The sequence below is a fragment of the Xiphophorus maculatus genome, chromosome 1 (assembly GCF_002775205.1).
Source record: "Xiphophorus maculatus strain JP 163 A chromosome 1, X_maculatus-5.0-male, whole genome shotgun sequence".
Classification (NCBI taxonomy): domain Eukaryota; kingdom Metazoa; phylum Chordata; class Actinopteri; order Cyprinodontiformes; family Poeciliidae; genus Xiphophorus; species Xiphophorus maculatus.
In genome coordinates, this window is record NC_036443.1 from 4,719,168 (window position 1) to 4,791,256 (window position 72,089).

General features: G+C 39.9%; 2 protein-coding genes and 1 long non-coding RNA gene across 5 annotated transcripts; 1 reads left to right on the forward strand and 2 right to left on the reverse strand.

Annotated features, from left to right (window-relative positions):
* Positions 1 to 2,772: 2,772 nt before the first annotated feature.
* On the reverse strand, positions 2,773 to 3,493 carry LOC111609745. Its single transcript, XR_002753299.1, has 3 exons — positions 3,304 to 3,493; positions 2,927 to 3,223; positions 2,773 to 2,855 (listed from the first exon to the last, which is right to left on the reverse strand). It is a non-coding gene; the product is annotated as an uncharacterized LOC111609745 (long non-coding RNA).
* A 19,852-nt stretch (positions 3,494 to 23,345) lies between these two features.
* slco4a1 (solute carrier organic anion transporter family member 4A1) lies at positions 23,346 to 60,353 on the reverse strand. 3 transcript variants are annotated; one of them, XM_023337193.1, is made up of 13 exons: positions 60,252 to 60,353; positions 59,192 to 59,444; positions 43,806 to 44,964; positions 42,618 to 42,708; positions 41,257 to 41,378; positions 40,997 to 41,108; positions 39,097 to 39,251; positions 32,079 to 32,349; positions 30,618 to 30,780; positions 29,625 to 29,800; positions 28,877 to 28,941; positions 28,628 to 28,776; positions 23,346 to 28,002 (listed from the first exon to the last, which is right to left on the reverse strand). In XM_023337193.1, the coding sequence occupies exons 3-13, from the start codon at positions 44,650 to 44,652 to the stop codon at positions 27,832 to 27,834; spliced, it is 2,322 nt and encodes a 773-aa protein (XP_023192961.1). In that variant the 5' UTR covers positions 44,653 to 44,964; positions 59,192 to 59,444; positions 60,252 to 60,353; the 3' UTR covers positions 23,346 to 27,831. The 3 variants fall into 3 exon arrangements, with proteins under 3 accessions (XP_023192961.1, XP_014326410.1, XP_023192974.1); XM_014470924.2 differs by lacking the exon at positions 59,192 to 59,444; XM_023337206.1 differs by lacking the exons at positions 59,192 to 59,444; positions 60,252 to 60,353 and adding an exon at positions 46,930 to 47,052.
* A 3,612-nt stretch (positions 60,354 to 63,965) lies between these two features.
* LOC102228670 (E3 ubiquitin-protein ligase TRIM39-like) lies at positions 63,966 to 67,849 on the forward strand. Its single transcript, XM_023338364.1, has 2 exons — positions 63,966 to 64,276; positions 65,701 to 67,849. The coding sequence occupies exons 1-2, from the start codon at positions 64,025 to 64,027 to the stop codon at positions 66,967 to 66,969; spliced, it is 1,521 nt and encodes a 506-aa protein (XP_023194132.1). The 5' UTR covers positions 63,966 to 64,024; the 3' UTR covers positions 66,970 to 67,849.
* Positions 67,850 to 72,089: the final 4,240 nt, after the last annotated feature.

A 72,089-nucleotide genomic window follows, 5' to 3' on the forward strand; every position in this document is an offset into this window, starting at 1 on the left:
AGGTATGACAGGTTCTTGTGATCAGTCCAGACCAGTACAGGATGTTCTGCACCCTCCAACCAGTGCCGCCACTCCTCCAAGGCAAGCTTGATGGCCAACAGTTCTCGGTCACCAACATCGTAGTTCCGTTCTGCAGGTGAGAGTCTACGGGAAAAGAAGGCACAGGGGTGAGTTCTGTTATCAGAGTCTGACTGTTGGGAAAGCACAGCGCCGACCCCAGTCTCAGAAGCATCCACCTCCACAATGAATTGTTTGCTGGGGTCGGGCTGGATAAGAACTGGGGCATTGGCGAACAGGTTCTTGAGACTGAGGAAAGCTGCTTCAGCTTCTGGGGTCCAGTTAAAAGATATTTTGGAGGAGGTGAGTGCTGTCAGGGGTAGAGCTGTTTGACTGTAGTTGCGGATGAATCGTCTATAAAAATTGGCAAAACCTAGAAATCTTTGAAGCTGTTTGCGTGTCTGAGGAGTGGGCCAATCTAGAACTGCTTTAATCTTTTCGGGTGTTGGTGCTACCTGTCCACCCTCCAGAATGAAACCCAAGAATGAAACAGATGGTTTGTGGAATTCGCACTTCTCAGCCTTAACATATAATCTGTTCTCAAGGAGGCGTTGGAGCACCATGCGGACATGTTCCTTATGTTCTGATATGGTTTTGGAATAAATGAGAATGTCGTCCAGATATACAAACACGAATAAGTTCAGGAAATCTCGGAGCATATCATTTACTAAGGCTTGAAAAAATGCTGGCGCGTTGGAAAGGCCAAAAGGCATGACTAAATACTCGAAGTGTCCTATGGGTGTTTTAAAAGCGGTCTTCCATTCATCCCCCTGGCGGATACGGAGCAAATGATAAGCATTGCGGAGGTCGAGCTTAGAAAAAATTGTGGCGCCGTGAACTGGTTCTAGGGCTGAAGAAATGAGGGGTAATGGATACTTGTTCTTAACAGTTATTTGATTTAACCCCCTATAATCGATGCACGGGCGTAATGAACCATCTTTCTTTCCGACAAAAAAGAACCCTGCGCCTAGAGGAGATGAAGAGGGGCGAATGATACCTGCGGCTAATGAATCGTTGATGTATGTTTCCATGGCTGCTCGTTCGGGACGAGAGATGTTGTACAGTCGGCTAGATGGCAATGGGGCTCCAGGAAGAAGGTCTATGGCACAGTCATATGGGCGGTGAGGAGGTAGTGAGAGGGCTTTACTTTTGCTGAACACTTGAGCTAAATCATGATAATCAGATGGAACGAGTGACAGGTCGGGAGGGTCCGCCTCCTGTGAAGATGCTGGAGATGAACTTTGGGGAACTGCGGACCGGAGACAAGATGAGTGACATTCATATGACCAAGATTCAATATGTAACTCTGACCAGTTGATATGAGGGTTGTGCTTCTGTAACCAGTCAAATCCTAGAACTATGGGTGAATTGAAGGTGGGAAATATGTAGAATGAGGTCTGTTCAAAATGGTTACCGGAGATGAGTAACTGCAGTGGTCTGGTCATGTGAGTTATCCGAGGTAGGGCCCTTCCATCCAGAGCGGTAACATGGAGAGGAGATGGCAATGGAACTGTTTCAATGGAGGACTGTTGAACGAAAACAGCATCAATGAGATTACGTTCACACCCTGAATCAATCAAGACAGACAAGTTCAGAGAATCATTGTTGAAAAATAATGTAGCTGGAAGTAGGAGTTGAGGAGAAGTCTTTTGTCTTTCTTTTAGATGACCCGCCAGCCTTCCTGAGTCTGCTGACGGGCCCAGATTCATTGGCCGAACTGGACAGGCGGCTATGTAATGACCCAGGGACCCGCAGTAGAGACAGAGGTTAGAGTCCATTCTTTTTTGTCGTTCCTCAGGTGTTAAACGGGTCCGACCGATGTGTATGGGTCCTGGTTGGCTCTGTGAAGAAGAGGTGAGATGAGAACTGGGGACAGGAGGTGATGGTAATGACTTCACGGTGGACCCTCTGTTCAGTTCTTCTTTATTGCTGTCTCTTAGTCGGTTATCTAGGCGGATGGCAAGGGAAATTAGTTCATTAAGAGTTCTAGGTTCATCTAGGGTAGCAAGTTTGTCTTTAAGAGAATCATTAAGGGCATGAAAAAATGCGCTTTTAACTGCTGGGTCATTCCAGCCTGAAGCAGCAGCTCTGATTCTGAAATCAACTGCAAAATCAGCTACAGATCTTTGTCCTTGTCTGATTGTCCATAACTTTCTTGAATTGGCATTGAGATCAGATTCTTGACAAAATATTAGTTTAAACTCAGCCAAAAATTCGTCAAAAGAACAGCGAAAGTCAGAGGGGTTTTTAAATCGTGCTTCAGCCCACTCAAGAGCTCTTCCAGATAAAAGTGATATTACATAGGAAATCTTAACACTGTCATGAGAGAAGCTCTGAGGGGAGTGATTAAAAACCAAAGAACATTGTAACAAAAAGCCACCACCACGTTTTACATCACCTGGGAATTTATCCGGAGTAGGAGGACTGATGCCCGGTGGGTTGGAGTTGGCTGGCGAGGACACGGGAAATGGAGCGGAAGTCTGTTGAAGACCTTCTTGTAATAGATTAGTCAAATGATCCAATCGTTGATTAGTTAACCCTTGTTGATCACAGAGAGTTCTTAGCGTACAATCATGGGATTGAATGAGGTTATCTTGTTGTGCCAGGGTCATCCTAAGTGCATCTGTGGGGTCTGATTCATGGCCTGAGTGTTCTGTCATAATTTGAGGCTAATCTTTTGACCCACATGCAGAATACACTTCAGGATACAGAGAGTGTCAGTTAAATAAAGTTTATTGTAAAAAGAGTTTGAATGTATCTTCTTTGCCCGGGGTATGGGACAGCTGGAGATCTGGATTCTGAGGATGGAGTAGATGAGAGGTGAGTAAGTTGTACTGAAGGTGAAAAAGAGAATAATAGGAGACCTTACTAGTGAAATGGAACTGATCCACCAGGGGGAGGTATTCTGCTGGTGCTGGAACTTGGTTTCTAGGGTGAGTGCCGGGTCCAGGTGGGGTTGGAACTGAAGCCAGGAGATCCAGAGAGAATGGGCGGCGATGAGGGTTTGTTAGTTGCACTTCATTGGAGGGCGGACAGGTTGTAGCACAGACTTGATCAGCCAGAAGAACCAGTCGTAGGGATTTATGAACCAGGGGTTTCTTTATGAAGAATCTTGGAGGTGAAACGATAAAACTCATAAGGCACAAAGGTAACAGCCGCTGAGAACCTACAAGGAAAACACAAGGGAGGCTTGAGTAAAACACTTAGAAAACTCAGCAAGAGCACACACTGAGGGGCACAGAGTACCATGAACGGCAACACTCAGGCATCGAAGGACTGGTGACAGGCTTCTCTTAAACACTGGCTGATGACAGATAGGCTGCAGGTGTGATGGCTGAACACCTGAGACCGCCCTCTGGACAACACAGCTTCCTGGCTCCATCTAGTGGATAACTAGAGACAAGAAAAGCAGCCCCACAGAAACCAAAACTCCAGCTTCCCAACACTTATTATTTTTACATTTCTGCGTGTTCCAAGCCCCCATCCTTGTCGCTCTCATTTTTTAAATTTTTTTTCTCATTTCAATTATTTTTTTAGACCCACTCGATTACTTTTGCAAAAATCAGGAGCCTAAGTCTCCCTCACCCTTGGCCTCCCCACTGGTCTCGGCTCTGATGAAGTATGACCAGAAGACCAGAATAAACCTCTCAGACACAGCTGCCTTCGCTCTACTGAGGAGTAAAAGTACTTGGAACTCCAGATTAGCAGCAAGTGGTTAATGGGTAGAAGTAAAAAAAAGAGAAAGAAAACATTAAAAATGCCAAAATTAGGCTGTAAAGAAGTTAGAAAATGAGTGTAGTATTGCAGAATTAAGCAAATTCAGAGAAAACGCTGCAAAGCTAAAATAACCAAAGCAAAGTTTGTGAGGTTTAATAAACCTGTTGGTAGATGCCAAGGTCAGTGTGTTTCATTTTGGTCTCTCTTAGCTTTTATTATCTACCAGTTTAATTTACTCATATGGACTCACCAGCCTCTTCAATAGGTACACCTGCTCTTCTTTTTACTATGTACAAAGTGGAACAGCCAATCACATGGAAGCAAAGGGGCAGTATGACATCAACCAAGTACCTATGTGACCTTCAGCTGTCATAAAAATGCCAAATATATAAAATATTACTTAAAAGAAATTTGCCTTGAAATTGGGCCTCTGTCTCTTTCTCTGCTCTTTCTGACACTCCGCCTTCAGAAAGTCATCACAACAACTCTTCTCTATTAACCCCTTAACGTTTTTACTGAGAAATAGCTCCTTTAATGAGCTCAGCAGATGCACAGTTGCACCAGGTGTTTGCTAATTGCTGCTGGCTAGTCTGAAGGAGCTGAGTGGGGCGTTGCAGGGGAGGGATGCTCTTTGAGCTTGGAAACCCAGAAACCTGGAAACTCCTGAGCTTATCTTGTCAATGTAAAAGACAAACGTTTCTCTTTTTTTCTGGCAGTGTGCTAAAATTACAGTTTTCCCTCTGCTCTGTGTGCGCATGACTGTTTGTCCTGTCTGCCTCCGTGTTGCCCTGTCCCAGGTTGTATCTCGCCTGTTGATCGTTGGAGATATGCTGGCAACCCCACTAAGGATAACAGCCAATCACTCTTACTCTGTAAGAATGGTAGATTTTTTAAATACTTTTTCTGCCTTTTAACATTGCTTGAAAGCACAATTATGTAAGAGCTTCTTGCTTTGTATCAGGAAACAAACTTTAAAAATATGTTGTAACTTGTTTGATGAAGTTTTTATACATACAAATCTTCCGACACACATGTACCCTCATTTATGAAGACACACACATAAAAATGTCAGCCATTTTATTTTACAAGATTACAAAGCTTTATTTACAATGAGGTCTGATTTACAAGCTCCAACATCCATACGACTCAATTTTGTGCCCATATATAGACAGAATATGCTTGAAACATGTATGAAATATGTAATCACAAAACTGCAAAAACATCAACATTGAGTTTGTAAAATACATTTTACTGATGAACTTCTGTCAGACTTTGCTAACTTAGGTTCAGAGCTGTTCCTCCATCTCCACACATCCTCCACCCAACCCACTGTGGTAATGACCTCCTCCTCTCATATTCAATTATTTTGACAGAAACCAATATTGTGTTCCTTTGATGTTATGCTCCTTGAGTGTCTCAGATGCTATTTTGTTTCATTTTACCACACTCAAGTGTTAACACTGCCCCTCCTCCCCTTAAAGCCCCCCACCGTGACCTTCAAAGGTGCTTTGAAAGTCTCCAGAGATACTACTTAAAGTCACTTTACCTGATGTAGCCAAGAAATAAAGAATAATAATAATAATAACAGTCATTTCTTTTTAATTCACCAAAAAGTCACTTGAAAGGTTGCGTCAGCAAATTGTGAACGCGCAGGTGTGTGTGTGTGTGCGTGGGTCTGTGTCTGTGTGTGCCAGTGCTTGGATTGTGCAAATTTTTCCTATTCCTGCACTAATTCCATCCATATGAGAGCAATATCCTTCTTTCTGTCCTTCACTGCAGGTAACATGCAGTGCAGTTAAACTCTGTCTCCAAACGTACTGGCGCCCCTTTTTTTTTTTTTTTTTTTTTTTAATCAATGTACGTTGCTGAATGAAGAAGCGAGGACAGTTGTTTCACCAATACCTTTTTATATGCACATAAACTTCAATCTTACCTGCTAATAATTAAACCAGATCTTGGCCTTGCAAACTGGAACCACTGAAATCCCAGATGTCCTCCCTGACTGTCAGTGCTCAGTTTTTTGTTAGTTTCTTTAGAGGATTGTTACTATCCTATAAAGAACAGGACTTCAGACAGCCCAATATATAGATTCAAGAAAGAAAGAAACAAAGAACGAAAAAAAAAGGCCTGTGCTCCATAATTTGTCTTCTTTAAGTTGACCTTCTGGAAATGCACAGCACTTCAGTCCCACGAATGTTCTTTCACTCACAGTACTCTCAGTATATGAAGAATAGCTAATGTAATGGTGTGTCCATAGCAACAGTAATGGTAATGGTACTTGAATGACAAATGATTAATGTCCCTCTAATGGAATGTTGTAGTAAGAGCATAAGAAGTTACTGATGGGAGATAAACAGCGGGGGTTATTTTTCCATTTAGAACCATTAAGCAAAAGAACAGAACAAAACATGAGGAGGGAAAAATTGTAAAAATATGTAGTTTATGTTCATTTTCTATGTTGTTTCCCAAATGGTTAGACCTTCCTTACTTTAGTGCGATGAATTAAAGACGGTGTGAGTGCTGACCTCTGCATTTGTTTTCGCTTTATTTTCTGCTCAGCTCTCACTCTCAGTGGATCCGCCTTGCTCAAGGCAGAACTTTGTTTTGATTGGTAGCATGTCAACCTTGTGGCCAATCAGATGTGAGGAGATGGGCTCATACAGCGATGTGAGAATCTGTCTACCCAGTCTGTCAGTGGACAGTGGTGAGGTTGACATTTCTTATGCAAAAACCCACAAACGTAAATAATACCAGGTGTAAACGAAAAAGGACTGCAGTTTATACTGAGAATAGCAGATGTTGTGATGTAGCACGGTTACTGAATTTGGTTCTGCTTCTGATATGGTTATGTTAGGTAGATTTATTTATATTTTTTCCCTCATTTGTTCTTGCATTGAATAAAAAACTAAAGGCTTAGTTCAAATTAAATGGCTCCTTTTAAAACAGAACAAATACATGAAATTAAGGAAGCATGACGCTTCCCATAAAAACACAAAACGGCTTTATTATCATGAGCTTAAATATGAGGCAACAAAAGATAATAAAATGTGGGAGCTATGCCAAACTTCCCATCACTGCCTTATTCATATCAGTTCAGACTTTTTCATATTAATTTATTTAGTAAAATAGACGTTTGGATTTTTATTTGAAAATCTTTTTGTGTCTGCACAGGATCGAGCCATTTTTTCATCCGTCAGTCAGATCTGTCAGATGAAAAGTTTCCATTGTTAAGACACAAAAGCCAATCAGCAGATAAAACTTGACTCTGCTGAGGTATTCAGCTAAAGCGTCTGACTTTCTCCTCATAAAAGCTTGTTTTTGGGAAGAAGCTTGTTGAGCTGCAGCGGTGACTAAGGATGGATGATCCAGTGGGAACTGAATGATGTAGACAGGATATTGTAAAGGTCACAAGCTGTGGTGTCCAGTAGGCATTCAGAATGTACTGATTTTTTTCTTCTGCACTCCTGATAATTTGCTTGATGGACTGTAAACCTGGGCCTACTGAGAGCCACTGCTACAATACACGCAAATATACCTTCCACAGTGTTTGTTGGGGCCACTGTTACATCAGGCTTGTTTAAATTTACTTATCAGTAAGTCTTTTGTAACACAAGATAGCGTTTAAGCACCCAGATGGTCTGGTTTGAAATGAGAGTTTTATGTTGAAAAAAATGGTAGTTGGACGGGATGATTCCAATCCAGATCTAGTGAATTACATTGTTGGCAGAAGAGAAAAATCAAGGGTGAATTTTCCGCAAAATGCAGACATCTGCTCTGAGTTGCACTTCATGTATTGTTCTTGCTTGTTTATCCTTTGTTTCTTTTGTAATTTGTTGGGGGGAGGGGAGGGAAGGGTTTGGGAAATGTTAGCTTGAGTTGTCTAAGGAAGAAATAGTTCAACATTATAATATAAATATAATAGAAAGATAGCTATCATAAAACTTCAAAAATACAAAACCAATAGAAGCAAGGTCAGCTCTGTTTATTCTGCTTTAATCAAAATCTGGTTTGTTTGTCTAAAAAAATCTGGTTTGCTCAGGGAGGGGTGAATGAGCAATCCAACTCTAATACAAACCAAAGAAGCAAAATCAGGTCCGCCTGCGAACCTCAGTCTTGGTGCTGTTAAAGCGAACTCTATTTTCATTTACATTTAGCAAAGAAGGAAGTTGCACTCGTGTCTTTTTCAGAAGTTTTTCGGATTGTTTCAAAGGTTTGTCAAAGGGTTTGGTTTGTTTTATGTGTAACAAATGTTGCAGTTTTGGCAGCCAATCGAACCGAGTCTACCGGAATACAAGCTGTGACGTCAACCTGCGTCTCCAAAGCGCAACTGCAACAATTTTTCTGATTTTAACACAATTTTAATGTGACTGAAACATTGAGACACTTTGAAATTAATTTTCATGCACATAAAAACTGCATAAAAATTGCTGTGGCTTCTGCTTCTCAGGCAAAACTGCAGAAAAAAACAAACGTGCCCTGCAGATCATTTTACTGCCGCAGAAATACAGTTTTAGTGGTTAGTGTCCCACTGTATCCACTAATAAAGCACAGTGGAAAAAAATTTCCAATACCTTACTATTAATGACTTTGAGTAAATTTTGTGCCCTGAAGAAAACATCCTAACAGGCTTTTTTTTGTTTACAAAAAAAAGGCACTCTCTTCTAACCATCTAATAATCTTGAGTCTCTGTTGTTTGAATATCATCTTGATTTTGTTGCCATCTGTTTTAAACAGATCACTCATCGCTCCTAAAGATATTCATTCAGGTGCATCTTGCACTGCCTAAGTGAATTCTCAGTCTTTCTATAGTCGTTAGCTGAGTTTCCACTATAAATCTTTGATAATATTCCCCGAAAGCCGAAAAAAACTATTTTGCAATTGCAGTGTTTCCATTAAATAAGAAATAAAATGGGGTAAGTCATTTAAAGACAGTTATCTTCCTCTTGCCTTCTCTATGGTTCTCACCAGTAGTAATATCGCAGAAAAAAAAAAAAAAAGATCCCATTGCAGTTTTGCAAAATACATGATGCTGATACAGCTGAAAATCCACCTCATCCAATTGCAACCCATGAGTTTTTTCTAAATTGGCGTTAAGCAAATTTCTTTTCACAATTCATAACAGACAATTTTACAGTCAATGGAAACATTACTACTGTTAAAGTCAGTGGGGAAGGGATGAAAGGGGAGCACACAAAATCTGAAATGTCAAGAATCTGACTTTTCTCTGAAGTTTTAATGGGCCAAAATTATTGTTCATGTGACTTGTGCTTTATTCCACCATAAACTAATTAATTCCACAGACAAAAAGTATTTTAGGGCCACTTAACCCCCTAAAAATACAGAAGAATGAAATGAGAGCTGGTTATGTTGTGACAATTGAAATAGAGAAGACAGAATTTCCCAGGATCCTCCCTGCCACTCGCAGGACACAGGAAACGCTTCCCTCAATACCTTGGGAGGATAATTACATTGATGAATGAATGTTCTGTATCAAAACAAATTGATATCTTCCACCCTTATTAGTGCCTTTGGTAAAGAAGAGTGAAACGTCTTATCAGCACTCATAGGAAAGTGTCACTGCAACATCACATCGCACAGCAAACCTTTCAATCAAGCCTGGATGCTACAGGTTGACATGAATAATTTAGAGAGTATAACTGTCACTGTTGTCATCTGATATAGCTTTGGTTTCAGTTAAGGTTAAATCTATTCCTCTCTGTATCATTTGGTTTTAATTTTTGCTCTATTCTGAAAGATCTGACAATGAAGCCATTTACTAGCAGCGTTAGCAGCTTTGTGCCTCTCATTTGTGGACTGAGGGAATTCTGGGTCGGGTTTTCTGCATACGCAGTCACTTCTAGACTACTAGTTCTACTCCTGTCACCTGCAGAAATACTCAGAGGATTCTGCAGTCGTACGATTCAGAGATGGACTAGAAGCTGAGTACAGAGAGCTGGTGAACCGCTTTGGGAACAAACATCTTATCTTGAATGTAAACAATAGATGTCTTAATATAATATAAAAAGTAAAAAGAACTAAAATGCCTCTGCTGCATTAACCTGAAGACTTTTAGGGCTAAAGCGTGTCAAAGAATAGACTCACCAGCAATGACCTCTTGGACTTTTGATTCTGTTATTTCCTTGTGTTTATGTCTTAGTCGTCACTACTGGCATAGAACACGGAGAAGACAAACAGTAAGTGGTTGGAGGATGATGGCTTGGCATGTCTTTTTTTAATGATTTATTGTGTGTGAACAAACTTATTCACGTGGAATTTTAACTGTGTTTCTTATTTAATGGAAAAAATTATAATTATTTTTTTCATTGGTGGAATATCACTTTCCACACTTTCCACTAAACTCTGTGGATATTCCATCCATCCCTCTTCCTCTCCTTCCCCAGCTGTAGTCAGCTCCCTGTAATTTGGTACATGTTCCTCCCTGAACCCTGAACTCACCACTGGTTCCTCCTGTAGCGCTTTGTCTCCCATCGCGCCTCTTAAGTAACTTTTGTATTTTTCATCAACTAATGTCTCACGCACGTGACAATTCCAGTTGCTTCTCTGCATTTTGAAATTGCTCCAAACACATCTGTCATGACGTGTTATTTTTTTAAATATATATTTATCATCATATTGCATCATAGAATGGAGTTGCTCTCAAAATCCCTGAAATGTGCAGGCCAGACAAAACAGTGAGATGTAAAACCGTCGTGTTTAATGAGCCGTGAGAAAATAGACAAATATGTAGTTCATATGTAATTATCTTTTCACTCCGCGTTAGCTTGGGATTGAAACCCTTTTCATTGCAATCATTTTTGATTTGCCACCATTAAAAATAAATAAATAAATAAATAAATAAATAAATAAATAAATAAATAAATAAATAAATAAATAAATAAATAAATAAATAAATAAATAAATGGCGCAGATGGATTCACAATGGGCTGGTTCCATTAGGCTCTCCGGAATGTCAGAGCTGGACACCGACGCGGTGCAGCCGCCACTGGAAGCTGCTGCTCGGAAAGAGCTCTGTGATTATGGCGGTGGAGCTGCTGATGAGGGAACGCATCGCAGGCGACAACGAATGACACGCACATCGGTTAATCACTGCAGACAGCTGTGTGTGTGTGTTTGTGTGTGTGTGTGTGTGTGTGTGTGTGTGTGTGTGTGTGTGTGTGTGTGTGTGTGTGTGTGTGTGTGTGTGTGTGTGTGTGTGTGTGTGCGTGCGTGTGTGCATGTGTGTGTGTGTGTGGTCCGTTTTCAAAAAGGCAGCTGAGGTTTGTGCGGCTGCGGCGCCGTGCTGGGTGATCCATGGATGCATCTCACAGCTTGGAAAGACAAACCCGCTTAATGCTGCGTGAATTGATCATCACGTAGCAGGATTTTGTGGAACGGGTTCCACAGGAACGGCACCATTTTAATATAACTAATGCCAAATGCACGTATTAAAAAGAAACGGTGTTATAAACACGTGTCAGTTCTTTCGTACGAATTTACTCACAAACCAAAAGATTTTTTTTTTAAAAAGAGTTCAATAAAGACTGATGGAGAAAAGAAGGAAATGCTACATTTCTAAGTATGAAAGGTCAGCTTCAGTAAAGCCAACCGAGGGCTGTGAAGTAGATAAATCTCAATTTATTTTAAAGACAAATGGTCAGAGAGAAGTAACCAATGGGAAGAGAGAGTGAAGTAGCAAAATGTGTTGAGGCTTTTCCTTTACTTAACTATTCCAGAAGATGATTCTGCATTACAAACAGCAATGAAAAAAATTATCAACATTTTATTCCCAAAGAGGCTAATTAACTTAATTATGTTAGCTGATGATTAAAAAGATAACAGCGGTTGCCAGTGAGCTCATGCTGCTTTCTTAACTCTCCTGCTGTCATGTTTAAAAACAGCCTCATAAACGGTGAAATAAGGGAGGGATTTTAAATATGAGACCTCACCAACTTGAAGCGTAAACAAATTAACAGTACAAAGAATAAATGTTCTCAAAGCAGCTGTGAGAAATGACATAAGCCTGAATGGACTGTGGGCATTCAGGTGTTTGAAGAAGAAAGCAGAATCATGTTCTGGTTTTCTGTCTGACTCTGTGTGTGCTACTCTGTCTTGTGCTTCTGTTTTACTCTCCTATGACGAGAGATCAATAACATACTGTTTATTGTATCTGTAAAATGCATAAAGCAGATAACTCCACTGAAATCTATCAACCTACAAACCTGGATCTTATTGTACGCAGCTATGAAAATGTATTTGTCCATATCCAAATGTCCTCTGTTTTGTCACTTCAATGTTTTCGAAGATGTCAGATATCTAAGGCTTGAGTTTAATGTTTCACTTATTTACCTTCACCTGACACACTAACACCCAATGATTGCAGAGGCAGGCAACCTGATTAATTACTTTAACATCACTGTTACTTTGAAATTTGAAATGTCAAGGTACTAGCCTGAAATTTTGACTGCTGGTTAACCCTTTAGAAAGTAACTTTACTGATTGCTTGATTAAGTTAAATTGCAAGATACTTTGTTCACCACATTCAGCAGCTGCAGACAAAAGCCCCTGTCCTGTCCTGTCCTGTCCTGTCCTGTCCTGTCCTGTCCTGTCCTGTCCTGTCCTGTCCTGTCCTGTCCTGTCCTGTCCTGTCCTGTCCTGTCCTGTCCTCCCACCAATCTAAAAATGACAGCCAATCTTTTCAATACTTACTGTATTGGAACAGTATTTTTAACAATAATCTGTGACGTAAGACTCTTTGAAGGGAACTGAATCGTCAGGAGCAATTCACTTCAGAGAGCCATTCAAATGGGCCATTTCAGAAAATGAACATTTTTAAAAGAACATGCTTCCATCCATCCATCCATCCATCCATCCATCCATCCATCCATCCATCCATCCATCCATCCATCCATCCATCCATCCATCCATCCATCATCATCCTACAAGCTTATCTCTGGTGGTGTCTCCTTGAATATATTTTTACATAAATTCAGAGAAATCCACAAAAAATAGAATCATTTGTATAAAGTAAAATTAATATGTATTAAAAAAGTGCAGAATCGAACCACACTGTGTTTTTGGAGATTTATTTATTTTCATAAAATATACAATTCAAAATAGAAATGTCAAATACACCTCCAGTTTTTTTATATATTTTTTTTACTTTAAGTAAACTAACAATATTTTATTTAGAATATTTTAGTTTTTGTGTCATTAAACACAGTAGTTCACACTCTTTTTCCCAGCCTTTGACTCCGGCGTGCTTTAGGCGTAAGGTATCACCAGTTGCAGATTTTAGGCGGATCGCCAATTACTGATCTTCAAAAAGCCTGACTTGCCGATTCCGGTTTTGGCCAAATACCAATTTCTTTTGTCTGAAATGTTGCTAAATATACCGAGATTGTCGCAAAGTTGGTAACAGTTGAGTGACTATTATGAACTGCAATATACACAGATGACCTGGAGAGCAGGGCTAACAATCAAACTTCTCTCATAGCAGAGCAAACGTGGACAGTGGCTTTAGACCTTTGCCGAGGAAGAAAAGATCAGCTTTTACATGTAAATATTGTCAATCACTGATCGCCCAGAATTAAGGAAATTGGGGCTGATTTTTCAGCTGGCAGATTTATCAGTGCACCGATAAATTTGCCCATACTTTTAAGTATGGGCAAATTCATTGCTTGGTTGCTCAAACTTGGGGGTCAACCATCTTCTCCCTCTGAACATGTCAGAAGTGCTTCTTTACTTCTAATCTGAGCCCTTCCCCCCTCTCCCACATTTTACTTTTCACAGACTGAATTCATGACTACCTCTCTTTTATTTGGTTCACTGCAAGGTTGTCTTCATACTTGCTGCCAAAGGAACTCAGCCTCTGAACCACCAAGCTGACATTTGGTCAGCTGTTTGTTGTTTTTCTGGCTGTTTATCTCTCCAGCATCATCTGGCATCAATAGCCTTCTGGCGGATGTTTCTTTGTGGTAACGGCAAAGTTATTGTTTGAACGGTTCTCTGGGATTTTACCATCAAATAATGAACTGATTTTTATTTATTAAAACCTTCAGTTTGAGATTTATTATCAGTAAATGTCAGTGGAATGAAAGAAAAAGAAAAATTATCTACCAACCAAATTGCAAGAAAGAGAGAATAGGGGTTATTATGACATATTCTATGGGGTGCCATTTGTAAATCAATCAATCAAATTTTATTTGTATAGCACATTTCAGCAGCAAGGCATTTCAAAGTGCTTTACATCATTACAAACACAGAAACACAAAGCAATATAGAATCAATAATCAAAACACAGCATTAAGTCAAGTTAAATTTGTAATTGATTTCATTTCAAATACAATCCTAAACAGGTGGGTTTTTAGTTGAGCATTAAGTCAAGTTCCATCAATAAACAGTGTCATTTGGTTGCTGAGGCATGATTGGCTAATAATTTTTTTTTTAAACAAAAAGCATCTGGACAGATGAATCTGGCAACATGGCTGATGAGCGGAGGTTCCGTTTATTGAGGTTTGAGTTCTTAGGGTTTCCATGCCTGAACTGTCTTAATGGAGGAATGTTTCACTTATTTTCATTTTGGAGGATCTGGATGCTTTAACCAGAGATAGGACTCAATTTTCCATGTAAAGAAAATGCGCCTGTATCAGTGTTTGGATTTCACTCTAACTGAATCAGCATCAGCAGCTTGTTTTTTTTTCTCATTGAAGTCCTTTGTTCTAAGAATTCAAACATCATGCATTGATTTGGAGTGACTGCAGTCATTGTTTTACATTCATGCCATGTTGTTGAATAAACTCCTTTGCTTACTAATCCATCTCTGCAAATGTTTCTCATTAAATGTCTTTTGCAGCTGCAACTTTTCCTTTTCATTTCATTTTAACAGTTACATACCATGTTAGATCGTCAGCCTTCTGAATAATACTATTATGCCATGATAAGTTGAAATTCTAATTTATCCTGAAACAATTACAGTTTCTAGTTCACTTACTGTAGTTCATAACCATGGTTATCTGATGAAAGTGAAAAACATGCATATCTAATATGTTGGAAGAAATGATGACACAAAGATGAAACAGTTGTTCATTTGTTCTCCATGAAGCATATTCAGGTGTTCAGATTAAGAAAGGGTACAAATGTAAACGATGAGCTGTGGAAAATCAATTTAGCACAGCATTTGTTGTGGTAACTATTTTGATCATTTTTACCTCAAGAACAATCACATCTGTCAAATCTAGCAGTTTTATGTAAAGTTAATAATGGCAGTTTTGAAAAACGGAAACCCGACAAAGTGCTGCCGCTGTTGGATTTAAAGGATTTGCATAAGACTTAGTTTCTATGAAACTCCTGCTTTTTCCTCATCAACTATGAGTCCAGCTTTGTGTTCCTTCAGTGTGAAGCTGGAATTCAACTGGGTCAGTTCTTTAAATAGTGGAGCAGATAGCTTAGGAAAAAAAAATCTTTCAAATGCAGATTCAGAAACCTAACTTGTCACTAATGTTCATGACAAATTCTTTCTTGAATAAACAAAGAAAAATAAAACATTTAGCCACTGAAAAGTTAAATATGGCGACCATGGGCCTTGATCATCGAGGAAAAATCATTTTTGCACTAAAACTTAAAATTTATGTTTTAGTGCACTAAATGAGTTTTTTTGCACTAAAACACATTGAGTTTGCAGCATTGAGATCAATAAGAAGATTACTCCATGCTAGTGGCTGGACAGGTGCTTTGGTAGATCCTTTAGGACAGGTGACTCATTTCTAACAGCTTCGAATGTCACCAGGATTCGCAAGGACCCGCCAAGTGCACCGGGTTACAGCATGTACTCTGCACAACCTTCTGAGGACGGCCTGTGTGAGCTATACTACTGATACAGCCCAGTTGCAGGTGCTCAGCTTTGAAAACTGGTGCGAGATCCTCAAATAGATAAAGCCCTCCGTTTCAATTGGCATCTGATATTTGCCTATGGAACTAACTGTCTTCCTGTTCATCATATTCAGAGAGTACGACTTTGAGTTTTACTGTCAGTCACTGACTGAGCTCAGGCGGTACGTTTTTCGCAAACAACAGGAGCCACGCACCATGGCTGCTACTTTCACCCGACAGACATGGTTACACTGAGAGAAAATACATGTCAGACTTTCCAAGACAGACATTCCTCAGGAAGACAAAATCTAGAAGTCCAACACGGCTGCCCCACGTATAAAACATGTTAAACTATTTACTTGCACTTCTGATAGTACAGTATATATCTATACAAATCATATTATTTAAGCCATAGTGGAAATTTGGTTTACCGAAATGTAAGTCAAAAATGATTAACACAGTTCTTATTCTGCGATTCAGTATTTGGCTTTGGAAGCGACATGATCAAACTGTACCTGATCACCTGATCTCAGAGAAAAACACGTTTCTAATGGCATTAAGACCACCCTAAATGAACATTTTCCTAATGACAGTCCTCCAGTTAGCCCTGCTTGTCAGCGTTGACCAATCCTGACACCTGCTATGTGAAATAAAGACTTACTGAATCAAAACTGTGACGGTTCATCTCAACTGGGACAATAAAACAGCTGAAATGTGCTGAGGCTGTGTAGAGGGCAAGCCGGTATCTAACGGCTTACAGAAGGCTCAGGCTGACGTAACATTTCAGGGCTGCCAAAAGTTAGACTTAAAGAGACACAGTGAAATGGTGTGTGATCATGTAGACACTGGAGCTGAAAATATATTTACTGCTACCAAAACAAGAGGGGCTGACCAGTGAAAAACATCAGCATTAAAGAAAAAGTCAAACAAAAACCAAACATTTTAATTGTGGAAATTGTCTATTCAGGTAATTCCAGGACAAGTTTTTTATTATTATTATTATTATTATTATTATTTAGAATGCTGGAGAAAATTTCAATTCAGTTAAGTTTAATTGTTCAGTGACAAATTCCCACCAAACGTCATCCTGAAGCACCTAACAAAAAAATATCAATAAAAGGGCCATATTTGTGTGCTCACAAATCAAATAAAGGTTTCGCGGATCACAAAATGTGTTTTAAAAGTTCTACAAGAATTCTAGTAGAAAATTATAGTACATGTTTGAAGTGTCTAAGTATTAAAGTTTCTAAACTAGAGAAAATCAAAGATGATCAAGATAAAACTAGGTAGATGCAAAAAACAAAATAAATCAAGTCAGTAGCTGCAATTGGAAGGTCTGCATTTTACAAAATGTTCATGCTTGATGTCTTGTTGGATTGCAGAAAACTCTGTCAAAAGAACACATGTAGAGATATCTCCTGTATGTTGATTAGAGATATTGTATGCCAACCGTTCGTCTTGGTAAAGTTCCTTACACAGCCTCAATATTAACAGAAAAAAAAAGTCAAGGCTTTTGCCTAAAAATAAAAAAACGATTGGAAATGAGTTTTTATTGGGATTCAGTTTGGATCCACTTGTCAGCACTAAAAAGCAGATAAAGCAGCAAATAACGATACCGACCAATAATTTCATTAGCAGCAGAGGAACTATTCATACATTCATACTCACCTGTTATTCATAATTTAGTCAAATCCTTTTTATAAACAATATTCCTTTTTCCTCTTCTTTGACTTTGTTTACCTTACTGAACTCTAATTCTATCTATGTAATTAGAGAAAATATGGGCATTGACTGTAATAGACGTTTTGATTGTGATTATACATATACCTAGTAAAATGCATAATTCTTTTCTAAATTTCTGACATTCTGTATTACATTGTATAATAATTCTCCATTTTATCAGCAGTTCATTTGCCCAGAGATTTGGTAAACACTGCAAAATTCTGTAAAGTGCTTCGTTAACTACAAATTAGAGTCTACGCCAGTTTGTCCACACTGACATGAGGTCTTACAAAAGCATCTTGCAAAAACTCTGGCACTTTTGATACATATTCATGTAAGTGACATCCAGTGTAGAAAGTCTCCATTTCTCTAATAACGGTGCTGTTTGAGATATTTTCTCACAGAAGAAGCAAAACAGAAATATTGCTGCTGTACTGCTGGTTTTCAACACTTTACTGAATGTGCAACTCAGACTTCTCTCCACTTATATGTACTAAGTATAGTTGCTGGGGAGATCTTTAGAAAAGAAATATACATGAACCCTGGAACTCAAAATTTCACACATTTCGCCGGTCGATTGGCTGGAGGAGGACAACTAATGGTCACCTGATCGCACAAATTCCATAAGACCAAAGTGAGAAAGTTCATATCGAGCCCATTAAACCGTCATGCTGAGGGCAACAGAAGACCTGATGCTGCAAGGAGAGAGTCAACACCTTAAATAATACACCCTTTTTTACTTATTAACTGAAAATAATACAATGTACGCAGAAGAATACGTACCACTCTGAATAACTGTATTTACATGTAAGGAATGTGCAATCGAATCCATTTAGAAATGAATAAATCATGTAATCCTTGAGTTATATGTTTTTTTAATCCCAATATCTTTTAGGGTCTGAAGCTGTGCATTAAAAACACATTTTAAGAGCGAGCGTTTCATTTTCATCATTCTGAACACGATACGTCCAGGATTCAGGCACATATTGTCACCAAGGGAGTTTTATTTACTTGTTTTCCCCTGTGTCTCTTTGTCATGTCTGCACTTGTTTATTTTTCAGCAGGAAACCACATTTAGAGCAAGGACAAGTCCAACATGACACAAAAGACAGAGCCAACAGACTCACACTGGCTGACCTTGATATGTGTGTTTGTGTTGGTATGTAAAACGTTACTTGATTTTGGAACCAAATGCTGAGAAGAAGCAGATTGCAGCGAATAGAATAGAATAGAATAGAATAGAATAGAATAGAATAGAATAGAATAGAATAGAATAGAATAGAATAGAATAGAATAGAATAGAATAGAATAGACCTTGATTGTTCACCCCGGTACAAAAGTACCTTTGGCTCATTAGAATAAAATGTGAAGTAAAAGGAATTTAAAAAAAGACACACAGACAGAAATCTTTGTACTTCTATACAAACTGAGGACTTTGTGTTGGCCTCCATTCATTTTAGTCATTGCATAATTGCCTAACACAGAGATTTTTCCCTGACCATTACTAGTCTATAATTTTATGCAAAACTTAATTTATACCATTCCTCTAAAACTGACTTGCATAGTTATATAAATTATGTTTTTACGTTGTGTGGACATGGAAAATGGCCTCACAACTTCAAATGTCCACACAATGTTGGTTGTTTCTCAAGAGTAAGTCTTTACAACTTACTCCTGAGTAAGTTGGGGTGTGTGTGTAGGTGTGTGTACATTTTGTCTGTGTCAAAATGTACACACACACACACACACACGCCTGCACACGCGTAAACCAATTTTAAAATTAAGTATAAACCAAATCATGCCATCCAATTTTAATATTGTAAAATTTTGGTGTGATTGCAAGATCCCAGGTTGTGTTGCCAGTCAGTACAACCGGAATGAAATAAATTAGGTTTTTAGTATTGGTTTAAAATGATTTGGTGTTTTTAATTAGCTAAAACTTGATCCAATACAGTGTATGTCAGGCCTTCATTTAGATAACTTGTTTGGCTGTTGATTAAGGTGAAGCACTTACTAGACTTTCCCAGAACCACGTTTTTATTGGAAAGTGAAATGCTTCAGCAGATACTCTTCATGAACTTCAGCTAATTGGAAAAGCCTTTATCACGTTAGCGTTGCCGCCTGATGCCTGGAAACTAAAGCTTCTTAGAGGGCTTTATCAACACTGCAGTGACAAAGAGTGACTTGTTTACTTTCTGACTCCAACCAGACATGATACATTAGTACCATCAGCATTTCAAACAAGTTCGAAAAGCACAAGACTCTGTAAATGAATTTTCTAGAGTCTTCACAGTTGCTGCAGAACAGGTCAGTCTGCCATCTGTAGCTATATAACTTTTTAATTAACTCTAAACTGAGCGGATAATTATTATTTCATATAAGGCCTGTTTGATTAGGGTAGCTGTTTACCCTTGAGTAAATGAATAATCATTTGAAAACTACTCTTTGAGCTAAAAAACAATAGGCAAATACTTCTTGACAGCTTTTGACAGAAACCATAATTCACAGTTGGGATCGTTTGCAGACGCCATTTCAGATCAGCCCAAGACGTCTTTATAAATAGAAAACCTTTATTGCCTTTGCACTGAAATAGCACAACAAGATTAGCAATGCAACTCGATGGTACGAGGTGAGACGGTCGCATTGAGTGCAGGATTCACAGTTGGGACGGTGTTTTCAGGGCAACAAGCTTCCCTGTTGTTTTTCTCCAAATGTAACAATGATCCTCATGACCAAACAGCTCCACTTTAGTTTTGTCACAGATGAAAAACCTGCATTTCCAAACTGCAATCTGGCTTCTTTATGCTTCTTGTGGAGGAATGGCTTCCTCTTGCAGTAGCCTTCCTATGTAAGTACAGGCATATTTCACTGTGGATAACGACTCTGTCTCATCAGTTTCAGTCAGCATCTTCACACTTGTTCTTGATTTTTATTTGCAGATTTCGGATCAAAACCCGTTTATCTCCGGCACACAGAACCAGTCTCCTTTTTCAATGCTATTGGCTACTGGCACATTCTTCATTCTCTTATTATTGTGGCATTTAGCAAATAGAAATAATTTCATTAATTCTAAGTTTGGTCTGATTATTAAAAAGTATATGCATTTTTGTCTTGTTGCTTCCAATGAGCAAATAATTTTTTTAAAAAATGTCTAATTATATGGTCAAAGGAAATGCAGCAATTGAGAAAAAATAAAGTTTTATGTGCCTTTGTATTCAGGTTACATAAACTTTTGGTTTCAAATGTACGTGTTGAAACATGAGATAATAAGGGTCAATGTAAATTAGAACCAAATGAAAAAGAAAAACATGGGAAATATCCTGTTTTTTTTTGTTTGTTTTTTTACTCTTAGGATGGTCTTCCCTGTTCACTTGTACAAAACTTCATTTATTTCTATCGAGCCAGTGGAGGAAACCTGCACGTGTGTATTTGAAACAAGGAAAACAAAAACAAAAGAAACCGAATCCATCTCCTGCTCTGACAACCAGCAGACGTTCAGATGAGGCACAGGACACGGCGTGCGTGAACGTGGACAGATTCCGTCAATACACGAACTGACGGAGCCGTGGAACCGAAAACTGAAGAAAAAAAAAACAACCAACACGCGTCTTGGTCAGGAATGAGAATCTCTGGACCCGTCATACATGGAGGCATAAATCAATCTTAAGGCCACGTTTTCTACTGGCGCTCGATGTTGTCATGAGCGGCGCGTCATCGGTGAGCAGCGAGTTTCCACATCGCAGGCGCGCAGCAGAGAGACGCGGTTGAAACAAGAGACGCAGCTGATGGCCAATTTATTTCCTGATGTCTTAGAGCAGTGGTTCTCAAACTTTTTTCAGTGATGTACCCCCTTAAAAATATATTTTTAGTCAAGTACCCCCTGACACGGGCAAAATATTTTTGGAATAAAAAAGAGGTACAGTGCTGTAAAATCACTATCTGATTTATTAAAGCCAAACAACTTATATCAGTGAACCTGACAAATACATCCATATTGCAAACATTGCATGGTTAAACAAAAAAGAGAAACAGAAGACGGTGACCACCAGGAAGGTATAAAACCAGTCAAAACTGAAATATGCAAAACGCTGCTAATTTATATTGGTCTCTGTAATGGTACAAAATTAAATATATACATAAATAACTAAAATGTGTTCACAGAAATAAATCTGTAATTAAATTATAAATAAATTATATTTTGTTTACAAAATAAATTAACTTAATAAATAAAGATTTGCTCACAAAAAAAATAAACGTTACCTCTTTTAGGATAAAAAAAAAATAAGATTGCACTTTAATCACTTTGCATTGAACATTTGATTTGATTTGAACCCAAGACTTATTATGAGGAGCCTGCTGATTTTTTAAAGATATTTTGAAGAGCTTCACGTACCCCCTGCAGTACCTCCACGTACCCCCGGGGGTACGCGTACCCCCATTTGAGAACCACTGTCTTAGAGAAAACCTTCAGGACATCGTTCTTCCGTCTTTTTCATTCTTAAGAAGGAAAACGTTGCTCAGAGTCCGGTCGCGAGGCTAAATGAGTTGATTTGTTGAAAGTGTTTGAAGTGATCTGAAGTGAGTCACTTCAGATCAATGTTAGCAAAGGAGTATTTACATTAAAAACATTATTTGTATGTTATGACACAGAAATATAAGGACTGACGCGAGTCTGTATTTAATAAGGTTGAACACTTTCTAAATAAGCTGTGACTTACTGCCACCTGCTGGCCAAAATAACAGCAGGACTGTGACTGTTTCCTGTAGGTGAAGTAAAAGATTCCAAGCAAATGATCCAAGTACATAACTGATGTCACAGGGACTCTTTAGAGCTTTTTCTTACTTATTTTGTCCTTCTGTCAGTATTTTTCAGCAAATAAAAGCAGATGTTTATTATTATCAGTCTTTATCCAGCTGGACCAAAATTCATCAATGGAACATAAAGAGTATTTACCTTTATCTCTGGATGTTCTAGTCTCTTCATTGCTTTCCCAAATCTATCCAGATAAACAACATTTGGATAAAAAAAAGAAAGAAGTACAAAAAGAAAACTATTGTCAAATTGAAAACTGATTTATAATCATAAAATAAGTGCTTGAGTAAATATTAACATCACTGCCAGTCAGCATTTGGCTGCTGCCACAACAGGAAGTCTGTGTTGATCGTTCTCAATCAGGCTGTGCATCCAGACTGCATCTTATGTCATTCCTTCTGCTAAAATATTCAGACTCTGTCAGGTTAGATGAGGATTGTGTAGCCCAGCCACAAATTCCCTATGAGACTGTGTTCTGGGCTTTGACTGGACCAATCCCGAACATCCATCTTGTTGTCTTCAAACCATTTCATGACTTTTTTTTAGTAAAGTAAAAGTCTTGAAAAGACTTTTTATTCCCTCACTTACTTTGACCCTAACAACTCTCGCATATTTAGTATTGATCTCCTGCATATTTTGTATTATTATTAGTAGTAATATTTGGAGTATTTACAGATATTCTGTGGAACGTACCTCCCAGTTCTTAGCGGCAACTCTGCCAGACTTCTCTGCAGAGCATGAGAAAAATATCGAAAGAAAATGCAGCTTAGGAAGCTGAAATAAGCACAACTCTGCTTCACGCATTATTAGCTGGTGTTTGCAAAGCGAGGCCAGGAGTGCGATTCATTTTTCCGGCCCTGATTGGCTCAAGAGCGAAGACAAACAAGACCCTCAATGATATGTGTTGCGGTAGTAGTGAGACGTTGTTTCATTGCGTGTATTAATGCGTTTTAAAATATTTTCCTTGTTTGCGCTACTAAAAAGGGCAGTTGCTTTAGAGCGGTATTGCGTTGGCCACCAAAAGGTCACACCAGTCTTCAGAAGGTCAGTGACTGCAGCACAATAAATAATATGAACAAATAAACAAACTGACAGAAAAAAACATGTCAGACGCAAAGTTGTGCTGTTCAAATTGTGTAATTATAAAAACATTTCACATTTTTGAGTCATTCAATAAAAAAAAAAAAAAAATGTTCACAGCTTCCATTAAAAACAACATACTCCACAAAAACAAATGAATATGCAGTTTAACAAAAGGGTTTTATACATTTGATATTCTGAGCTAGGAGACAGAGAAAAGCACAGGTAAAAATGATTTACAGATATCGGGGGAAATAATTGTTCGCCATCAGCTGAAGGTTGTCAAGGTCACTCATAACATGAGGATGGAACACAGTAAGAATACAGATCAGCACAGCGGGTGGGATCTTACATCACAAACAGGAGAATGACAGCATAGAGTATCAGCACTTTTAACATTACACCGCTGATTTAAAAATTTAAGTGCAAGATATCATACATAAATTATTTGCATAAATATGTGGATACAAAATAAAGACCAACAGTTAATTTGCAAAGCTGCTTTGGCACGATTGCAGAGTTACAGTACTGAAATAATTAGGTCCAAACGTAAAATGCACTGTAGAATTTACTGTGTGTTACCAATGTGCCTCATCTCTTTCAGGACTAACACATCATTCAGTCAAACAAAACAATTTCCCTCATGAACTAAAAGATGGATATCTTGGGATTACTCAAACTGGATTTACTGGATTTTCATGTGTCTATCTGCCTACGTTTGGTAGGCAGATAGACAATAGTAGTATATATATATATATATATATATATAAATAGTAGTATATATTTGATTGACTTTGGTTTCACTTAACCTACTGCTGAAGAGCAATCCTTTTGAGTTTTGAAATGAGCAAGGCTGTCAGACTAAATAACTGAACAGCCAAACACTGAAGCAAAATCCCGTCATTCCATTTGGGGTCAGGTACTGAAGTGCAAATGTTTCACATCAGGTCAGCAGTTTGCTGCGGATAACTTTTAAAGAATCGCTTGCAACTTTACCGTGCTGAATGTCCAAGCTGGGGTTTAGAGTTATTGTGAAGATGTTTTATTATCAGATATTGTCTTATGTTTGGCTAAACACAATTATATAGAAAGTCATAGGAATCGGAATTTTTTTTTTACTAATTTGGGTTCAGAAAATATTGTATTTTTATTTCATTTGTTGCCCATAAAAATCTTTATATTGCTACAGAACCAACAAGCTAAGGATAGTTGAAAAAATCTGTAATTTTTTCCCCATAACCTTTTAGCTCCTACGTCTAAATAAATACAGTTTACTGAGAGTAAATCAGTTGTAGATAACAGGTTTTAAAAAATATGTGCATGTTTTCATTTTATTTTATATAACTTCGACCAGCATGTTAATATGCCTGTTAGATTTTGGGTTTATTCTCTTCAGCCCAGACATTCATCCGTCATTGTATTCAGATCCATCAAAGAAACATTATAGGGTAAAGAGTGCCATCTAGTGGGACATTGTCAAATTAAATCAATACCAGAAAGTTCCCACCTTTCATCCAGAGGCGTGGGATTAACATCCCATATCTAACATAAACACATACAAAGAATTATGCAAAGGTAGTCAGGCTGCGGGTGATTCCAAATGTTTGTAGCTTGAAGAATAAAACGTAGGGATATTTCCATCCAGCCTTCGCAAAGCCATTCACATATGTTTTGAGGCATGCTGTTCATTGCTAAATCACATATATTGTAACGTTTATTACCTCATCGTGATAAGCTATTGTTACAAAATATCAATTTGATGTTTGAGACTAAGTCATGAATTTCTAGTGAAGTTTGATTAGTATTTGGTTGAATTTCTTGCTCAAATCCACCTTTTTGCTGTTGGTATTTCTCAGCACACAGTTGTACAATCTTTTTAAAATAAGATTGCACTAAAGACCACTGTCAGCTGGAAAATAGAGCAACATAGGTTACGTTCACACGACAGGCAAATGTCATAGAGTCCGCTTGTTTTGCCCAGTTTCGACTTTCGTCCGACTTTTTGAAAAAAATCTACTTGTGCCTCTTCCCTATGTGGAACTAAATCGGATACGAACCCGATTGTTTTCAAAGCATCTGCAGGCTGAACAGTCTTGTTCACTTTTATGTCATTGATGTATGACAGGCGTCATAATTCCACATCAGCAGAAGCCAAAATATCGCTACCTTTGAATCTAAAATCTCTTGTACAGTTGCTTTCAAAAGTATTCATGTGCTTCTCAAGGTGAAAATGCGTTTGTTAGTTTGTGCTATTCACCTGTGATGATAATCGATGTGCACATCATCATATATTTGCTATCGAAAGAAAGACCTCTTGAGCGGATTTCGCAGATTAACTAAAGCAAAGAAACTTGAAGCCTGACTTGGAGGGAAGGTTTCTGAAACCCTATCAGGACTAAAAAGCAAGCCGTCACATACCAAACTACCAAATTCTCTTCTCTCCATAATAACACAAGCAATATTTCCAAAGGCGTGAGTGCAAAGACTGAAAAAGAAAAACGCTCACAAGTACACCAGCCGAATTTCTTGTCAGAGACTGACTGGTACAAACGTTTGACTGAAGCCACAAAGAAAAAAAAGGCACATGGCAGACTGTTTGGAGATTTCCAGAAACCTTCCCACCGGAGGAAGACCCGGCTGTGCTCTCCAAGAACAACATGACCCATTAGAGTGTGGCTTGATCAAGGCAAATTTGGAAAATGTCCTTAAGTGAAGTCATTCATGCCACTGTTAAAGCCGTATCACTTCACAATAGCAGAGACTTTGTAGAACTGTGCTGTTAGCATTAAGCTAAGTGCTACAAGACAATGTGGTGACACTACCATTGTGATGAGGTTGGAGTCTGAATGAGACCACCATGGCAGCGCTCCCACAGCTGTCTTTACACTCCACCACCCACAAGCTCCTTTGATTTAAATGTTTTATGCATGCTCAATACCTTTAGAAAACACACACACTCTACCATGCATAACGGGGAGCAAACTGTGTTTTTAATACATTTTAGAGATGGTGGATGGTCTCGCTAAGAGAGACCATCCACCATCTAGTTGAATTTTCACATCCTTGAAATGTTCTGGTTCTCCCTGATTCTGTTCTCTCCTTGCTTTGCACCAACAACACATCAATTGCTTCTGATGGATCCTATCCAACAAATGTCCCTTGCAATTATCATCCCAAGAATGAAGCAAGGTAATGGTAGACGTTTGCTCTGGGTTCCTTTGGGACACAGAGTTCATAGCAGAGGGCAGAATTGTCATAATCATTTAAGATTCTTGAAGCTAAACTACTTCAGACTACGAATATAAAAAGGGACAAGAGACACTGTAATGGCTCGACACACGAGGGGTGACAAACAACAGCGAAAGACAAAAGTTTTCACCACTTGTGGCGAAACCCAACACACAGGACACAGTAGCGACGACTGCATGAAAAGTTGAACATTATTATCTTTCTTGTGTCATGTCAAAAACTCATGTGTGCAGGTTTACATGTATGTATGAGCTCAAAATGTCCTATGAGCAAATCTTGCCATTAACTTGCCAGGAGAAAGGCTAGTCAATGGTGCCCTAAGCTCCATAGGAGATGAACGGAGAGGGAGTGATGTCATCTCCTTTGTGTCGAGCCCTCAACAGAGTGTACACTCAAGACAAAGCTGGAGACAAGGCATGTCCAAGAATGCCCCTGAGTAGTGAGAGTCCATTAAAAGTTCAGAGTTAAACATAACAGATCATCAACAGAATCTCATGTTACAAACCAACTCAATCAGAGTGTGGCAGAATCTGCCAGGAAGACTGGAATCCGTTGTCAATATCCAAATGTGAACAGTTTCTAGAGACATTTCGAAGATCACACACTACGGGCTAACGTGTTTTTTGTTTGTTTGTTTTAGGAAAAACTGCCTCGCAGCCTTCAAAAAGGGACATTTTGTGTAAGCTAACTAGGAAAATGGTAAGAATATGAATTTTGCATTAAAGTGTTGAAAGCATGATAGAGCCTCAATACTTTCTCTGATGTAAGGGCCGTTCAGTACTCTGCTTTACTTCCTGTGAGAAGAAGAATATTTGGCTACATTTTCACTGGCCTTGAGGATTCTTACAGCATCTTAAAACATGGCTTTATCTGTTCTTAGAAAACCGATCGTATCTTCCAGTCAGTCACTGTAAAACAACGGACAAATAGGAGATTCCTTTTTTTTCTACTCTTACTCTTTCAAAACTGCAAAATGTTTCTGTGAGGAATCTAATCGATCTTTGAAAGATGGTGTTAAGCTGGACACAGTCAAGATGATACACACACCACCGACTTGAAGTCACTTAACTGATCAGATCTGAGTTATTTTTAGAGATGAAAAGCTAGGAGAAATAACTTTGTGAGGCTTTCGCTGAGTCAATCAAACATACATGTCAGAAACACATGCAGTCAAAGCACGATTTCATTCTAAAAGAGCAGCATGTTAGAAGTGCTACACACCCTGTCTGGGTGTATGTGCATTTGTGCATGAAGGCATCCTGGGTATTTTTTTTTTAATAATACACAAACAGAGACTCTGTATTTGGAATGGAGGGTCTAAGATGTCATAACCTGGCATGCAGGTTGATAATGACGCCATCTTCTGGCAGATCTTTGACTGGCAGGTCGCTTGCGTGCTCCGTTCCCTGGTCTGTGCTCTCGCAGCTGGTCTGAGGAGACTCTGGAGGTGGCTGGTAGAGAACGCTGGCTACGAGGAAAAAGATGGTACCCAAAAGCTGAAACCGAATACAAGTGTTAATTACTGCCTTTCAGCAAAACAATATCACACACACATGACAAAAAATGCACCTGCAGCATTTGGGAGGTGTATCTGCTGGGTGCTATCTAAGAGCACCACTTTCTTTTTCTCCCAAATCATGACAAATTGAAGTGGACCTTCTTTGTCAGCGGGAGTTACACACCACAACCGCCTATACATCAGCAAATACTTGACATACCTTATAAAAACACTTATAACTGCCTGTTTTAATAGTTGAATTAATAGTTGATAGTTGAATTATAAATTTGTCTAAATAATCTATATTTCAATGTAATCAATACAAGCAAGATTATTTTTGAGAAAAGACGTTCACTCATGTCAAAACTGAACTGTCCTCATCTCCTCAAGTGGGAACACAATTTGACACAGAGAGTCTGCAGCTGCTGTCCTCTCATGTAGAAGTTCACCTGATCTATGATGGCTGATAATCAGCACAGAGAGATTGTGCTGGAAATTTAAATGGACTTTACAACGGGAGGCATCCCTCCAGAACCACAGTGAGGAAGTATTCTTTGTTCTGTGCCACTTTCTTTCATTTTTAACATCTTCAAAGTGAAATGGTGTCTGACTATGAATATTACCTTGAAGATGATTCCAGCGACAAGTGTGTACTGACTCATGGCTGAGTTGTGATAGATGTAGCAGGAGCCTTGATCGCCACACTGGTCTTGCCACAATAAGCAGGAAATATCAATCACTGAACCAAATGCAATCGGTCCTGGAATACTGCCTGTATTGAAAGCAGGGGTACAGGGGGAAGGAAGAATTCAATTTTTGTTGTAAGACAATTTTGAGACTTAAGGCATACTCAGAGAAAGAATTGGACTTACCAAGTGTGCGCACCACTATCCACTGGATGCCGAGAGCAAAGGATCTCTGACTATCTGGTACACATCTGTACAGAACAGGGTTGGACAGATATAAAGACAGACTTCAACTCAAAGTTTAGTCCATGGCTGCCTGAGTAAAAGTCTGTTTTTTGGAAACTCAAATCCAAGGTTGTGACTTTTAGCCTTAAACACTTGTAGACTATTGCCTTAAGTTTACTCAAGTTAACTCGCTTCCTTAAGGGCTCAGCATGGCCGAACTGCTGCTCACACGACGGTCACATAATTTTCGGATGTTACGCTTTTGCACAGACCCTTCACGGTGCACTGCAATGGGAGGGGTTTCACAGGAGTCAAGCTCCTGAAAATGTTTCACCATGTGTTTAGAGAGTGGACTATTACAAGTTGCCCAGGGGAGTTTTGACAAGCAAGGGCAGGTGACAAAATGACGGGATTTTCAACATGTTTCAATCTGCAACAATGAGAATTGATTTCAGCAGTTCAGCTTAACCACACAGAGCCCTCTAATGTCGGTTGATGCATTTACTACACAAACCAGGATTTACACCGGAAGCTCTTTGCTGCCACCTAGTGGTCAAAATTATGTCAGATTATAGTTGCTTTTTTTTCTCATTTTCATTCAGGAGACCTACCTTTGCATTTATTGGACGCACTATATATCAAGTAAACCATTTCTACCGAATTTAGCATCTGCTTAACAAAGACGTCCTTCTGTTGCCATGACACATACCTGAGAGTGGCAGTGAGAGCTGGGATGCTACAGAGAAAGGTGAAGCAAATGATGACGAAGAGCAAGGAGAGGAAGACTGGCATGTGGTGGCAGGAGCTGCTGCACTTCCCTGTCAGAGCGAAGCCCTCCTCACCCCACGATACGTTCCCCATCACACAGGCACACCCAGAGTACACCTGAAACACAGACACAAGTATGCTTGGTTATGGTGTTTATCGCTGACCTCTTTTTTTTTCTTTATTCCTTTGGATTTTGAGAACATATTTATTTTTCAACAAGATTTTGCTACATGTCTTTTTTTTTTTTTTTAAAAAGGCAAGTTCCTTATTCTTCCTGTTCCTTTTTCTAAAAAATGGGCATGAGGATGTTAGCTTCTGCAGTAGCGCAAGATGGTTTCTTCTGCGTGTACTAATGCAAATTTGGGCAATTTTGTTAGAAACATGTAATTGTGGAGGAACATTTTGCTAACTAAATATGAAAACTGAGAAGTTCTATGACAATGTGAAGTTAAATGTGTTGATCTAACATTTAACTAAAACATTTACATTTGAATTTCCCCAAATGTAGATTCTGTGACAGAGTTTTGTGTTCTGTTTCAAAGAGCTCTCTTCCTCTTGCAAGGATTGCTACATGTCTTTAATAAATAAGCAGAATCCTTATTCTTCGTGTTCCTTGTTCAAAAATGCATTATGGGTAATTTTGTCAGAAATATGTCACTGTGGAGTACAATTTCTCTGAAGTTAGAAAGTTAGAGCAAGGCATATAATTTAAAAGATGAACATTGACCTTTCCCCAAATATAAGTGCTGAAGAGCTCTCTTGCACACATTTGGCAAGTGAAAACTTTCTAGTCTTCTTATCAACTCTGTCACACCTGAATGTCTAAACACAATGGACATTCAGGTGTCTGCAGGTAATTCTGAACTGCCTCAGTTATCACCGGGGTCATGTTCTTCCAGTCTTACAGAAATAAAACAAGCAGTGCGTGCTGTACCTGTCTGCCTGTGGACGGTTCTGTGTGGTTGATGGTGGTGCAGCCGGCGTGGCACGGGGAGTAATACATCACCCCGTCCGCCCCACACACTGGGTTGTACACTTCTCTGGCACAGTTACAAGCTGCATTACAACTCACTGTGAGGTTCATGTCCAGAGCAGACCTGCAGAAAGAGGCAAAGGAAGAAAGACAGGAAGAGACAGACGGTGAGAAACAGGTGGGAGCAGGGGGCCAAAGAAGGAATTTAGCCTGTTTAAATTTGGCTAGTACCATTTTGTTATGTGATCTATTTTTAGCCATCAGCTAATGAATAGGAGGAGGATGAATGTGGCATAGCATTTTAAAATGATGTGTACTGGATTTTCTGAACACACTCTGACATTAGACTAACGTAATGTATCAGTACTGAGATTTCATGTACACACTTAAAGTACTTCTGCTCAAGTAACAGTAGCACTACTTCACCATCTTTTTGCTTAAACACAAGTAAAACGCAAGTAAAAAAGCAACTTTTCAATGAAATTACTCAAGTAAGGGCAAAAACGGATTTGGTTAAAAGGCTACTCAAGTAAAAAAGACAGACAAAACATAAGGCATGTGCAAATTCTGGTATTTTATTAAAGATTGAAAACAATACAAACAACTATAGCAAAAAAGTAGTAGTGTAAATCAAATTAATTAGTCTATTCCATGAGCTGTGCCTATATATATATATATATATATATATATATATATATATATATATATATATACATCTGTGTTGTTGCACCACAACACAGATGTCTTTGTAGCTTTACTGGCTATGACCTTCCTTGCTTTCCTTTGAAATGAATGAAGCTATAAGTTCTTGGTTGCTTCTTATCAGCTTGTTCTTTCATACATGGTGGGCTCTGTTCTCAAAGCTTAATGCATTATTCCTCTTAAACTGAAACACAATGAAGTCAGATTGAACTTTTATATAAGGTATCTGGAGGGCTGCAGTTAGATCAACTGATGAACATATTTATGTAGCTTTAACATGTTTTTAGTTCTCTTATGCAAAGTTCACAGTTTTTGATTAATTGGTCTGCAAATTAGGATTGTGACAGATTTAATATTTTCTTCTTGAGGACATCTCAAAATTTCAGAAAAGAAGGTGACCCTAACCCTATAAAAGAACTTCATTGCATCAAAGCATACTATATGTCATTATCATTTATGGGATTTATTAATGTCAAAACATAAAATGAATTCAGGATGGAGGGTTATTCAGAATAATAGGGATGGTAGCTTATGAAAACCATCTTGTAATGACATAAAAAAGTGGTAACAGAGGACAAGTGTAAGGATGCTAAACTTTCAGCTAGAGCCAAGTTGAAGGACATATAGAACCGGTTCCAGCCCAATATGGACAACTGGGACAAATCAAAGTTTCAGTCTTGTTGTTTTTTACCTACCAGGTGTTAAGAGAATAATGCTTACCTGTTTCTGAGTCGCGGTTTCTTGGGTTTGTCATACAGATGTTTGTAGTGGTCCAGCTGGTCCTTCCCCATCAGCCCCAGCTGATAAGGGGCCGTGACCCCAGCCATGGGCACATTGGGGCAGTGGACGAGGAAGATGAAGATGGCGAGCAGACTGACCAGAGCGCACAGCATGCAGAAGCGTATGATGCCTCGACAACGCAAGTTCAGCCTCTTCACGATGTAGCCGCCTAAAAACGTGCCACCGCCCCCTGCTGGTACCACCATGTATCCTTAAGGAGCACAGAAAAAAAGCATTGACAGAAATAAGTAAGAAAAAAAAATTGTTCAGCTTCGAGTTACATTCACTTTTGAATAAAAATAAACACAGTAAGCTGTGGCATCAACGGATTTTAAAATTATAAGAAATATTAATTGTCAGTAGTGAGCGGTGAAAATTTTGACTGGTCCTTTAAAGGTTTTATGAAAGATATGATACAACCTCAACCAGGTGAATGAAAATAATTCCCCTTTACATGTTTTCTATTTTAAGCTAAATGGATTTTTGATTATTGCTGAAAATATATCTGGTGAGTATTACAGTAACTATAGTCAGCTTTTGCCCTAGTTACAGTTGGATAGGGGGAAAGTGATATCTAAGAGGAGAAGATGTAGACAAAGAAAGAGAAGAAGACAATGAACAGAGCCTCCTTAGAGTGTACAGTGACACCAGGACTGGGAACAGAGACAAAGGATGCAGTACAAGAAAGAAACAAAACTGAAAGTGTCAGGGTCTGCCTTTTGTTTCCGTTTTATTTTGGGTTTTTTTGGTTTGAGTTTTTTTTTTTTTTCCTGCCGTTGGAACTGGCATTCCTCATGACATCCACCAGAGGTCGCCAACAGACAGAGCCCCTGGAAGGCTGCTGAGTTCAACCCGTCTACACACCTGCAGCTTGTTTTGGAGGGCGTGGATTATGGATTTAAGCAGCAGCTTCTCTCCGTCTCATCGCCTGAGTGTTTGCTTACTTCGATATCCTGCTGTTCCCTCGCGGTTCTGGCGAAGAGCAGTCCTCCCCGAGTTCAGTGCGCGCCTGTGCTCCCCTCGTTGTGGATTCCCTACCTCCTGTGTCCTCCCTCGACGCTGTCGGTGCTACCGGTCAGAAGCCACCCCTCGTGTGTCCACCCTTTCCTCTCGTCGATCCCTCTCTGGTGGAACCCCCCTCATTCCAAGTAAGACAGACTCTGGAATATTCCCGAAGGATTTTCTCCTCACTGCTCTGACCCTGCTTCTCCTGTTGGTAGCAAGACGACCCGGTCATCAGCACCAGGAGTCGCGTCCTGACCCCTCCCCTGACTTCAATAAACTGATTATTGTGCACTTAATCGTTCTCTCTGATTGTGTTCTTGCATGTGGGTTCGTAAAGTAAAACTCAACATGACAGAACACTCAGGCCAAGCTACGACCTCCGCAGACGCGATCAGAGGAGCGTTATCAGACCAACAAGCCCTCATTCAGCTCCACAATTCAGCTCTGAGAGAGCTGGGAAATCGCCAAGCTGAAACTAACCGACGATTAACTGAACTCTCAAATTTCCTACAGAATTCATTACCTCAGGACGCAAATCAACCTTCTGTTTCCCCATCCGCCCCGGATCCGCTCGTCCGCTCCGGCTTCTCTGAGGTCCGCCCGGCAACTCCAGATAAGTTTTCTGGTGACATCAAGAAGGTAACAGGATTTATCCTCCAATGCACCATTGTCTTCAACCATTCGCCACAGAGTTTTCCCAATGATGACCGTAAGATTTCTTATGTCTTATCCTTGTTGACGGGCCGAGCCTTAGAGTGGGCCGAAGCCCGGTTTACCACCGCAGTTAATTATGGATGTACCTACCCCGAGTTCCTAACTGAGTTAAAACAGGTCTTTTGCCAGGAGACGGAAGGAACATCCTCTTCCAGAGATTTGCACGGGTTAAAGCAGGGGCAGAGGAGTGTTTCTGATTTCGCCATAGACTTTAGGATCAAGGCGGCTGCATCTGGCTGGAACATGGTAGCTCTCAAGAGCGCCTTTTTCCATGGGCTAAACGAGCAGATAAAGGACGAATTAGCCACATTGGATGAGCCAGAATCCCTGAACGATTTCATAAACTTATCCATAAGATTGGACAACCGAATCCGTACTAGAGCCAGGGAACGCACCCGTCGAGTTTCTTCTCCATGCACCTCTCTAACCAGTAGTCGTCTTTCTGCTCAGCACTCACCTCCTTCCCCAGCCCCATGTATGGAACCCATGCAAATAGGAAACACGAGGCTCACACCCGAGGAGCGTCAACGGAGGTTACGCTCCCAGCTCTGTATTTACTGCGGTGAGCCGAATCATGTGATTGCTAATTGTCCTGTACGTTTAAACCCGCAGGTCCGGCAGTGAAGGCGGGGAAACTGCCGGCACCGTCCACTCCTAAACCCCGTCTCACCTTCCCTGTCACCCTATTCGCCAACAATGACTCACTTTCTGTGTCAGTTCTCATTGATTCCGGTTGCGAACAAAATCTCATCAGTTCCGACATAATTCACCAGCTTTCCGTGCCTACTGAACCGTTACCAGTTCCTCTCCGTGTCGCTGCCCTGGACGGGAGGGGTCTACCCCAGATAACCCACCGGACCAAGCCACTACGCCTGCTAATTTCTGGTAACCACACTGAAGAGATCATTTTCTATGTGTTTCCCACTATCAGTTCCCCCATAGTTCTAGGATTCAACTGGCTATTCAAGCATAACCCCCAGATAGATTGGGTTGAGGGACGGATTACTTCCTGGTCTTCCAAGTGCCACACCACCTGTCTCCGTTCCGCTGTTCCTTCGCAGCCCACACGTTCCACGATGGATGAGGTGGATCCATCCGACGTCACCGCCGTCCCTAGTGAGTACCATGAACTCATCACTGTTTTCAGTAGGGACAAAGCCCTCTCTCTACCACCTCACAGACCATATGACTGTGCCATCGACCTCCTGCCTGGGGCCCCTCTACCTAACAGTAGACTGTATAACATCTCCAGGGCCGAACGCCAGGCCATGGAGGACTACATAAATAAATCCCTCGCTGCAGGTATTATCCGTACCTCGTCTTCCCCTTTGGGTGCTGGGTTTTTCTTTGTGGGGAAGAAGGACGGTTCTCTGAGGCCCTGCATCGACTATAGAGGCCTAAATCAAATCACCATCAAAAACAAGTATCCTTTACCCCTGCTCTCCTCTGCCTTCGAACCTGTTCAAGGGGCAACCGTCTTTTCGAAACTGGACCTTAGAAACGCTTACCATCTACTACGCATCAGGGAGGGCGACGAATGGAAGACCGCTTTTAAGACCCCTATGGGGCACTACGAGTATCTGGTCATGCCTTTTGGTTTGTCGAATGCCCCCTCCTTCTTCCAGGCCCTTGTGAACGACGTCCTCCGAGATTTCATTAATGTGTTTGTCTTTGTCTACTTAGATGACATCCTTATCTACTCAAGGACCCTGGTGGAGCACCAAGAGCACGTCCGTCTAGTTCTCCAGAGGTTACTAGAAAATAAATTGTATGTGAAAGCCGAAAAATGCGAGTTCCACCGCCCATCAGTAACTTTCCTGGGGTACGTCCTTGAGAGCGGACAGATCAGAGCAGCAGAGGACAAGATCGCAGCAGTTCTGGACTGGCCTCAGCCTGAAACGCGTAAGCAACTCCAACGTTTCCTAGGCTTTGCCAACTTCTACAGGAGGTTCATCCGGAACTATAGCCAGATCGCTTCCCCCCTCACAGCTCTCACCTCCACAAAGAGGGTGTTTAGCTGGACTCCACAAGCCGAGGCCGCCTTCACTGAACTCAAGTCACGGTTCTCCAAGGCCCCGGTCCTGGCTCAACCCGACCCAAGCAGGCAGTTTGTAGTGGAGGTTGACGCATCCGATATTGGGGTGGGGGCCGTTCTGTCCCAGATCACTGCGCAGGATCAGAAGTTACACCCCTGCGCTTTCTTTTCCCGCAGACTCTCTCCAGCTGAGAGGAATTACAATGTGGGAGACAGAGAATTGCTGGCTATAAAACTGGCTTTGGAGGAGTGGCGTCACTGGCTGGAGGGAGCAGAACACCCCGTTCTAGTCTGGACAGATCACAAGAACCTGTCCTACCTCCAGTCAGCTAAACGATCCAACCCACGCCAGTCTCGCTGGTCTCTGTTCTTCGCACGCTTTAACCTTTCCATTTCCTATCGTCCAGGTTCAAAGAATGTAAAGCCAGATGCTCTGTCCAGGATACACTCCCCTGACGATTCGGAGGAAAGCCTGGCTCCCATTCTCCCGCCTAGTTGCACAGTCGGAGGAGTAACGTGGGAGATGGAGGACATCCTCCGCCAAGCGCACCAGACCGAGCCTCCTCCTGAAGCCTGCCCTCCAGGTAAACTGTACGTTCCCTCCGCTGTCCGTGCCCGCTTCCTACAATGGATTCATGCCTCCAAGTTCGCCGCTCACCCTGGAGTCAGTCGCACCATAGGGTTGGTCAATCGCAGGTTTTGGTGGGGATCAATACACAAGGACGTTAAGGAGTATGTCTCCGCCTGCGCAGTCTGTGCACGCAACAAGTCGTCCAACCGACCCCCTGCTGGCCTCCTACAGCCGTTACCCATACCAGGACGACCATGGTCCCACATCGCTGTCGACTTCGTCACCGGACTCCCAAGGTCCAAAGGTATGACCACTATTCTCACAATCATCGACCGTTTTTCCAAAGCCTGTCATCTTGTCCCCCTACGCAAACTACCCACCGCTGCTCAGACAGCTAAACTACTCATCAAGCATGTTTTCAAGCTGCATGGGATACCCCAGGAGATCCTCTCCGACCGCGGGCCCCAGTTTATCTCGCAGGTCTGGCGTCAGTTCTGCTCCGCCCTGGGAGCCAGGGTGTCTCTCAGCTCCGGGTATCATCCCCAAACCAATGGGCAGACTGAACGTATGAACCAGGAGCTGGAGGCCGCCCTGCGATGTCTCACCTCTACCAACCCTGATGATTGGGCTCCACACCTTCCGTGGGTAGAGTATGCACATAACTGCCACACGTCTGCAGCTACTGGTCTCTCTCCCTTTGAAGTAGTCCTGGGATACCAACCTCCTCTCCTCCCGGGTGACGAAAGTGACATCTCTGTCGCATCGGTCCGGCACCACATTCGCAGGAGTCACAAGATCTGGAGGGACACCGTCTCCGCCCTCAACGACTCATCCGCCAGAAATAAACGACTCGCTGACCGACGTAGGATCCCTGCCCCGACATACTCCGTGGGGCAGAAGGTATGGTTGTCGACACGTGACATTCCCCTTAAATCTATGTCCAGGAAGTTGTCCCCTAGATTCATCGGTCCTTTTGAGATACTGGCGCTCGTGGGTCCCGCGGCTGTGCGACTCCGACTCCCTTCATCCATGCGTATCCACCCGACCTTCCACGTGTCCCACATTAAACCTGTTCTCTCCAGTGAACTTTGCCCTCCGGCCGGACCCCCTCCTCCCTCCCTGGACGGGCGGGGCGACGCCGTTTTTGCCGTCCGTCGGCTAGTGGCCTCCCGGCGGCGGGGTCGGGGCTACCAGTACCTCGTCGACTGGGAGGGCTACGGCCCTGAAGAACGTTCCTGGGTCCCTGGATCGTTCATTGTGGATAACACCCTCATTAGGGACTATTGGGACTCTCAGCCCTCATCCTCTGCTCGGCCGCCAGGTGGCGTCCGTTGAGGGGGGGGTACTGTCAGGGTCTGCCTTTTGTTTCCGTTTTATTTTGGGTTTTTTTGGTTTGAGTTTTTTTTTTTTTTTCCTGCCGTTGGAACTGGCATTCCTCATGACATCCACCAGAGGTCGCCAACAGACAGAGCCCCTGGAAGGCTGCTGAGTTCAACCCGTCTACACACCTGCAGCTTGTTTTGGAGGGCGTGGATTATGGATTTAAGCAGCAGCTTCTCTCCGTCTCATCGCCTGAGTGTTTGCTTACTTCGATATCCTGCTGTTCCCTCGCGGTTCTGGCGAAGAGCAGTCCTCCCCGAGTTCAGTGCGCGCCTGTGCTCCCCTCGTTGTGGATTCCCTACCTCCTGTGTCCTCCCTCGACGCTGTCGGTGCTACCGGTCAGAAGCCACCCCTCGTGTGTCCACCCTTTCCTCTCGTCGATCCCTCTCTGGTGGAACCCCCCTCATTCCAAGTAAGACAGACTCTGGAATATTCCCGAAGGATTTTCTCCTCACTGCTCTGACCCTGCTTCTCCTGTTGGTAGCAAGACGACCCGGTCATCAGCACCAGGAGTCGCGTCCTGACCCCTCCCCTGACTTCAATAAACTGATTATTGTGCACTTAATCGTTCTCTCTGATTGTGTTCTTGCATGTGGGTTCGTAAAGTAAAACTCAACATGACAGAAAGAATACATTCAAGTCCACTTTTTGGTAAGAACAGTGCACAGAAATACAATATGAAATCTGATTCCTACTTCTCACTGGCTGAGAGAGAGCTCTAAGATAGTGGCACATATCTTAAAACTCTTTCCACATCTGTTTCACACATTAACTGGCATTTATCCCATAAAATCCAGCTTATAAATAAGGAAATGTGTTAGAAGGAAAAAAAAATGTAATAACCTGATTGCCTGTGTATGCACACCTTCAAACTGATACTATGTTGAAGCACCTATTGCTTTCAGTTTTCTATGGTCAATGCCTGTCAGAGTCCGACATTTTGATTGTACTTCATAAAAGTTCCCCTGTTCCCTGAGGATCAAATGGTAGTTTCAGAAGGTTCACTTAAGCAACCAGGATATTGCTGTTTTGCTTTATTGCATTAATTCCAACAACAGTAATACATGGCCAAAGTCTACCACTTCGAAATAGTTGCATTGTGCATTACATTACCATGTTGTCTCTTAAAATGTTCCTCTAAATTGTCTATATATTAAATGTTCAGCATATATTTTTTTCTCTGCATGACCCTATAGAAAAAGGTACAATAGATCTTCAGGCCTGTCTGCCACCCTTGTTGCCCGGTCACCTACCGAACAAGGTGGCAGCTTCAGACGCGCTGAGACTGAACTGGGACTCCAAGAACTTTGGACCAAAGGTGGACATGCCTGCGATGAGCGTGGCCTCAGTGGCTCCCGCCAAACACAAGAAGAGGAAAGTAGGGTTCTTCAAGAGAAGCAGCACAGACCTGAAACAAGTTGGAGAAGATCGTCAGTGTGTGTGTTCTCACCGTGGGTAAATAAGCCTAAGCTTTATTTTTTAATTAATACAGTCCGCAGTAATCTCCCCAATGTGTAGACAGATAATCACTGCGCTGGACCTAAAGATAAATAATCACGTTACGTAATGTTTTGGGTAATCCTCACAAATCCCGAAAGAGACTCAGTAAGAGATGACGTCATTCTACGGGCTTATAGTAAGCACTGTTGTAACCTAAAGAGTCAGAGTGTGTCACTCACCTGCGATGCTCTGCTCCAATGACTGCTATGCAGAAGTTTCCAGCAGTTGCAACATTTTGAAAAGAATCTACTCATTCTTACATAAATGTTTGGAGTTTATATGCAGGACCGATAAACTTTCACACAGATTTGTCATTTCCTTGAGAAAATATTTGAATGTGAAGTACATCTTTCAAACTGTAATAATGCAAACAGTTTCCACTTATAGTAAAAATGAACCTGTCACTCTCAACCTCTTTTATCTCAGGGGTTCATGCATCAGGACTAAACAAAAGAGATCTTGTTTTTAGAAGGCGCTGGGAGTATTTCGAACCTCAAGTGTACAAAAGTGCATAACATATTTCAAAATTGCTATGTAGTAAGCATATCGTAAATGAGAAGAAAAAAAAAGCCATGGGAAGAAAAAGCGTAACCTGGCAACAGAAGGGAAGTAACCGCATGATCAAAAGAAATTAAGACATACACGCTCACATATAACATACAACATACAACTCCAAGCAACAATGGGCTTACAAGATAATATGTAGGCGAAAATGCCATTTCCAAAGAAAGATTAGTCACAAGTGGAAAATATTACTTTAAGAAAGTTTACTTATTTTATTTTTATCATATCTATTTAATTTCCCTGTGGGATCAATAAAGTATCTTTAGATTTGAATATGAAAGCCTGTCGACTCCACAGGAATGGATGGGTCATCTACAATTCACCAGTTCAGGCAATGCAATGCTGAGAAAAAAAATAAAAACTATGGCTCCACCTTAAGCTGCAGGCCCCAGTTAGCATGTGAGAGGTTAAAGTTCATGACATTTAGAAAAAAGACCAAACAAGCTTGTTTGTCTCTCTACAATGAACATGGCAGCAGGACATGAGGCTTGGGAAGTGGACATGTTTGGACAAAACCAAACATCATATTAATACAAACACTTTGTGCTGATTGTCAAGTCTGGTTGGGATTTCAGGATTTGGGATTGTTTTGCACTCATACTACCTGCACACTTTTTTTTATTGAACTGACCATGAATTCCTCTGTATACCAGCATTTATCGTAGAGCCAAATGTTATGTAAGTCTGCCTCTCAGCCAAAACATTTCTGAAACAGGGTAGAATAACAGGACATTAATACCAAACACCAAAAACAATGCCTAGCAAAAAATATTACTCTTATTTAGGTAAACTTCAGACTTTTGAGTCCCTTTCGAACAATAGATGTAACATTTTTATTGCTCAGAAGTCATATTAGCACACTAGGAAGTGAGATAACATCTACCTATGGCAGTCATTATTTATGTTGAGTGTCTTCATTGTGTCATGTGGCCATCTTTCCTGAAACCAATACATTTTCATTTCACTTAAAACTAATGCAGGATTAAAAAAAAGCTAAAAAGCTGGCAGGTTCCCACACATGATTTGAAGATGACTCCAAAAAAGTCTGCTGTATCCAAATCAGACCCTTGTTTTAATTAGACCCCCTACCTTGGCATGTCTTTGACTGATTTTCCAAACTGAGGGTCAGAGGCTGTATTGTGGCTTCCATCTTTCAGCTGGTGGGCCTCAGACACGCGCCCCGCCACATGCTCCTGGGAGCCTGCGTGGAACCAGAACGAGTCATATTAGGCTATGATTGATATTTTTGTCTTCCCAAACTGTGTCATAATACAGTGTGAGAAGTAGAGCTTCCATTTAGGATGCTTAAGCCAAAGTAGGTGTGATGCAGCAGCGGGTATGAGTAGTACCTGGCAGTTGTTGTGGGTATCCAAGGATGGGGAAAGCCACCAGTAAAGCAGCTGCTCCTCCTGCCAGGAAGCCGATCCACCAAGCCCCAACCCAGTGTGGGTTTTCTGGAGTCATTTCTGTTCTGTAGCAAATAAAATGTTACTTACCATTTGACTTTGACCATGTGAACTGCTACATGCCAAACTTCTAGTTTTTCTTACATAAGTATTGTTTTACACAAGATTATAATATTTTATTTTATTTTTTTCAAATATCTACAGGAGCATTTTGATTTCTGGTCAGCTTTATTTATGTAAGTTCAGATAAGTGGATTAGCATATTTCTTTATTGTTTTTTTTGTAATAAGTATATTAAGTACATGTTATTTAAATAATTTTTTATTGATTTATATTTAATTTAAAGAGCAAATGCCATCCTATGTTGAAGCCAGAAAACCATGGATACTGACAGTTTGTAAAATAAATCAATCACAGTTGGCCATTTCACATTATGTAAATATAGCATAACATTTACTTAAAGTGAGTTTAATAAAAATGTGGATCATCCTTAGAGTTTGATTTCCGTGACTGACTGCGTTCTCACAACGATAATTTGACAGCTACAATGTTGTGCCAACAGAGTTGAAGCAGAGTTGCTGGTAAGTTGAGGAATGATTATTATATTTTTTTATATAGAAAACGGATTTTTAGCTGCTTCCCTTCACTGGTTTTACACAACCACAACTTACTTGAATTAAGTAACCTGGTAACACAAATGTGTATGAAGAATAACAGACATTTATTAAACTCTGCCAGAGTTTAAGCATTTTGAACTACAGTTTTTTTTGACAAGCAAACTTTCACCACTGTAGAGACTGGGTTTGTCGGTGAGTGCTTTTAAGACCTAAAAGACAAGCATAGGGTGTTTGTCTATTAGGTCTCCAAGCTATTGCCTGCAGGCATTCGTTCTGAACTCTTTACCGTCATTGAACAAACTGCTGTACCAAGCTTGGTTTTACCAACTCAAATTCAATTTGACGACTTTGTTGTCCACTTTGGGTGGTTAATGTAAGTCAAGTTCGGACATCATCATTTTCAGAAGGTTAAGGCATGCAATTAAAAGAGGTGTAACTGTAGAGAGCATTAAGCCCAAATGCAACTGAAAATGTGTACATGTGTAGTTTATGCTCTTTATAATATTTTTTAGTATACTGTATGATAGACCATTTCTTTTTCAATCTTTGTTAGGTCATGTTACATGTTGTAATAAGATACAATCAGTTGAAGACACAGTCCAGTATTAAATACTCAGTAAAATGAAAAATCCCCCCCCCTCATCATTTTAATCCTCTTATATTGTTAGTCACTCAAAGTAGACTCACGCCAGATGAATCTCTGTGTAGATGGTGAGGAAGTAACCTCCCAGCAGGTAGCCTGCAGCAGGCCCCACAATAGCTGCTGTGTAGAAGATCCCTGGCGAGACAAACACCAAAGTCACATAGTCAGGGTGTGCCAGTACAACTACTTCCTGTTTCCTACTCACCTCCTGTTCCGCAGGTTAAAAGGCCCCCATTGTTCTTTTTATGAGCTCTGAATCAAAGGAGGGGTAGTTTTTTTATTAAAAAAAACAATTTTGATGAATAAGGCGTTCTGCATTGTGTGTGTTTGATGGGAACAGGTTCTGTATATTTCATGGCAGACTGATCTAGGAAACTATGACAACTTGGCACTTAGCGTACTGGGAGGAAATATTGTGTAAGTTTGTTTGTGTGTAAATTCTTTGAACCTAATAAGCTCATTCATGGAGATCAGTGATCACCTTCTGTAAGACCACTTCTATCAGAATGAATGAATGAATGAATGAATGAATGAATGAATGAATGAATGAATGAATGAAAACACAAAAATGGATGTGCATCATTTTAGGTACAAATGCTGCAGAGAACCTAATGAGATGCTATGAAAGCACATATATAAGTGAGTCTGAGTTCTAACGCTGGAATTGCTTTTAAAATAAAAGTGAGCATTCTGTGTTTGGGAATGAATTTATTACACTGCTGAAATTGTAGAAGTTTGAGTCGTACCGAAAGAATTATTTTACAAATTTCAAAAACTCAAAAAAGGATCAGTGCTTTCGTCATATTAAGTCCAGTTCAATAACCTTGTGGTAGAGCCCATAAATAAGGTTTAGAGGCCAAAAAGGATTAAAGTTCCATTATATTATTTTAAAATTATGTGTACTCAACTGTTAATAACCACAAAATCAGTATCAGTAATATGCAGTGAAGTAGAAAAGGTCACCTCTACAGATAAATGTAAAAAACATGCAAATTTTTCAGAAATTTGAATTTGTATCATTTAAGTAGTAGAATAATAAGTACTTTTTTTTACACATGGACATAAAAAACTTTCCTTTTTATGACATAGCTGTTCTAGTATCATGAAAACATATTTATTTTGGTTTGTCAATTTACACAAATCTGTATTTGTATTTTATGATCAGTTTTAATAAACATATGCTGTGTGTTTGTTGCACACAAACACAGCACAGGGTTGTACACGACACTCACCCATGTAAACAGGTCCATAGTTGGAGCTGACATTCTCATCCAGGTACGTGACCCCTAACGTGTACAGAGGTGTGGCGCCGATACCGTGCAAAAACTGTCCCAGCATGAACACAAAACGATAACTGGACAGTCCTCCTCTCTCCTTGTTCTGGCACGGGCTGGTACTGTTGGCAGAACACATTCCTATTTGCTCCTGCAAACTGACCAAGTAGGGAGGAGCAGTGAAATGAGGCAAGGTGAACACCAAGGAACCCAGGGCCATAATGAGTACGCCCCATCCCAGCCAGCGGGGCTTGTGTCCAGTACCACCAAAGTAACTGACAAAGGCCAGACAGACACAGGCAGCAATGTCATAGGAGCTGGCAATGAGACCGGCCTGGTAGCTGGGCAGGTCAAAGCGTCGCTCGATGGAGGTCACCACCGTGTTGATCAAACCGTTGACTATCATTCCCTGGAGAAAAGAGGCCACACAAAGAAAGAACAGCACCCAACGAGGGGTGTTGAACACTTGGATGATGTTAGGCTTCAGAGCCCCCCAACCGCAGAGTTGATCAGAGTCATTGGACTTTAGTGTCAACCCCAAAGGAGCCTCTGTATCAGGCTGACTGCTCTCTCCATATAACTGCCCCGGCAGCATCGAAGCCCTTGTGAAAATAAGGGCTCCAGCGAGGTCATCAGCTCCTGACCTGCCAGGGCTTCTTGGACCAGACCTTAGAGGGCTTCCTGTCTGGGAGTCCACGGGACTAGGGGTGTCCAAAGAGCGGCCCCCATTGAGGGGACAGTCCTGAAGGTCCAGGAGCTCCTGCCTGGAGCTAAAAGAGGCGTCGGCATTAAGCAACACTGGCATCACCCCTCTGAGGGGTACTTTGGAAGTCCTGTGAGGGTCTCGGTATGGGCAAGAGATGTATGTTATGTTTAGCGGCCCTGAGACAAAACGTTGAGGGGATAGAGCTCCTGCCAATCGTCAGTTGGGCTCATCTCGGTTTTTTCTTCTCCTGCTCTTTATTTCCCTTGCTGCACAGGTCATGCATCCACAGTGCTCAAAGCCAATGTTTTATAGGGCTAAAGACTTGCAAAGACTCTTCAAAGGTCCACGTTATCCACGTTAGGTGGTAGAAGACGAAGAGAGAGCCAGGTGAACGGACAAATGAATGGCATCCTGTTAAGAGAAAACAGTGGAAGTTAGGCCAAAATCAACAAATTAGCAAACAAACAAATAAACGTACCACCATGTTTATTTCTTAGACATGTAACTTCGTCTAGAATTCGAGGACTAACTCAATATCATCTTTCACCAAGGACAAATAAGTGCAAAGAGGCTGATACAGACATCGTAGCCCACTGAAGATCATATAGCAAAACATTTACAATAATCACAAGATCTGATCAAAGACTGACTTATACTGACTATAGCTAAAGTATAGCCAGTATAATCTATAGCTTGAATGACTAATGAAACATTTTAACTACTGAGTGCTGGGATCAGCTCCAGGACTATGCCAGTCTCATCTGGACAAAGATTATATCAAAAATGGACAACTGGATACATGAAGTTGAGACTATCTTCTTGTCGTTTCCTTGTCAGGGCAACATCATTTCAATATCAGTACTGAAAGATTTTAAGATCAGCGTTAAACTCATATTAGCCAATGAGTCTGAACCTTTTGGTTATTAACTAGCTTAAACGCATAACTCAAACTCAACTCCACCTTTTAGGATTTGTCTTTTGGTCTTTGTGGACCAGAATCAACAAGATTTGAGCAAAAGTATTAAGCTTTGCTCTTAGAAGAGAGAAGTCACTTGGCATATTCAATGTAAATTATGTATTCAAGAACAGGTAATAAACTATTTTTAGATGGTCCGCCCATACACAGATAAGTAGGACTGAATTTTGAGAAGGGCACTACAAAAAACATGATTAAACTTTGGATTTTTAAAAAGGGCAAAACTATATTCAGTGATTTTTACCAGCTCCACTGCTTCACCTTCTTTTAACAAAAACTATTACTAATGTCACACCAGTAGGTTGCAATAACATTTATAAACAAGCATGCAAAAATTAAGAGTAGAACTAATCAAAGCCAAAATATCCTCATGTTTCCTCCTGAAACATACCCATTACGCTTTTCTTTGATCATTTTTTGCATTGCGTAGAAGAAGTTGAGTGGAGCACAGTTTTGGATGAAAACGTTGGAAGTAACTTTTAAAATCATAGTTTTTCTCAACAAAATCCAGTTTATTTGTGGATGACTAGTTCAACCACAGGAAACAATGTCTGAGTGTAAAATATGCTTTACATTTATGTCTGCCACAAAAGATCCGTTGTTATTTTTCAAAGACCATGTGTCAGAATGCTAGATTTGGACAAAACCAGAATTCAAAGCCTTCCAGGAATAGAGTATTTTGTACGAGATAACCACTTATTCTGTTCAGACTTTTGATGACCCTGCAGAAGGAGAGCATGAAGCAAGCAATACATCTCAGTCAAAATTGTCATCAATTTATTAAGTAAAGGTGAAATGTAGCCTGATGAATACATGCAAATCTACAGTAAAATCAAATAATTAAAAAAATGTTTTTACTTAAACATGTAAATACGCAACATGACTGACTGGAAGGTTAAAGAATAACTCACAGAAAATTCCCCAGGTAGAACATTGACCTGAAACATGCATCGCTTGGACCACTGAAAAGTTCATTGTGGGCAAACATAGAAACAAATTTCATCATTACCCAAATTCCATTGACAAACTGTGAAGTAATGAAGTGCAATATTTGCATAACAAATCAATAATAACATAAATGTAAAAGTGTTTCTTACACTACACCTGGTGCAATGATAAACCTACACATTTAAGGTTTTACGTAGAAAACAATGTATATTCCACAATAAGTTCTCAAGCAGTGTTTTGATAAGTTCATTTATAGCTTTAGAAAAATAGAATTATCAATAATAGTCGTTTCTTTCACTTTTACTACAATTACTACAATACAATTACTGTGAGGCAATAGAAACACACAAGTTGGAGTAGTGTGACTGTTTCCGTCATATTAATCACAATTACCAAGATTCACAACTTGAAGTGCAAATACAATATCCATAAATATTTATCCTGTCTCCTACCTTTAGTTTTCTCTGTGATAAATAGATCTTGTGATGTTTAATAAGTAGAAAAAAATTGCAGGGGAGAAGTGGAGAGAGGGAAAGTTGCAAAAGGCATCCATGCCTAGTGCTAAGCCTGTCTCTCAAAGCCTCTTATAAGTCTAACGCTGAGGCAGCACATCAGCAGATTGGCCTCAGTGTCCGTCAGACTGAGCAGTCCCACAGGGTGGGAGGAGTTCTTCTGGTCTACATAATCCTGTGGAGGAAAAAACAAAACTGCTCACCTGTGCTGGAACTTGTAGCTACAGCAATATGACACCAGCTATTGTCATGAGTTAGAGAAAAACAAGTAGGAAGTACTAAATGAATTCCATGTCATGTTGTTAGCAGCAAACAGGGTTGCTGTTTTCTTTCCTCGCAAAATGAGGAAACTAATGAGCCATGACAAGTAGATACTAATGACCCAAAAAGGAATGAATAAACACATTCACACTGAAATCGGTGTTGTCTTGTTTAGAGGGACATAGTAGGGTCACAAGTGAGTAACATGGGAGCAAATTCACAAAACTAAAGTTCAGAATGAGGTGCATGAAAAATCATTTTAGGCGGTGCAGTATAACCAACTTCTAATGTCTGCCTGTACTTTAGGGAATAACTCCATGGCGAGGGTCTTAGAGTGTCTGTTACCAAGTGTCACCAATATAAATACTGATACTTATTTAAGGTTAAATATCATCAATCTTCTGATGTCTAGGGCTTTTCATTGTTTAACTTTTGAAGTATCTTGTTAAAACCCAGGACAGGATTTGGATAAAGTTTTCAGTTGCCTACAAAATACTTCATTGACATGTTAACATGATAAACAGAAACAATGGGAATACAAAGAAAATAATAATTCAGCATTGTGTTTTAAATTTGAAAAAGTGCAAAAGTTTTCATTTGAGAGCAAATCAAAGAAAAAAAACATTTCAAGAGAGTATGCAAGACTAAAGTATCAGTCTTACAATGTTAGTATCAATCTGATCCTGATATCAACTTGGTATTGATATTATATATCACCCAGATATCAACACCTATGTGGATAAAGGAAGCATTGGCTTCAAATTTAATTGAGGAAAGGAGCTTGTTAGGCAATTGCAATGGGGCATTTATTATTCAGTAAAGAGGATAGCTCTGATTGTGAGTCCATGAACACAGCATGACAAGTGGTAAAACACACCACTCCTCCCATCTGTTGATGCTAGCCAGAAAACTGTGCTTGCTGTTTCTGTTTTGTGAATGCATTTGTCACTTGGGAGCAGCAACTCTTCTGATTGATCTGATTGACTGGATTTTCTGCTCACATCCAGACAGCAAGCAAGGCACTAGGTGAAGAATAGGGGTGACCTGACAGACCTGGCCGGTCTGGTTGCAGTCAGCCCATTGTACCCTGACCCAGGTCATCTTCCAACTTGAAAGTCAGCAAGGATTACCGTATCAAAAACGTGCAAATCTGTACACCAATCTAACACAATAAGGGACAACATCGAGCTTGTGTCACTGTTCATCATCAGGACACTGAAGACACAAAGGCAAGACAACATAGGATAGTAAGCCATTTTACACAACCCCAACATCAATGAACGACTCCATGGTTGACTTCAAATAGAAGCGGCCAAGACATAAGGGCTAATCCAAAAACACTGAACCGGGGCTTGGACCCTGGCTGGGCCCTGTAGTGCACAAAGGCCTGGTGTGGAGTGAAAGCATAGAAGAAGAAAAAGAAGACGACAAAGGAGAATAAGAGGGTAAAAAAAAAAGATTGTTGATTTTTCCTTTCCTTTTTGTATTCTTACCTACTTATTTTTCTTTGTCTTCCTCTTTTTCTTCTCCTGACAGGCCTTGCCCCAGATTTGTCACCTGATTTGTAATGAAAATCTGGCCAATCAGCTGCGGCGGAGCCAGAAGATTTTCATAGGGGTGTACAGGTTGGGACTGCTGCTCACTCAGTGGTGGCCAAGAACGGATCGTCTGTTTTGCAGCAAAATATCCATATATTAAAAATATTTGACTACGGACATAATATTTTCTTGAAGGCCTATAGGAGTATTTAAAAATTTCACCCCTGCCACCACCTGTTTTGAACAGGAACTGCTTGTACCAGAAGTGTACTCTGCCAGTGAGTTACTTCCCCATTGGAACAACCAATCACTTGGTAGGGGTGGCAATGATTGACCAGTCATTTATTGGCACTGCCCCGGCCAATAAGACAAATCAGAAAAGTCACTAGAGCCAACTGACAAGTACATCCTTTGGAAATGCCCATGATCAGAGTAAAATGTGCACTATTGGGATTAATATATATAAATATTTCAGTTAAATGCCCTTTAGAGTGTAGGACAAAAAATGGAAAATCATTCTATAAATGACTACCATACCATACCATACCAACTTTATTTATAAAGCACTTTAAAACAACCACAGCTGATACAAAGTGCTGTACATCAAAACACAACATAACAATAAAAAAGCATAAAATAAAAACTTACAGTTTAAAAACAAAAAACATATAATTTAAAACTAGATCCCGCTAGAGTTGAAAGCCAAATAAAATAGATAGGTTTTAAGACGAGCTTTAAACTGGCAGATTGACAGAGGCCTTCCCAACAACAGCAGAGCCAAATGACTGGGACAAGTTGCCTGCACTTCTACTGTGTGTTCAGCCAATCTCCTGTAATCAGCAGGTGGTTTAGAAGATTTAGAACGGTCAGCAATCTCTGCAATCCAATTAAAATCACATTGACAGATAAAATTAAGTCTTGTTCTCCACTCTGTGACAGCATATATGAGGAAGATCCCCAAAAGTAAATTCAAAAACTGAATTTACTTTAAACTCAAGCTGTGATTGGATGGGAAGGCATCAGGGAGTGGATTAATATCAGCTGATGATGGGATGATTAGAAGTGGGAGTTTCTTGAAAGGGGAACCAGGCCATTGCCCAAAACAATGCTCTAATATGAGGCAGCACCTTCCTGCCTCACTGTTTGTTGTTCTGAGGCCAGCAATGGAAATGTTGTCACAGGCTTTTTTTGGGGTCCAAATCTCCATCTTGCTGAGATCAGAGTGGGGAGTTGTAATATTAATAAGCACAGGGTTTTGCCCTTCCCACCAGCTCCTTTATCTACTCACAGGAAAGTTATTTGCTTTGGAATTGGGAGTTGTTCCTCTGTGGTACACAAAGGCTTTTGAAGTATGAGCCCAAAAAGACTCCCATGCATAAATATATTAAGACAAGGTCAGGCTTTAGCTGTCCATCTGATTCAGAGATCACTTTAATCGACACTGCTGCAGTGAGATGTCACTAAAACAGAATATTTATTGTCCTGGAATATCAATCTGATATAACCGGAGTGCAGGTTTGACTCTGGGAACAAGTTGTTGTGTTTGATTACTTCATTCCAGGAACCAGCTCTTTTATCCTAAAATTAGAAAAGCATCCATTCTCCAATGAGGCAAAATGTGTTATGTATTTGTCCCTGTTGACCCTGAACTCATTCTCAGGCCAAGGTGAAGAGAATTTGAGAGGAGAAAGAATATAACAACTTTATTTAGCTGTCTTCTTATTCACCACACAGTGATTGAGTTATTGCACACATATGTTTTGTTACATGTTTTTCTAACATTGTGTATTCGTAGATAGGGCATACAAAGAGTAATCTGTGATTCTGAGTCTGATGTCCTCTCTTATGCTTTCTTCTCTTCAGCAGGATTTCCGTCTGGAAACTGAACATCTATTTTCAGTTTTTTGACAGAGGCCAACTTCTTTTTTTGAAAATCTGCTAATATTTTCAAGGTTTCATAAAGTTAGACACTCTAAAATGGTTCTCAGTGGCTTTGGAAAACAAAAAAGGCCCGAAGCATCATAAATCATCAACCGTAATTAGCAGCAGGCAAGAGGTGCTTTTCCACAAACATGCTTTGTTTTCACACCAACCCTTAAAGCCTATGTATAATTTTCCTTAAATTCGTCATAAATGCTAATTTATGACGACACTAAAGGAGTAAGCCTCCATCAAGTTTGTTCATTAAAGCTGAAAACTGCTCACCGAGCCTTGCATGAACTAATCTGTGCATGAAAAAACTGTAACATACATAAATGTTTGTGGTTGCAGTGTAATGAAATATGAAGTTCAGAGTTTGACTCATATTGTAGTTTTTTTTTTGTTATATATTTCTTTTTAACCATATCCCCGCCTGTCACGCGGTTCGATTCGATTCCCTGATGGGGAGTGAAGTTTGTTTCAGGTCCCTCTTGAAAATGAGATCTAGATCTCAACGGGGTTTACCTGATTAAATAAAGGAATAATAAATAAAAAAATAATTTAACCTTTTTGTTTGGGGAAAAAACTACAAAAACTACAGTACTCCCACTATAAAGTAGACAGTCACGTTCCAGTCAGTCCGTGGCGTTCGCAGCGGCAGTGGGATTTCAGAAGGCACTGACCCGGTAATGTTCTTCCGCTTGGCTGCAGCTCAGAGAGTAAATGCCAACCGTCCCCACAGGCAACAGACAGCCCGGCTCGTTTAGCACTTGTCTCTAAATGAAAACGTTCCAACTGTTCCCTCTGACATTCGCTACGTTCCCCTTTCTGTGTCACCGTTTCGTGCTGCAGAGCCTACAAACAACAGAAACGAAACAAGACAAGAACCAAACAAATGTTGTAGAAGTTCAAACTCTTTTGGAACTACAGCTAAACGTGTGTTGGAGTAAGATGGAAATCATTTGAACTTTTCAGCAGTAGAATTTGATCATTCTACTGTTAGAATTAGTCTGTTCAGTGTGACGGCATTGGAAAGGTACAAAGATGAAGACCTAAACCAGCACACTAGCAACAACTAGGAGTGGGCGAATATGGGCTTGAACTTTTATTGTTTTATTGTGATAATGATAAAAGTGGCCATCAAAACTATCCAATGCTCCTTTTTTTGGGTAACTGCATGGCACAGTGGTCATAGCCCTCACACACATTCTGCCCTTGAAAAACATTTCATTTGTAATATTTTAGGGCACCAGTAGTTACATACAAAAGTGATTTTTATCACTAAACTGCCCACAGTCACTGCATTTAATTATATTTGATATATATTGATGCTCTCATTGAACAAACAGTAGGTCAAAATAGCGTAGAATAACAATCCCAACGATACGGACAGTTCTAGGGGTTTTAGACGTCATTAATTGGAATGACAACGACAAATTTAAATTCTTCTCATGATAAGAACTTTATCAGGATAAATGCTTGACGATGTGAAATGTGATAAATCCCCATCCCTAGTAACAACGCTTTTGATCAGAGGCTTCTGGAGCTCTAGGAAACAACAGCGCAAGTCGTTTCGGGAAATTAGAATGCCTGATGTAGATATTCACAGGTAGAAGTCTTCTTCCTCTCTGCCAAGCTCACCGTCTCACATCAGAGGAACATCAGGATATGTACGGGTTCAGTGTCTTCTTTGAAGATCCTTAAGACGGACATAGGAAAGGCTGGACAGCCAATTGTTTGAAGCCATTTTTACTGCGGTGCCGTCTACACCGAGGATAAACAAAAATGAATCTGCCTGTAGCTACAGACTCACACAGACACAGAGCAAGCATCAACGCCCTGACCTACATCTTCTAGACATTCCAGCACAGTACTGCCCTCTGTTGGAGAAGTAGAAGAGAGGGCTACTATTTCAAAAGGTACTTGTTCAGGAGCAAATGTAAGGCGATATTATTAGTTGAAATTGAGAAAAGTAAAGATGCTTTGAGAGAGAATAAGGAAGTAATTTTTTTGCTTTTTTAAGTTCTTTCACATTGAGGTCTTGTATCATAACAAGTGTACAATTGCAAACACCTGAATCTCAAGTAAGAAAAGATCTTCAAAAATCCGACAGATGTGATTATCATCCCAACAGAAAGACAGTACTAAGCAGAAAAGTATTTAGATGGTGAACAATAAAAAAAGGTGACCTGTCAAAGATGGGTCTTTAAAACTGTTCATTTATCTGAAATTAAAAACCAGCCATTAAAAAAAATAATAATAATAATGATTACAAAAGAAAATGGCTTAGCTATGATGAGAATTCTGCAATAGACTGGCAACCCATCCAGGGTCAGGTTGCCTGTCAGGTTGACCGCTGGAGATAGGTACCAGCAACACCAATGGGATAAGGGTGTAAGATAATGGATGGATGATGAGAATTCTAAAGGGAATGTATTATGTACTTTCCAACCACACTGGCCCATTTTATAACACAGTCAAGTAACTGTGTTACCATAAGTTGTTTCAAAATGTTGTATATGTCAAACATGACTTAAAACAAATTTGACTTTGCATCTGATAACTTGAAATTGGCCTCTGTCTCTTTAAAAAAGCTCCTAATTGTTCTGACATTGCCCAGTAGCACATCACAACAACAATGCTTCTCCATGATGCCGTTTGCAACCATTTTTAGATGCATTAGACTGAAGAGCAGTTCATATGATGACTTGTTCAAATGAACGCGACTCGGCTCCTTCAGACTAGCAAGGAGCAACTAGCAAACACCTGGTGGAACTGCACTGCACTCTTGATACAAGCTACTTCTCAGTGCAGCGCTGGCAAAAACGCTGTTAAAGGGTTAATAGAGGAGCGATGTTGTGCTGACTTCTTAAAGGAGAAGTTTCAGAGGAGCTTTTAAAGAGACAGAGTCCTATTTTCAAGGCATTAAATTACAAAGTCAAATTTTGTTTATGTCATATTTGATACATACAGAATTTTTTACAACAACTGAAAATAACAGTTGCTTAATTGTGGTATAAAATGATACTATTTGCCTCATAATTACATAATACTTCACCTTTATTAAAAATAACTACTTTCATTTGAACACATGATTTTCTCTCTACAAAACTTTTAAATACCAATGCGCTGAGATTTAATCCACAAACAATGTATAATCATGACTGCAAACCTGCAAACTACTTCTACTATTGCACTTCTAGTCCTCCTATACATTAAACCTTTAAGGTCGCTACCTGACCTTAAAGGTTATTGCATAGAGAAACAAATCTGGTTACTGTCCACCTTCCGGGAACTAGATCTGTGTTATTTCACGAAGCCTACCACAAACGACCTATTTTTTGAAATAAATGGATCTTCAGTAATGTTCAAACCTCACATGCTGAGGCTTGAAAGTTGTTTTGTTTGTGTCCAGGTTCACTACACACAGAGCATCTGCAGAAACATGTGTTTATGTGAACTGGGTCAGAGACGCTCATCACATTAAACCGCATCACCTCTGCTCATCAGTCCAGAAGCAGAACTCCGTGTGAGTTCACAGAGGTATCGTTAAAATAAATGTAAGGTTCCACATGAAAACACACCCTGTTATTGTACCACGTCATTCTGGTTAAAATAACTGTCTAACATAATTGTGCAATCCTAAATACATAGGTATGAGTACAGCAGGAAGCACTGAGTCAGACCTCCAGCAGTCCACACACAGATATTAATCACTCTGACATCACTGGTGGTAAGACCCATACAGGATCTTCCATTAGTTTAACAATTTTCACAAAAATGTCACCCAGCTATTCCCTTTCAAGAACAAATGTTCAGCTCTTCATCATTTCAGAAAGTAAAAAGAGCATATTGCCCAGAGCAAGAGAAATTAAAGTGTTAAGCTTGCCAACACATTATCCAATTTGCTTATATCTGCAAATTGGATAATGATAAGATATTTAGTGCACTAAATATCTTAGTACACTTCAAATAAGACAAAACTAACTTACAAGTAACTCCTCAACAAGGAGCTTGTTTTAAACCAATAATTCCATAATGTTCCAGATTGGCAGATTATTTGATTAATGACACAGGGAGCATGTCTTGTTATAAGTGAAAATATCTGCCAATGGAACTAATACTTTTTAAATCAATATTACTGATGAAAAAATAACTATTGATGTAACAAGCTCTATATCTTGCTGAAAGGTTACTTGTAAGGTAGTTTTGTCTTCTTTAAAGTGTACTGAGATATTTGCACTAGAAACTAGACCAAGAATACTTGGTTAGATTTTGTATGATTGCAGTGAGATGGGTTGATGCTCAGTTCAACCTAAACCTAACCAAGTGTAAGCCCACACAGGATCTGTGGGATTAGATGTTATGCTCAGTCACACTGATTGCTCACAGTGACAGTAAAATGTTATGAGATCAGAGCAGAAGTTAACTTCAACTACAGCTGTGTTTCCAAGACAAACCTAAAAAAACCTCAATATTTCTCTAATGTCAAAAAAAAAAGAAAAAACACTATGTTGCAATTGCGGTGTTTCCAATAAATAAGAAACGCAATGAAACTCATATGTGAATAAGTTTGTTCACATGATAAGTCATTAAAACATCCCACTCCATGATCCTCCAACTACTTCCTGTTGTCTTCTTTGTGGTTTGTGCCAGTAGTAACATCCAGTTGTTGATTTTGTGTGTGATGCAGTTTTGTAAAATATGCTAATTTTTATATGGCCAAAAAACCACCTCATCCTAGCACCAACATTTTAAAAAAAAAGAGTTTTTTGGGTATTTTTAATTGGCATGTTTCCATTAAGTGAAATTAGTTTGAAATAATATGGTCAATCGAAATGCAGCTATTGTAAACAGTATCCTACAAATCCTTTGTATCTTGACTTTCACTCTGTCACCGTTTATTATTTTCTACCAGATGCTGAAAATGCTCCCAGACAATAAAATTAAAAGTAGGGGAAGGCTTCTTCTAGGCTTTGATGAACAAGTGTCTAACATCAAAGTAAGAGTTTCAAACATGGAGGCAGGTTGTCATCAAGCTCACGCTTTCATATTTAGGGTTCATGATAACGGCTCAGCATCACTTCTCTGTTTTCTGCAAAGCAACAAATCTGTAACAGCGTAAGTTCAGTGTATTGATTGACACACTGAATGTCCATACAGCAACAGCTATGTAGGTATTTAAGGTGGTAACAAACATGACTTTTAATTCCTGGTTGTGAGACCAGAAAGCATCCAGCTAACCAATGTAAAGATGAGTTGAGCAAATATTTCATATCCTGTTCAACAGGTTTGTAACACTTTATGCCTGCAACCAACTTTCCATATTCTGATCAGACGGCTATTTCGTGTTTCTAAGCAAATAGCTGAATGTTGAAGTATATTTCAGAAAGATTACAGCTGACTGCCGCAGTGGTCGGAACAAATGAGTGGATCTTGTGTATGACTGGAGTGACAGTTAGATGATAAGTTTAAGAATAAACCTGCAAAATGAAACTTTTTACTGTCACCTCATAAAGAACATGTTATTTTTCTCTCAGAAGATAGTACCACCAAATCAGATAAGAGTATGCAAATGAAGCATTTGAAAAACATTGACAGACTGTTCTAAGAACCTGTCGGTCCAAAGTGACAACAGACACTCTGTCCAAACATGACTTATTTCCACAGTCATGTTTTCAGTCAGAGTGAACCTGGGGGACACTTTTCTGTCCGTCTGCTGACTGGTTCCACCTTGGTGTCTCTTTGTTTGGGTTGCGACTACCTCAACTAAACCTTGACCACGTCCTCAAAGATTGCAAAGAAGCCCACCGTGCAATAGAGCTGTGTTACATATGGGAAGGTTGCACAGCAATTTTTAAAGCTGAGTTGGTAAAATGGAAGAAAATAAAAAAGCACAGGGCTCCAAAAAAAAGCATCTGAGTACAAGAAATAAGTACAAGTGATGGAGAACGCAATCTAAACCAACTTGGTTCTATGTGAAACGGTAAGTAGCTCTTTTGTTAATTCATGATTTCACAGTGATTTCTATGCTTCAATTTCACTAACCTTACTCAGGCCTGATTACTGCCAGACCTCTGAAATCAAAAATAGAACCTTCCTGACAACATCCATCCATCATCTACACCTACTTGTCCTTGCAGGGTGGTGGAGTGGTGGGGGGCTGCCAACTATCTCAATCGGTTATTGGCCAAGAGGCAGAGTACACCCTGGCCACTCTATCAAACGGACACACAGGGGAAACAACACACACACACATAAGGGTCATTTAGAGAGACCAATTGTCATGTACGAGTCATGATTTTAGACTGTAGGAGTAAACCAGAGTACCCAGAGAGAGCATGCAAATCCCAGGCCGATATTTGAACCCAGGGCCTTCCTGCTACCAACTATGCCACCGTGCACCTGACCATTTGAAAAAGACTAAAAGATATCAAAAGCAACACATTATGCTGCAGTCTAGAGAAATTCTAGAGCTGATGAGAATCAAAATCAATGGAATCTATCAGCCTGGAAAAGTTACAAATGGTTCATGATTCCACAATATGAACAGCAACGGTCATCTGTGGCAGAGTTTGAAGAAAACAGCGACTGCAGACCAAAAGGAACTCTAAGGCCCGTCTCAATGCCAAGAAACATGTTGATGGTCCCACAGCATTTCATCAATACGTTCTGTGAAATGACAGGGCAAAAGAGGGAAGTTGTGCATCCTATTACTTCTCATCTAAAACTAACACAACAGCTTAGAGGAAGGAAATCATACAAGCAATTCAAAAATGGCAGTAGTAGAATGACAGTCTGGGTATGCTTTGCTGTTTCAGGTCGTAGACAACATGCCAGGATTGATGGAACCATTGACCGGATTTATTTTTGCCCTAAATAAATACAACTATAACTTAAAAATGCTTTCTGTATGTACTCAGGTTGACTTTTAGCCTCCCAAGTAAAACGTGGACTGGTCATGTGACTTTCAGCTGCTTCCATTTACTGCTGCTGTCACTCCAGAGCTTATTCATAGAAATGATTCCGACCACAGAGTTAATTTAAGAAAAGGGAGTGATGACGTGAGCATGCGTCAACATTATGCTCCGGAAGACTATTTCTTTAAACTGGATTTTTACTTCAACATTCTATGAACATACATTCTGAATATTGAATCAACTTTCAGCTTTTGCTCCTTTCTTTCCATTTTCATTTCTTCACATTTTTTCTTGATTTCTAACATTCCTATAAACACCGTTTACAGAAGCTATCATAACCTTACAAGTCTAAATACAAATCAAAAAGAAAAGTTGTAGAAAATTATGATAGCCACTTAACTTAGACAATAAATTACATTTACAGGCATTAAGTTACATTAAAATATCAAAATCTGAAGCCGCTATAATAATTCTGCTGCTGACGTGAGCCGGGAGACCTTGCAGGAAGCATCTAGGTTGGGCTTTGCATGGAGATGGGCCCCCAGTTAAATTCTGCTCAGGGCCTCAAATACTGTTATGACGCCTCTGTTTCACCTCCATAAACAAACAGTCATATTGAACAAATCACAATAACAAGCTATTAAGTGTAAGATCTAAAACAAATTCTGGTTCTTAAAAAAAAAAGCACATCCAGACTAATTTCAAAGCACTTTTTTAATGATTCTCGAACAGGGAAGTTGGCAAAGGCTTGAGACAGAGTAGATCTCCATATCTCTGAATAACTAGTTCATCAAATGCGCAGCTTATGTCTGTTTTACTAGACGACTTAATGTTCCCTTTTTTTCACGTCTGCTTCCGGCTCCTTAACCATTAGAGCAGAAATGCCGTCTCGGCATCGCCACATACGGGGAAATCCCTTCTGTTACTCTGCTGCATGGGCTGCCTGATGCAAGCTCAGTCAGTCAGGTCTGGCGCTCAGGTTCTGCAGACCGCAAATGAAACAAAGCGCAGACGGCGCAGACCAAATGACACGTAGGACGCTCGGAAAGAATCTCTTTCTATTCCAGGTTCCAAATATCACATATCGCATTGCGCGGCATGTCTACGGCAGGTGCACGGTCTCAAACAAATAAATAAATGAAAATATGTAACTGAACAGAAAACACGTGATTGCATGGCAGACGTTCTCGTTTGGAGGGGAACCCTCCACTACACACATGCAGGGAGCGGTTTTGAAGAAATGCGATTTTAAAACAGGCAACATTGGAGACAATATGACATTTTGAAACGGATTTCAGCCACAATGAAGGCAAATACACAGAAAAGCCTGGTTATTGTCCGACCAGCGCTGAGTTCTGCTTTACATATTCCGGATCACGCTGACGGATGATCTGTAATACTTATTTACTTACATGACCAAGTAAGACTTATGCTCATATTATCACCAATATTTTTTTTAAAAGCACATTTCAGACTGAACTCATTGGGATCAGAGCAGCTGAGGCAGTTGATGCACCAAACAGCGCATCCTTTCACACGGCGGAAATAAAGCAGCAGCAATACCTTGTTATCGACCTTCATCAGCCACGCGTCTTCTCAGTGAACGGTCTGTCCAAGAAGGGAGACGAAACGCAACAGATGTTGCTCCGTTTGCATCAACGCCGCCGCTCAGCGCCCGTCGCTCTGAGAGGAGCGGAGTAAGCGCTTTGTAAAGAGGCTGATGTTCAGTCCTGTGGTGCTATCAGCTCTGGACCAATCACAGAGCGCGAAGAGGAGAGACGAGCTGAAGCAGCGCTGCTGTCGCTTGATGAGCGGACTGTAATACACGACGGTGTGTTAGGGCCGTTGTAGGAAGGTTAAAAAGGAAGAGTGAATTTAATTTCCACAAAAAAAAAAAAAAAAAAACGAAAAAAAAACATCAACATTTTTTCAGATTAATTTCAGAAATTCTCTAGAAAAACAAACAAACAAGCAAAAAAAAAAAAAAGAAAAACAAGAAAAATGACTTTGGCGAAAAACTGCTCGAAAAAGACCCAGAAACGTTGAGATTAATCTCAAACATATTCTGAGATTAAATCATGTCAGAGTTTGAAAAGGAGAACATTTTTGACTTTTGGAAATTTTCTGAGTTTGAAAAATTGAAGACGGCAATTTTGAGACAATCTCTTTTTTCTAGGAAATGTAAGACTTTTCAAAAATGTCCTTGTTCTAAAATGCCTGAGTTTCTTTGGCTGAAATGTATTCATTTTTTCCATCTACAATGATCCTAACAGGCCGTCCGAGTGGTTGGGAATGCAAAAAAACAAAACAAAACAAAAATAAAAAAAAAAAAAACAGATTACTGAAGTGTATACATTCATACGAAAGTGGAACATTTTGTTGATAATGTTGAAGAACACTATACGAGTCAGAATATTTTACTAAGCGCCTTGCAAAAGTATTGAGAAGAAAGAACGTTCACATTCACTTCGAAAATACTTCATTCATCATCCCAAAGGGAAAGTAACAATAATGACTGAGATCATTTATCTATGTCTCCACAAAGAGGAAATAACTATGGCTTAGAGAGCTCTTTGTGCACCAACCACATGTTTAAGAGAATCGTTGTGAATTCTCAACTTACCTTCAAGGAGTCGGAGATGATATATGATATTAAAAATGATTCTGGATTTCTTGATTTTTCAGTTGGAGGTCCTTTGCAGTCTTTTCTCCCGATGTCACTAAAGCCCACACAGTGCTTTAGAGCCAGCAGATAACATCCTGCCTGGTTTTATAGTTAACAAGCTTGCAACATCTTTACTGCTAATTGTTAAAATGCTCCACATAAAATATGTGGCGCATATAAAAAAATGTCATAAAGCTAAATTATTCACCAGCTTGTTTCATAATGAAGGACATAATTCTACAAAATAGGTTCAAGGAGTAATTTTCTTAAGAGGTTAAAAGCAATTCAGGTTTCACAAACAGTCCTCTTTGTTTATGTGTTTTTCTTAGAAACCGAGATTAGTTTCAGAGCTGAGTTCGTCAGAGTGGAGATAAGAGAGGATTCCTGCCATGTTTAGACCGTTTCCATAACACCAGTGTCTCATTGAACACTTTTGATCCATTTTTAAAATGCCTTTAAGGGTGCAAGGTCAAAATGTAGATACTCCAATGAGCAGAAAGGCACAGGTCAGTGTGGTTCGATTTACCATTTTGTCTGTTTCCATACAACAGACCATCATGCTGCAACATTCACCTGTAGGTCATGGGATCAGTTGAGGGACAGAAAATCATCACTGCTTGCGACAAGAACAAGACATACTAGTGCATTACTTTTACCATCGCGCTACTGTGACGCTATGCTAGGAGTCTGGGGTTAACTCTGCCTATGACTCCAACCAAACCACACAGACCCATCCCATACCGCTCAGTGGAAACGAGGCGGTGTGCAACAATGGCTTTCCCATGGGAAACTCTCTCATTCAAACATGAAGCTTGTTCAGAATCAGAGATGAACTCATTTTGTTGAAGTTGAAGCTCCATTCTCTTCTTTCGTTGTAGTCGTTACACATGTAATAGATTAAACTCTTCCTGCTGTTGGCTGCTGACACTCTTTTGGAAATATAAAATATTAAACTTGTTAACCTGTTTACTAAACTTACTGTTTATCAGCTGATGTTACTTTCAAATATTTAAAATAAAATGCCACATTTAAACACTACTCTGCATTTCAATATTCACATTTTTTTTGTGATGTTATCAATAGTCATGACATCACCAGCCTGATGTAAGCTTATTACCAATATAGCCAGTAATGGTAGGTACATTACTTAGATTGATTAGCTTAGGAATGAGAAAGTATATTTGACGTGTTGGTATGGTGGGGCCCAAATGAAAATATGCTTATGGCCCCAAAAAGGCTTGAACTGGCCCTGTTCACTGTCTGTGTGTGTTTTTAATGATGTTGGAGAAAAAGGGCCCAACAAACTGAGTGTTGGGCCCTTTTTTCCTCTGAATAAAACAGCAGTTTCATTCAAACTGTACCATATCATTACGGTACTGGAGCATATTGATAAAAACGATAGCCGATTTGGTTTTATCATGTGCTGTTGTTTAGCTAATGAGTGTATTAGCTACTGATATGTTTGAAAAGGGGTAGGAAGAAGTGAACACCTATTTGATCCTATACCCCTTATCTCAAATTAATGGAATGTATTACCTACTGACTCAATGATTATCAAAATGTGTAATCAAAACCATGTTCAAATATTTACGTGCCTGTTCAGTATACTGTGCTAAAGAGCCAACAATAGACTATATTACATTGACAAGATAGTTACAAATTAACTCACATGAGGCAAGAAAATGTACGGATAATAATACTAGTAATGACAATTGTAAATAACAAGCTGACATCCAGCTAGGGTTCCCTGTGCAACGTGAGTAACATAGCTCTGTATTTATTTTTAAACTGGTTGATGCTCAGACATTGTTTTAGTTCCATATTCAGTTCGTTCCACTGTTTGACCCCAGTCACAGTGATACAAAAATCTTGTCAAAGTTGTTCTGATGCTACATATTTTCAAATTCAGTGTCCCCCTTAAGTTGTACCCACCCTCCCTTTCATAAAACATTCCCTGAAGATGTTTGTAACAGATTATAACTGATTTTATACATAAATAGAACATTACTTGTTTATCAAACACAGGTGATTTATAAATTACGCATTAATATCCCATGCAAGCTTATTTCAATACACTTGGTCTTGTTTAGAGGCTGGGGTCACGGGTCTGTCTGGGTTCTACTTATCTCCTCACAGTTCTGGCAGCTTTCCATCAGAGGGCGCCACGGAGCCATGGTTCTTAATTTCCTCTACTGCGACACCAAGTGGACAATATCGATAACAGCACCCCTGCTCACCCCACCAGGTACAAGTGTGTAAGAAAACGGATGGGTGGACTTCCTAGAGCAGTTCCCGGATTTTGGTCACTAGAGGGAGCTATATTCCCTCAACAATTGTTTTTCTTTTCAGGTTCTTGTCATATTACTGTGGCCCTGTCGCTGCTGCTGCTGCTTCCTGCCACCAACTTAGGCAAAAGCAGATTGTCCACCCACAGATCCCAGGGCTTCACATAGGGCACCAAAAGAAACCCAGCCTCATTAAAAAGCATTATACCTATAGTAATCACAACAACAACACATTTAAAATGTGTAAAACGTTAACAGAAGCAAAACAAGAGTAGAATATTTGCCCAATAAAAAGATGAATCACTCTCCAGGACCAATCTTACTCAGATCAGTCACACTCACCCAGTTCCTGCTGCAGACAAGAAGCTTATAGTTCAGACCAACATGCTTAATTTGGTTTCATCAGATCAGGTTGTCATTTTTGTTGGTTTTATACTCTCTAAGTTGTGTTCTAGCAAGATTTAAGAAGGCTCCCATGTCCAGCTAATCTGACACAGTTAGGAGAATGGAAAAGCAATCATTACCTCTCTGAATGACTCGTTTCCACAAAGAAAACACAGCATTCAGATCTGGGGAGGGATCAGTTCTAGGCTTAGCATTAAAATGATGAAGATCAGAGTGCTTTTAGTTAGGTTAAGAACTGCTGGAATTTGTTTGTAACCTACCAAAGACTTGAGGTTTGTGATGGAAAAATTACATTCAGGTCACATCTGCTAGTCATGTTATATGAATGTTTGTGAACTCTCACCAAAAGAACTATTTGGGTTACATGTAGAAGGTTGGAAGTTGTTTTCTACAGCTGCATCAGAACCAGACTGTCACCCCTTTGTTGTTAGTCCTTTATCCTTTGTATAAAACTCATGTGTTGTCTCTGCCTGGCAGAGCTTTTCATCCAGACCTGCTTCATTACTGATTGTCCTACAAGCTCTCTGTATTGTGCACAATATATGAATAAACCTGATTGGGTGATTTCACCTGAACAGTGTTTGGAAATAGTTTTTTTTCCACGACAGGTTTCAAATAATTGAGTGACTTGTTAATGAAGAAGCAATTGTAATTCATTCTAAATCATGTTTCAGTGGAGGATGTGGAATTTGCTGCAATTGAAAACTAAACTGCATATTATGAGTTCAGAATGATTTTATTATGATTTGTAGTCTTGTCATAATCTTTCATGAAATTTCTCTTTTTTAATGATGGCCAGCGTTTCTTTCTTTCATTCTCAACTGAGTATTACAATTGTTTCTGTAGGCATGTTATCCAGCCAGCCTCCTCTTTGGATTTTCACCAGTAGGGTAATCCACAGCAGCTGGGAGCAATGAGCAGAAATGAAACTTAGGGAGGTCAATTAAGACGCTGCATGAAGTTTGGGTGGGGCTCTTCAAGGAAAGAAATTGCTTTCTGAACTCACAGATACACAGAGAGAAGCACAGGTCAGACAGAAGCATGGCGTCTTCTTCCTCCTTTTCAGAAGATCTGACATGTTCGGTCTGTTTAGGCATCTTCACTGATCCAGTAAGTGTCTTCTGTGGACACTCTTTCTGCAGGAAATGCATCACACTTTCTCTGAAATCACTGGCTCGGTGCCCACAGTGTCGGGCGACTGTTCCTACAGACAGGATGGATTTCACAACTAATCACATCTTAAAAAGTCTTGCTGAAAAAGCAAAGGAGAAGGAATCTGGAAAAGACACTAAGGTAAGGTTTTGACTTTAATACATACTACATTCACAAAACATAGAACGTGACTGTTTATTAGAGGCTAGAAGTCAGTTGTTGACATATTTTATTGACTCCAAAGGCTGCTGTGGGGTTTTGCCCTGAACACCATGAGAAGCTGAAGTTGTTACACAGACTTGTTGAAATAGCCTAATGTTATTGAAAATGAAACTGGGACTGAAAAAGTAAAATGTGTATGAATAATCATTCCTTAAAAAATGTGTTTGTATGAGAATAATTTCTTTTAAAGATGCATAGAGAATAAAAAAAGACAGGGTGTATCCAAATTAAATGTTTTTTTTTCTTCTGTACATTCAGATGTAACTTTTTAAGTATAAAATATTAATGTTCAATTTTGAGTTTAAAAAACTTTTAATGGGAATAATTTGAGTCATAAAGCAAATAATGAAGATTAAATGTGAAATCCTGGCCAATGTCAAAATATCAAAGGATTCAGGCAGCCAGAGTGAATAACTTACTACTCATAAGACAAGCAGCATGTAAAATAATAACAGAAATTAAGTAAACCTTAAGTGTAGTGAACTTTAAATGTCATATTATTTATATGAAATTAATATTAATAATTGACAATTAAACCAGGTTTGTTCAGGTTTAATTGTTGATCTCATGCTGGTTTAGAAGTTGGTATAACTGACATGTAAGTGAAACAAGAAGTTTATATACATTAAAAAATGCATATAAGTTTTTCTTGCATTATATTTTACATTATTTCAGATTATAAACATTATTTCTGTTCTCTAAATGCAAGTTAAATGAGAGAAATACATTTTATGTATTTATTGTTCACTTGTGTCATAAGTTCAGACATTTAAGCACAATAAACATGAGGGGAAAAACCAGGTGATGTCATAACTTGGTGAGCTGCTAACTGGATAATTCATCATGTTTTAGTGCAATCAAGCCACATCAGTTAGTGGATTTGATGATGTGTTTAAATGTTGTTTCAAATAACGTGGCTTTAAGGCCACTGAGAATGGGGGGGAAAAAAAAAATCTCCCAAAAAGAAACAAAATTCCAGATAGTAAATCTAAAGAATTGTACATAAAACCCAGGAAACAAAACAACAAAGAGAAAACTGAAACCTAGAAAGATTTTCAGCTAATAATTCCACTAGGATTAATCAATAACTAAATTAATCACACCTCTGATTGAAATATGTTTGCCAGGTCAGTATTTTGAGGGATGTAAACATTTAATTAATCAGGTGGAGGAAACCTGATTATGGTATTAACATAACAGTACCAGCAGGAGCCAATTATATGTAAGAAAATATGAATCAATCTGTTTATTTTCACAAATCTAGTCTCCCTCCACTTATGCTTGTTATTGAAAATGCAATACAACCAATCAAACACTCAAATGTCGCAATGTGTGTCTTCCAGGTGGATGGACTCTGTCCTGAACATGAGGAGAAGCTGAAGTTATTCTGCATCACAGACCAGCAGCTAGTTTGCATCATCTGCAGAGATGGCGAGGAGCATGAAGGTCACCAGTTCAAACCAGTTAAAGAAGCTGCTGCGTCGCTCAGAAAACAGCTGGAGATGTTTGAACAATGCACTGCCGACGATATTCATGCTGTAGAACGTCTCGCTGACGCACAAAAGGACGAAATGTTTAAAACCAGAGAGAGATCTCAGCGGCTGTTGGCTCGGATCAGCAAGCAGTTTGAGGAGATGCATCAGTTTCTGAGGAGGAGAGAAAATGAGATAAAGAGCGAGCTGAAGCACAAGGAGGAAGACAACGTTGAGAAAATGAGAGAGACTTTCCAAGCTACAGCCGTGGCTTTGTCTGAGAGCAGAGAGCTGAAGGAAAAAGTCTCCACGGTTCTGAAAATCACAGAATCGGAGAGCTTCTTAAAGAGCTGGACAGAGGGGAAGAGCAAGGGGGCGCTAGAGCATGTGTTCAGGCCCAGAGTGAATGAACTCCAAGTGGTGGAGTCTTCTCTCTCACTGGGGCCGTATGAGAGCCACCTGCAGTTCTTCATGTGGAAGGAGATGCTTCAGGTGATCCAGCCCTGGGCAGCACTGCTGACACTGAAACGCGACAGTGAGGATGTGGTCGTGTCTGATGATGGGAGAAGTTTGTTCTGTAAACCCAAAACACCTCAAGTCTTTGGATACTCCAAATCACAATCTACATATTTTGACACTGTTATTGAGAGGCAATATTTGCATCATCTGTCTGCCTTTGGAGCTTCACCCAGTTTTCCATTTCATGGATCTAGTTACTACAGCCAAAACCCTTCTGAAGCCTTCCTTGGCTTCAGCGCTTGTGGTGCTGAAGCCACAGTAGACCTACAAAGTGCATCCAGTGTCCGTGAGTTCAGAGCCGGGCAGCATTACTGGGAAATTGAGGTTGGCAGCAGAAACTATTGGGAACTGGGGGTAATGCGTAATCTCCTGAAATATGATGGAGTAAAATATGCCATATGTGGCCCAAATGTCACCACAGATCTAGAGTTTGGAAACAGACCCAGAAAGATTGGGGTTTACTTTAACTGCTCTTCTAAAGAGCTCTCCTTCTATGACGCAGACACCATGACACACATCCACTCTGTGAGCGCTGTCGGTGTGACCACACCAGTGTCCGCACAGATTAACATCCAACACAAGGAGCCGGATCATAGTCCTGTCACTGTCTGCTGGTACTGAGCAGCACTGCAGTTCAGCAGAAATCACTGGAAGTTGAGCTGAAAAGTACAGAACTGGATCAAATATGACTTAGACTTATACAAACTTTGTTTATTTTGAAATATTCTCATATTGGTAGTAGGAGTGTTTGAGATCTGTTTGTAAAAAAATATTTCCCCACAGCCATGCATTCTTGTCTCAACAGATGAGTAACGTACAGACAGGCTGTTGTAAATAATAATGCAATAGAAAATATGTCAGATGTATTTGATTCTTACTGAGATTTGGAGAGAGAGAAAATCTAAGATGATTGTCTTTGCAATCTGAGAGTCAGTTGAAATGGTTTTTATTTATTTCATCTTCCATGCAGCGTTTGATGGTTAACAACCGACAAGAAATAAATCATCTGAGCTTCAGGCGAAATTTATTATCTGTTAATGAAAAAGTTATATTGAATTGTGAATCTTTCTGGATTATATATTTTTTGCATGAAGGTTTTATAAGCAGCATGAAGTTATTTTCTACTCTCATGATTATTGCTAGAAACTTTTTTTCCCCCCCACTTGCCTTAAACTTTTTTGAGATTAGAAAAGTAAAATAGATTACTAAAGTGTCTGTTTTTATTGAAGTCATGATGTAATTCTACCAAAATGCTTTTAAAAATACAGTTTGAAACACAGAATAGAAATAAAAGATTTGATGTACATTTTTTAAAACTTGAGATTTTGTCTCACTGGGATATTGAGTTTGACTAGATGTATTTATCTTGATGTCTAAACACCATCATCATTTGACATTGAGACAAACATAATGTCTTAGAAGAACATGTTTGAACTTTCTCTGAACATGTTCTGTGTCTTCTTTGTATACAAATGAATAAATTTGCTCACATATTATCACATTTGGTCTGCTTTGTTTTCTTTTCCTAAAACTCACTACTGAAAAAAATGTTCTACTGTTTTTACTTTATCAACATGTGGTTTCACTAATGTTTCTTGTCTTTGGTATGATTGGACTCTGGTGTTGGTATTTGGTTTTATGCTTGTTTTGTTGAAAGAATGCCTCCTGCTTATACTCTGTGTTCACAACTCGTGTTTTTAAAACTCAAAAATAACTCAAATTATCAAGATATATTTAATAATCCCATAAAAAAACCCTGTGACTGCAATTTTTCCAAATTCTCATTTGGTGTTTCAACAATTTAACAAAGACAACACAGTCACATAAAAAGCCTGGTGTGAAAGCCAACTGAAAATGTTCTACATGAAAGCTGGTGGTTACAGGTTTGCCACCAGGGGGCAGCAGGATACAATATATGTTTACAGCTCTGTGACTAAAAACAATGAAACAAAGTACTACCATCTGACATTACCTTCTAAATAATAGGAAAAAGAATATTTTTGTGCTGCCTATTCAGAAAAATACTAGCCTGAGATTTTTAAATATTGTCTAATTTCACTATAATCACTGTTGCTTTCCTTTCCTCACTGCCAGGAATGCAATAATCATTCACATCAGCATTATCAAAGTCCTTTTTGTCAGTTTGTTAATCTGATGGATTCATCACCTGCCCCATGATAGGCTGGCCCCCTTTACACCAGCAGGGTGTACTCGGTGTGGTGGAGTAGTGGGTGGAGTAAAGGTTGACTACAACCAATGACCGCTGTAGATAGGCACGATACTAAAGGACCGTCAAGATGCAGCAGTGAAGAAAAAGATCACATCACAGGAGCTGGATGCTACGACCATGACGAGGCTGTAGGCAGATCATGAAGAAAAAATGAACAGTCTGTCTTGAAAATCCCTAAGACCAAGAAATATGACACATATGAATGTTAAGTGATTCATGCTGTATTACCTTCAGTCTAGAGAAGCCTGGTAGGAAGCTGATGTGTTTTTAGTTGACTCTTTTTATGTGGAATTAAACTCTAGTGAATTAAAATGGACTGTGGTCACCACTAAATACAGATGGTATATAACCATATTTACAAAAATATTGTTGAGCTCATGCTCAATAGGAAACGAGACGTTTCTACAAAAGTCCTGTTGGGCAAATTTTAGGCCGTTGGCATAGAGTACCTGCTGCCAGTTTAAATCCAATTCAACATGAGAAAAGTCAACTAAAACCACATCTTCTTCCTACCAGTCTTCTCTAAACTGTAAATGGGTGAAGGAAGGTAGAAAAAGTCTCTCCCTTGGTCAGCAAACAGTGGCGATGCAGGAAGCCTTTGCTATTTGTTGAAAATTGCTGCTTTCATGGATATTGCTGACATTTTTCAAAGACATGTGGATCTTTTTAGATTTGTATAAATTATAGCCATGTTTTACTGTATGAGAAAGATTTGCATAGTACTTACTGTCTTACTAGCAAAAGAGTCTTAACCACACAAGCATACAAACGTTGATGAAATATAAGTTCTTTATATATTTTTTATTTTAAAAAGATATACCTCAGGTGGAAAGATCAGCTTTTTCTTTCATCAAACGTGAACTAAAGTGTATTTAGACCCTTTTTGAAATCCCATTTGTGCTGGAGGTGATCAGACATAGAAGGTGTAAAACGTTAGAAGAATAAGAGTAGAATATTTGCCCAATAAAAAAAATGAATCACTCAGATCAGTCACACTCACCCAGTTCCTGCTGCAGACAAGAAGCTTATAGTTCAGACCAACATGCTTAATTTGGTTTCATCAGATCAGGTTGTTAATTTTGTTGGTTCCATACTCTCTAAGTTGTGTTCTAGCAAGATTTAAGAAGGCTCCCATGTCCAGCTAATCTGACACAGTTAGGAGAATGGAAAAGCAATCATTACCTCTCTGAATGACTCGTTTCCACAAAGAAAACACAGCATTCAGATCTGGGGAGGGATCAGTTCTAGGCTTAGCATTAAAATGATGAAGATCAGAGTGCTTTTAGTTAGGTTAAGAACTGCTGGAATTTGTTTGTAACCTACCAAAGACTTGAGGTTTCAAATAATTGAGTGACTTGTTAATGAAGAAGCAATTGTAATTCATTCTAAGTCATGTTTCAGTGGAGGATGTGGAATTTTCTGTAATTGAAAACTAAACTGCATATTGTGAGTTCAGAATGCTTTTATTATGATTTGTAGTCTTGTCATAATCTGTCATGAAATTTCTCTTTTTTAATGATGGCCAGCGTTTACTCTCAGCTGAGTACAGTGAACCCTCGTTTTTCGCGGCGGCTACGTTACAAAAAGAACCCGCGCGAAATCCGCGAAGTAGGAACCTTTATTTTTTTTACAATTATTATACAATGAAATACTCCATAATACATTGAAACCAAAGAACAAAACCTTTTTACAGGTCCAAACATTTGTTTAACAAATAAAATGTACTGTAGCTATAAACATTTTCTTTTAATTTTTTTTTTTTTTTACAAATAACTACTGTACTGTAAAATAATAATTTTAATACGAACTGAAGGCGGATTCCCGTGCTGAACTGCGGAGATCAGCGCCGCCCCACCGCGACCTGAGTTATTGGATTATCCATCCATCCATCCATCCATCCATTTTCTGTTCACCCTTGTCCCTAATGGGGTCGGGAGGGTTGCTGGTGCCCATCTCCAGCTACGTTCCGGGCGAGAGGCGGGGTACACCCTGGACAGGTCGCCAGTCTGTCGCAGAGTTATTGGATTAGAAAGGGAGAAAATAAAAAATGATTATGAAAAAAACCAAAACAAAGTACAGTAGCACAAATAGTGACTCTGCCATGTTCTGTGTTTTTCTGTGTATTTAGAATTTTCTGTGTCCCTGAGTCTTCGTGTTGTCCTGTCCTCCCTTTGATTACTCCCAGGTGTTTCTCATTGCCTGTGTATTTAGTGTCGCCTGTGTCTCTGTGTCTTTGTCGGGTCCTTGTCTAATGTGCGCTCAGTCCTTTGTGTTGTCCATTGGTAAACCAGTTGCTACCGGCGTTGAGCCCTGGCTCCCGCTCAGTCGTGCTGTCTGTGTTTTTGGACTGTTTTGGATTTCTTTTGTTCATTAAATCATTATTCACTGCATCCTGGGTCTGCTGCGTCTGCCTCACCACAGCATTTCATGACAGACTCACGAGTATTTCACTGTTCTTCTGACTGAGCCGCTGCATCCTGACTCCGCTCTGTAGCGGTTTTATTTTCTTCTAAAGCCCGCGGTGCAGGTGTGTTTTTCTTTCGAGAGAAGAACATAGTTATCGGCAGCTGTTGTCGCTCTTTTTTCTTCTGGGCAAAAAGATTCTTATAAACCGACATGCCACCATCGATTATGTTAAATTTGGCAAGCTGTTTAACGTACGTGTACATATTAAACCACAACGTTGTTGGCACACAGGTGGAGAAGAAGCGGAGAGACTGTTTAGCCAATCAGAATGTAGAACACAATGCACGATGCAAATCCGTGAAGCAGCGAGACCGTGAAAGGTGAACCGCGATATAGCGAGGGTTCACTGTATTACAATTGTTTCTGTAGGCATGTTATCCAGCCAGCCTCCTCTTTGGATTTTCACCAGTAGGGTAATAGTGATGTGTCGGTCGCTAACGATCCGGCTGTAAGAGCCGGCTCTTTGAAGTGAACGATTGGAACCGGCTCCACAATGGGAGCCATTTTAGGATCCTATTTGGGAGCCGGGTTTTTTTCTACAGTATATCGCTGTCTCTCCGCCTCCCGGTCGTTGTGCTTGTGCTCTGCAAGTGCCAGAGCCGATAGCTTTTCCCCACATCGTTTTTTTTTGTCCTGCGGTGCCTCGCTGTCTCTCTGCCCCCTTCTCCCTCTCCTTGCGCGTTTTGCTCTTCTGTCAGTGCTAGAGCGGAGAGTTTTTTTTCCCTCGGTCGGTCCACTGCCCTCATGTCAAGCGTGTGCTCCACACATCTGACCAATCACACATAACACTGAATATTATTTGATATTTGTATTGTGGCACCTTTTCTGTTATGAAGCTGCTTTGATACTTTTTCGTATTGTGGTGGGTGTTTGTATTTAGATTTAACTGTTTAATTTATTTTAAGTTATTTTTGTGGAAGTGGTGCTATTTTGTGATAATTTAATTGGTTATAATAAAAGGTTTATTTATAAAGCATTGTTATGCGGCATTTTTACTCATAAGTGCTTAACAATGTCAGTAATGAAACCAAATATTATAAAATTA

Bases quoted from the DNA above. Each gene is read 5' to 3' on its own strand.
- slco4a1 (XM_014470924.2), bottom strand. From the start codon at position 44,652: ATGCCAGTGTTGCTTAATGCCGACGCCTCTTTTAGCTCCAGGCAGGAG. The intron at 42,709-43,805 runs GTGAGTGTCGTG...TTGTCTCGCCAG, and splicing joins CTATGGACCTGTTTACATGG to GGATCTTCTACACAGCAGCT. The intron at 32,350-39,096 runs GTAGGTGACCGG...GTGCTCCTTAAG, and splicing joins TGAAGCTGCCACCTTGTTCG to GATACATGGTGGTACCAGCA.
- LOC102228670 (XM_023338364.1), top strand. From the start codon at position 64,025: ATGGCGTCTTCTTCCTCCTTTTCAGAAGATCTGACATGTTCGGTCTGT. The intron at 64,277-65,700 runs GTAAGGTTTTGA...TGTGTCTTCCAG, and splicing joins AATCTGGAAAAGACACTAAG to GTGGATGGACTCTGTCCTGA.